Genomic DNA, 72,089 nt, shown 5'->3' on the forward strand with positions numbered 1-72,089 from the left:
GATTCCTGCTGTGCTAGTGAGCCCCCAAGATGGTTCACAATCATCATCATCTCATGACATTCACACACTTGTGTAGTTCCCTCTCACACTGAATAGGCTGACCTCTATTACCAATAGGACACTGAGGAAATTACACCATGTGAATTTTGAGACTAGGTCATAAGAGATATTGCAGCTTCTGCCTTACTCTCTTAGATGACTTGCTCTGGGAGGAAACCTGCTGTCATGTCCTAAAGACACTAAGCGGCCTTCTGGAAAGGTCCATAAGATGAGAAGCAGTCAATATAGCTTGACCAATTTGCCAGTTATTTGAGTTGTCACTGCAAGAATATGTTCCCTTAAATCTTTGGAAATAGGAAGAGTATAAATTGTAAACACAAAGTATCCTCCATTCTGTGGCCTAACAAGTAGTAAGATTTACCTATGAAACAACTTACTGGAGTTTATGCACTTAGGCCTGCTATTCTACAGGCCTGCTATTCTTTCTACTTAATATTTTTCTACAGGCCTGCTATTCTTTCTACTTAATGTTTTTCTACAGGCCTGCTATTCTTTCTACTTAATATTTTTTAGGAGACGTTGGGCTTAAGTTGCTTGGTTGTCTCTCCTTTTTTGCAATAGAATCTCAAATCCTACAAAATGAACTATGCATTGTTTAGACGAGTAAGTTTTGCAGAGTGCTTTGGGGGTTCTTATATCACTAATTTATTTGAATTATGAAGGGGGTCAGCCCCTACACACCTGTGAGTGTTTCTCATCAGGTGGGATGAGAGACTGCGAAAAGAAGTAAGACACAGACACAAAGTATACAGAAAGAACAGTGGGCCCAGGAGACTGGCGCTCAGCATACAGACGACCTGCGCCAGCACTGGTCTCTGAGTTCCCTCAGTATTTATTGATCACTATCTCTATCATCTCGGTGAGGGGTATGTGGCAGGACTACAGGGTAATGGTGAGGAGAGGGTCAGCAGGAAAATATGTGAGCAAAGATCTCTGTGTCATAAGTAAGTTTAAGGAAAGGTGCTGTGCCTCGATGTGCACGCAGGGCCAGATTTGTATCTGACTTTATACAAAACATTTTAGTGCAGTCAAGAGCAGTATTGCTGCCAGCATGTCTCACCACAAGCCATAAGGTGGTTTTCTCCTATCTCAGTAAATAGAACGTATGATCGGGTTTTACACTGAGACATTCCATTCCCAGGGACAAGCAGGAGACAGATGACTTCCTCTTATCTCAACTGCAAAGAGGTTTTCCTCTTTCACTACTACTCCTCAGCACAGACCCTTTACGGGTGTGGGGCTGGGGGACGGTCAGGTCTTTCCCTTCCCACAAGGCCATATCTCAGGCTATTACATGGGGGGAAACTTTGGACAATACCTGGCTTTCCTGGGCAGAGGTCCCTGCGGCCTTCCACAGTGCATTGTGTCCCTGGGTACTCCACGTTAGAGAATGGCGATGACTTTTACCAAGCATATTGCCTTCAAACACATTTTTAACAAAGCACATCCTGCATAGCCCTAAATCCATTAAACCTTGAATCAACACAGCACATGTCTCTGCGGGCCCAGGGTTGGGGCTAGGGTTACAGATTAACAGCATCTCAAGGCAGAATTTCTTAGTACAGAACAAAATGGAGTTTCTTATGTCTACTTCTTTCTACATAGACACAGTAACAGTCTGATCTTTCTTTTCCCCACAGAATTACATTTTAAACATATACCAACTATTTTTCAAACTGCTAAAAAAAGTAAACAACATGTTATATACTAAATGCTTAGTATACCATGAACAATCACATTACACTTCCAAGTAAAATCACTTATAGGCAGAGGTCGGAACCATTCTTCCACAATTTAGCTTAAGGAGTATATCCTGAATTGGTGTTTTACACAACATAGAGACTTCCGCCTCAGGATGTAGAAAGTTGGAAGTGTTGATTTCACCCTGTAGTAAAAAAGGAGCAGGACTAACTTCAAATTCAAGACTTTCTGAAAACTCTCAGGAGACCTGAGGTTTCAGAGAAAACAACTGGTCCAAAATCTCCTCTACAGAAAGAGATGACACAAGCCCACTTGGGGTAGTTCATCTAAAATAGCTGACAAACTAGTGAAAGTAGAGTGCAGAATAAGGTGAAAGCCCTGAGGCTGAAACCCCTGGAGAGGAGACCACATCCTCTCACAGGCTCTTCTTCCAGGAACTCCACCTGGCACTCACAGAAATAAAAAGAACCTATTCATTGTGGTGGAGACCTAGGGGAGGGGAATGTTAGCTATGCATGAGGGACAGAAACTCTACCAGGATCTTTCCCTTCTATATCTACTATAGAACAAAATTCCTTAAAAAAACACAAACTATCAAACTCACACAAGAAATTTTCCTATATATAATGCTACATTTTAACATTTAAAATAAAATATCCAGGCCCCAATGTTTTACTAGCAAATCTGACCTCTATGCAACCTCTTCAAGAAAATAAGAGAACACACACTATTCAACTCATATTATGAGACGTTATTCCTAAACTGAAACCAGACAAAGACATTAGAAGAAAACAGTCCAACATCCCTAAAGAATGCAAATGCAAAAGTCACCCCCCCATCCCAAATTTTAAAAAACCAAATCCAGCAACATATAAAAATGAAACTACAGAGTTCATTCAAGGAATGCAAGGCTGTCTCAATAGTTAATGTAATTCACCAAATTAACAGACTAAATTTTAAAAACTATATTGATCATCCCAAGAGATAAAGAAAAATAATTTGGAAAACTTCAACATTCATGACAAAAACTCTCAGCAAACTAGAATTTGAGGGGAGCTTCCTTAACAGAAGGCAACCATAAAAAGCTACAGCTAACATTCTGCTTAATAGTGAAAAAGTCAATTGCTCCAAGATCAAAAACTAGGCAAAGACGTCACCTGTTATCACTCCTACTCAACATTATACTGGACTTCCTAGAAAGTTTATAGCCACATAATAGCACCAAAAAAACTCAAAGTACTTAGGTATAAATCTAACAAAATATGTACATGATGAAAGGAATCTTAAAAACCTAGAGAGATATATTCTATTTATAAATTTGAAGACTCAATGTTGTTAAGATGTAAATTCTCCCTTACTTGATCTACAGATTGAAGGCACTTAAAATCCCGGCAAGCTGATTCTAAAATTTATATGGAATGGCAAAGAAACTAGAATAGCCACAACAATTGTTGGAGGGTTCACACTATGCTATTTCAAGGTTTACCACAGTAATCAAGGTGAGGTGAAAGGCAGGCGTGTTGGCTTATGCCTATGATCCCAACATTTTGGGAGGCTGAGGCAGACAGATCACTTGAGGCCAGGAGTTCGAAACCAGCCTAGCCAAAATGGTGCAACTCTGTCTCTACTAAAAGTACAAAAATTAGCCAGACGTGGTTGTACATGCTGTATAATCCCAGTTACTTGTGAGGCTGAGGCACGAGAATCACTTGAACCAGGGAGGTGGAGGTTGCAGTGAGCCGAGATCACATCACTGCAATCTAGCCTGGGTGACAGAGCAAGATTCTGTCTCCAAAAAAAAAGACAAAAAAAAAAAAAAAATGGGGGGGTGATATAAGCAAAAGAATAGGCATACCAGTAGAACACTACAGTAATAATTGTTTCAGGCAAGATTCATTGATTAATGCTAAAATTACTAGATGAAACTTAAAAACTGGATATTTTTATTACCTCAAAATATCTCCCCCACAATCTACTGATTACTACCGTGGTGGTTTCTCCAGAAAGCAAAGCTTAATTCTTTTCCCTTGTGGCTATAAACTTCTATAGACTTAGTGATTCACTTCTAACAATGGAAAGGAATAAATATTAAACTATATAGAGTAGAGAAACCTAGCAGACATCACCTTAAGTACTATAGACTTAGTAATATTACATGCAATGAGAAAGACATAATGTAAAGGGGAAGACACGTAACTTCTGTGGTATGCTTCCCCAAAATTCATAACCTCAGGCTAATAACGAGGAAACAATGAACAAACAACTGAGGAAATGTGAATAAAATCTGTAGTTGATAGCATCAGTGTTAATTTCTTAGTAAAATATTAATATATAGGAAGCTGAGTGGAGTATAAAGGACTCTTGTGTTACCTTTGGAACGGTTCTATAAATCTTTATAAAATTATTTTAAAATTAAAAGTTAAAAAAGTTAATACCATTTGCTATGTATGTAAAGCTAATGTTTTAAAATACTATGAAACTAAAATTAGAAATAAACTCGAAGTGAAAATTTGTAAGATTACACATAATCTGAATTTTAAGCTTTTCAGAACAAATCTATTGTTCATCAAAACTGTTTTCAATGAGTGCTATAAATCTGAACTCATAAAAACACATTTATACCATCAACACACGTGCTTTTATTTACACACTGGATAACCATACAAATATTTCAATTGTAAAAAATATTCTGAAATTTAAGATGTTTGACCAAAAAATTATTTGTGCCACCTAGTGGTGACGGAGATAAATATGACTACTTAACAACAAAAGAATTGAGGGATTGAAGATGCCTATACTTTTGACAAATAAAACTTAACTGGGAGAAAAATGCTGACAATGTGATAACATTTAATATTTGAGATCATGTAAATGAAAGATACTAAAAAAAAAAAATTCCAGTAAAATCGGTTTAAAAGATAAGTTTAAGAAAGGAGAGCAGTTTTCTGTCTACATGAGCAAGCAGAATATTTTGAAGTATGAGGATGACGTCCAAGTTTATCATCTCCATATTATACCATATCAAACACCACAATACCTCCAAGTCATTAACTTCATTATGGAGATTTTCCTGTAATACAATAATTGATTGGAAAAGGGAGGAAAATAAAGAAAGCAAGGAGGATATTCTTAAATGATGAGGAGAAAATAAAACAAAACTATGGACAAGATTAGCCATTCCACTTTGTGCAGACTACTGAAAGAACAAAGATGAGGAATGTAGTGGTATAAAGAGAATAAAGGGCTTAAGTTTTCCTCCTTGGCTTTCAGTATGTATCCTAGAGCAGAATACTTGCCTTTCTAAACTCCAATACCCAGATCTATAAGCTGATATGACAGAATAAACTTATTATCCCTTTAAATTCTAGTATTCTACCAGGCAATCACAATAGAAGAAATATTTCCGAATCCTTAATGAAAAATAATTTTGGTGCTATGAACTTAATACAACAATTAGGAAACAAGTAAGTAATAGTACTGAAGAGTTCATGGCAAACAGTAAGCGCATCATAAATATTAACTGTCAGCAGACAGGAAAAGAGAAAACAAAAGGAACAAAGAAAAGAAAGAAGAGAAGACAGTCTAGCACACAGTATTTTCTAATCCTAGTTTTGAGACTATTATACATTTAATACCTTCCTCATAAATGTGAACCAAAAATAATCTGTTATCATTCTATATGAGACAGATGTCTTCACTTACTGTTATTTAGGGGAAATCAAATCATAAACTTTTAATAAGAAGCAAGAAAAACTGTCTCTTTACATTGATTTTTATTAAACAAATAAGGCTGGTAGTGGAACATTTTTATTTAATGCATAAACATATAAGTCCCTTTATTAGAGAAACTGTATATATTGATGAATATGGTCAATGGTCACATCTATGGGTTAATTCTTTAAAAATCAGAACCAATAATTAGGATAGATTTTATGCTCTCTTCACTACATTGTGAAATGTCTTGTGTAGTCATATTCTATTGTTGGAATGACAGCTTGTACAAATTTCAAGAAAATAAGAAGATACCTAAAGGTTTAGTTAAGGAAAATAAGATTTGTAAACAGTTCTATGTTTTAAGCCCATGTTGTAATTATCCATTTTATTAAGCCATTAATTTCTCAAAAAAAAATAAAAAACTCTTAAATTAAGTCTATTAAAGAATTCAACTATGCAAACTTGTGTCTATTTAACATGAGGCTCTTTAAGATTACTTGACCACTCATTCTAATATTGAATTTGAAGCTTCTTAATGAGTAGGCGTTCATATAAGCACAATTACTTTGATATAAAAATAAATGGACAAAGCTATACATATTTAATCGAGTACAAAATGTACTCATTTACTTGACCCCTTTAAGTTTGCTATAGTTATGTCAGAAAATAAGGCAGAATAGACTATAAAAGTACTGCAGCAAAAGAGAAAAAAATTAAATGAAAACCCTATATAGTAGACTGATTCTAGGTTACTGTATGTATTTGTCAGACTGCTCTACTGGACTGTCTTTAATTAAATTCTAAAATATTTTTTATGTTCATTGCACTTAAAAACGTTAAGAGCTTACTTTTCATTGGGGGAAACCAATTACTATTATGAATTATATATAGACAGTCTTCCCAGTTGCTTCCTAGTATCCAGCATAGAGATGTGCCAGTTAGGCATAATAGGACTTTAGGGGTAAATATGGTTTGGACTGGAAGTTTTAGGTTTGTTTCAATATCAAATCAGCTCATAGTTCTTCTTAGGGACACACTTTATTAGCAACGCCCCTCAGTCTGAGTCTCCATATCTAATCTAACACTTAGTAACAGAAACCACCACCATATCAACTATTAATCTAGCATGAAACTAATTCAAGCTATCTGGCATCTTAATCATTGATTTTGACTGTTTTTGATGAATCTATGCTATGCGTACAGGTACTTTAGGATCCAACAGTTTGCATGGGCATTAACTTGAATTTATTACTTTTGTCAATCCAAGAAAACTGAGTAGGAAAACTATAGTAAGATACAAGAAAGGTGCTACTGTCTTGAGAAAAATGAACATACTATATTTTAAGAATATCTAAAGCACTTCATGTAGTATATTAATTACTTTTTAATTTACCTATTTGTTTAAGCTGAATTATTTGCTTCAGAGACACCTCCGATTGACACAACCTGTAATTTTACTTTTACCTGATGGGAAAGTACATTTTTGGTAGCAAGTTAAATTGGAAATGTACATAAGAAAAAGATACTCATGTCATTACTCTAAATTAGTAGTTACCTCTGTAACAAGGCTGAGCTACTGCTACACATGGGGACATGTTCTAATCAACTAAGCAAGGCATAACTACCACAAGAAACATTTTCTAAATAAATTAAAGACTTCCACTAGGATTTTCAGATATGAGAAGTTAAAACAAGTTATAGGTACTACATCATTAAGGTTACACTAAATTTCTCAAAAAAAAAAAAAAAAAAATCCTAAAGCCATTTTGCCACTAATCCTACACACAGGGAAGGATACATATGAACTCCAAGTTCTCCCCCTCCTTCTGCAACAGTCTCAATGATTTTCTTCATCACCTCAGCATGCCTGGAAGCCAAAAAAAAATTATTAATGTAGACCGATTAGACCAAAAGAGGAAAAAACACATTTTCATTTGTAAAGAAATCGACCATATTACTGTCAGTGAATTAATTTTTAATATCATAGTTACATTAAAAACTTATCTCTCCCACCATTCCCCAACAACTATAACATATTTATTAAAATAGTTAAATTATAAAATATCTCCCCTCCACTTCCGAAACACAAGATTATAGATTGTTATGCCATGCAAATAGTTTTACCAGTGGAGGGCGTAATCTTAAAAAGCTATGGTAGTCACAGCAGGCACAATGGCATTAGTTAGTGTTCTGAGAATTGGGACAGATAAGGAAGGCAGAAAACCAGGGAAGAGGAAATCATGCCAGGAGAAAATGTGGAATGACAGCTATTTGCTCTAAGAAACAAAAAAGAGTCATATCACGCAAATTAAAAAAAAAAGAGGCACATGGTATCAGTTGGACAAAAAAGCAAAGAGGTATCTATAATCGTGTGATCTGGGCTGTTGATTTAGTTGAGAATAAGCCAAAATTAAGAAAAGCTAATTGGTCAGAGTTAAGAGGTTTGTGTTTGTTTCTTTGTCCTAATGGGTATTCTAAAATTTATCCAATTCTATGTAAAAACAATTTTTTTGGCTTATAAAAAGAAAGGTATTTATTTATATGAAGTTTCTATCCTATCTATACATCATGGCCAATTGGTATCTCTCCTGTGCTACAGAAAATAGTGATATCAAAGTAGGCACAGAAACTAAGAAAAAGATACTTTTTAAAGAAAGTCTTTTTAACATACCTTGGTTTAAATAATGCTGCTTCAGTTTTTACGACTATAACCTTCATGATAGAGGCAGTCAACTTAGAATATGAGAGTGAATGTATCATTCCAGAGGATTTGAAGGCACAATCTGAGGCAGCCCATGGAACGGTCTAAAATATTCTTGAAGTTTTATTTTACAGGCACTCAGATTTTTTGAAATATTTGTATCCCATTCCACAACATAGTCATCTATTTTATCAAAATGTTTAACGTAATTACCAGTTAAATTACTTTTCCCTCAACTGAGTAAAGTTTACACCTCAGAAAGAAATATGCTTCAGTTTGATAAGCACCATCCTAAGACCTTAAACCATAAGAAGAATCAAGAGAATAACTCTAAAAACTGAAAACTTTTTAATTACATAATTCAAAACTAAAGTGAATGGCTCCTAAATTATTTTTCATAGCTAGCAATTAAAGTTTCAGACATGAAAAGCAGTCACAACACAGCAAACCATATCCAAACTATTTCTGAGTCAAAAACAGAATCTTCCAAACTGTTCTGGGAGCTAAAAAGTATAGTAAAATCACAAAGATCCATCTATTCTACAAACACCCACAGAGAACAAAAAAATTCTTAACGTATTAAACTTAAATTGGTGAGTGGTTTTTTTCCTATATATTTAAGCACAAGAAAATTTCTAAGGAGGACAAGAGAGAATTTTACTTGTTTATTAAGAAAATTTTTTTCCGTTAGGGTTCTATGTTTAAAGATTCTCAAGTAACAAATCCATGAAATATACAATCACACCAAAAAATATATTTATCTCTACATATACATACCTGCATGGGTGAACTGAACACATAGGAGGTGGTGGCAGATGAGGGTGATTTTCAATGGTCACTGTTTTCTTCACGTGATCTTGACTGATGTCTTCATACATGTGCTCAACTGTTAAAGGCTGCCGTTGCTGAAAGCATAAAAAATGCTTTGAAATTACTATTTAGGGCCGGGTGCAGTGGCTCACTCCTGTAATCCCAGCACTTGGGAGGCCAAGGTGGGTGGAACACGAGGTCAGGAGATCAAGACCATCCTGGCCAACATGGTGAAACCCCATCTCTACTAAAAATACAAAAAATTAGCCGGGCGTGGTGGCGGGCACCTGTGGTCCCAGCTACTTGTGAGGCTGAGGCAGGAGAATGGTGTGAACCTGGGAGGTGGAGCTTGCAGTAAGCTGAGATTGTGCCACTGCACTCCACCCTGGGCGACAGAGTGAGACTCCGTCTCAAAAAAAAAAAAAAAAAAAAAAAATTTACTATTTAGAAACTTTCAGCTTAAATCTCAAGGTTTCTAATATATTTAGTTCTCCATTTCACGTCACTTGCAATTTAGAATTCAAGACTGTTTAGAATGATTTCCGGGAAATTTTACTATTTATTAATATCAAGGGAGGGACAGGAAGGAGTCATAGCCAAGCTCTGTGACAGCTACCCTGTAATGCAGAAAAAAAATCTCACAAAAAGACAAGTTTGTGGCTGTCAAAACATTTTATAGCTTTGTAACTCATCTTTTAGACTGATTTTATTTTCTTGTTTCCCATGTATAGCCATAAGAATGACAGGTTAAACAAGTTCATGTTATGTCAATTATGCTTTAATTCAATTAAGCAGATGAGTTTTCTGTCTCAAGGGGAAAAATACATACATACAACAATCCACTCTCTTCACATGTGACAATGGTCATTCTCTATACATATCCAACTGATGTAATCCCAAACAAAATTTAAATTTCCCTCACATTTTGAAGGCATAAGCTTAGAGGTCAAGGAATATGTAACAGACTATTTCTGTTTATGTCTTAGCATTATTGTTGTTACACTGAATAATTCATAGTTCATTCAAAATAAGAAAGAATCAAGTTCAACATTAATCATAGAACTGTAAAACAAATGATTTCCAACATTTAAAACACTGCAATAAATACCCATGGACCTAAGGAAGAAGAAACTAAACCCAACAATTTAAAATATTGATATTAAAATATAATGCTTCTAATTTTTACCTCATCATAGCCAAACAACCATAATCGTGGAGTCTGGTAATATTTATCATAAGTGATGTAAAGGTCGTAAGTTCTGGTTTGCAAAATAGCATCTTCACCGCCAGCATCAGTTTTGGCTTTACAAGCTTCTACTATTTTGCTTGTATCTAGGGTAGCCTGGCACATAATAAAAGAGAAAAATTTATAACCATTAAATCAGTGTGAATGTGACATTCTAGAAAACCTATTTTTTCCATTCTATATTTTGTTTTCTTAAGAGTAAATGAACTTGAACTTAAAGCTAAATTGTATATGCTATAAGCAATATTAACAAATTAGAATTTCTTTGAAAGATCAACATATTATTAATAAGAACACAAATCCCCAAGTTCATTCATTAAAAATTAACTAAAGAAAACTCAATTTACAAACCTCATCTGTTTCCAACAATCCACTCTCTTCATATTCTGTTATAAAAAGCAACAAAAGATTAATCAAGTTCAAGAAAATTGCCTAAACCAATTTAAGTATTACTTCATAGTATCATTCAAAAACTGAGATTTTGCCGTTGTTTTTAACAAAGATATTGAATAGATATAAGTGAGCTAATTCGATACTTCCAAAGGCAAAAGCCCAGAGAAAGTCAGCATGTTTAAGGCTTGACATAGTAATACTGTAGAGTCCTCAGTGGCTCCACAGTGTATACAAGGCTACTTTTATAACTGCATAAACATGTTCATTAAAGTCATCGGTGACCTCTTTGCTGAATCCAGTGGTAAATTCCCAGTTTTCATCTTAATTGACCTATCAGGAACACGTGGCATTATTTAGTCCCTTCTCCTTGGAACATTTTCTTTCCTTGGCTTTTAAAATATGGCTTTCCTCCCACATCACTGACTGCTGCTTCACTATCTTCTATGCTGGTTCCTCTTCATCACCTCTACTTTAAAAGAACCATAAAATCAAACACTGCAGTAACCAAGGGCTGAGTTTCCGGACCTTGTCTCTCCTCTATCCACACTTATTTCTGTAACGATTTCATCCAGACTCAATGACTTTAAATATCGATGACTTTCAAATTTATTCCCTGCCTGCAGACTTAGGTATTTGTTTATTTCACTTCTCCACTAGATAACTAATGAACACTGCAAATATCACATGTCTAAAACTGAGTTCCTGACTCCCTCTCCAAAGCTAATCACTCTTGATTTTTCTGCATCTCAGTTAATGGTATCTTTCTAGAAGCTCAGGTCAAAAACCATGGAGTCACCCTTGACTACTCCGCTTGTTACATATGACATCCAATCCAGCAGCAAATCTCTTTGGCTCAACTCTCAAAATATTCCAGAATACTACTGTTTCGCACCACTACCAATGTTACAACCCTAGCCCAAGCCACCATCTTTTCTTGCCTAGATTATCAAAACAGCCCCCTGTTGTCCCCTTCTCCCTTCAGTCTATTCTTACCACTGCACCGTGATTCTGTTGAAATGTTAAATCATGTCGCTCCTCTACTTGAAAAGAAAAAAACCCTCCAATGGCTTCTCTCACTCTGAGTTATGTCAAGACCTTATAGAATCTGGTCCCTGGTTACCTGACTCCACCCTTTACTACTCTCCCTTCTCTCCTATCTGGACATAAGCATACCTTACAGTATTTTACATAAGCCACACACATTCCCACCTCAGGACATTTGCACTCTTCCCTCAGATACCTAGCTTCATTCACTTCCTTCCAGGCTTTATTTTAATGGTGTGTACTTTCAATTAGGTTTTTCTTGACCAACTTATTTAAAACTTGCAACACTCATTCCCACCCCAAGATTCTCTATCCCCTTTCCTCCTTTATTTTTCCCTTAACACTTATAACTAATACAGTATATCTTTTGCTTATCTATTTTTTGTCTCCATTGATTAGAATATAAACTCCATGAGATCATGTCTACTGCTTTAGCTCCAACACCAAGGACAATACCTGATAAATACTGTACTGCCCAATAAATAATTTGTTCAATAAATGAAAATTACGTTTATATTAGATACCATCAACACTATTGTTGAGCAAAATTACATATATAGCAATTCTTTAATTCTATCCAGGGGAAATATAATAAACATACTAAATGACTACCAGATATTTAAGGCAATCCCACAGCTTGTACTTTGAAAACAGTGCGTTAATCGAAGGGTTCTATGCCACCCCACCAACCCAACTTGGTCAACTATGCCATTCAGAGACAGATGAAATTCAGAAACAATATTTGTGCAAGAAGGTGATGAGTTCAGTTTCTGACAATTATGAGACATCCAGGTGGAAATGAAACTGAAATAAATCTGAAGTTGAGAATATGTAGGCTAGAGGATTCGATATGGAAGTCCCTAGCATACAGATGGTATGGGAAGCTGCTGTGATCAATTCTGGTTACAAGTAATTCATTCAGATTTCCTTAAGGAATAGCAGTTTACCATGAAAATAAGGACAAGAATCTCACTAAAATTTAGGAGCAGATATAGCTAGGTTTCATGGGGAATTGAAAGTAATTTTGAAAACAAACTGAAAGGTACTTTTTTGGTCCAGCATGCATCACTTGCCATTATGGTGTTTCAACTCTACCTGGCACCATCTTCTACTTTTGCATGCTACAAAACATAATCTATCTCACTCTAAAGTCTATGTATTTTTGGGATTCAGCTGCCTTACAGCCTTCAACGCCTGCCTTTTTCATATCCTTTTCCTTTTTCCGACTTCTTACACATGCACCCTATTTACATATATAAATATATTCATATTTAAACTCTCACAAAGTATTGGATGTAATTTATATGCTATCTTTCTTGTTGCAGAAATTCTCATGCCAGACTACAGAATGCCATTACAGAAGAAAAAATCTGGCAGTACAGAGAGTAAGCAAGGAAAAAAAAAAAAAGAAACCCATGAAACAGTAACATTTAATAGCTGAGGGAAAGAAAAGAATCATGGAAGATTACTAGAAGAAAGAGTCCAGGAAAGAGGAGGAACACCCAGTGTTATAGAAACCAAAGGAGGAAAAAAAAAGAGGAAGATACGGTTAACAGAACCAATGCAGAAAAGGTAAGTGTAATAAAGATAAATTGGATTTAACAAAGAGGTCACCTTGGTGACAGCAATTTTTTCATCTACTTTTAAATATCTGAGGTTTCAAATGTATTGAAAAAGATTATCATGCTCATGAAATACAAAGCTTTAAATAACCATGTGCTAACAGACCCATACTTCTCTGATTTTAGTGGGTTCCTCTCTCTTGTAACAATGATTCACTAATGCAGTGATTCTCAACTGGCAACTCTAGGAGGAGGACTTCTCAGAATCTTGGGAAACTGAGGGGATTCTGTGTAGTTCAAAAGGCCCCATTAGCCGGGCACACAGTGGCTCACACCTGTAATCCCAGCACTTTGGGAGGCCGAGGTGGGCGGATCATAAGGTCAAGAGATCAAGACCATCCTGGCCAATATGGTGAAACCCTGTCTCTACTAAAAATACAAAAATTAGCTGAGTGTGGTGGCGTGCACCTGTAGTCTCAGTTACTCGGGAGGCTGAGGCAAGAGAATCACTTGAACCCAGGAGACGGAGGTTGCAGTGAGCCGAGATTGCGCCACTGTACTCCAGCCTGGTGACAGAGTGAGACTCCATCTCAAAAAAAGAAAAAAAAAAGGCCCCATTGAAACTCACTATCTTCAGGTTTTAGTTGAAAGATGCTATCAAAGAGGGAAAAGAAAATACAAAATGCATAATAAGCAAACTTTGTTCTGCTCTGAAATAATTTGGTTAGGAATTAGTATCTTGCAGCTGTACCCAGTATTAAATATTTATGACTAATAGTTATTCCAATAAAAATGATGTTGTCCACGACTATGTTCGGAGTAAAACAGAAGAGTCCAAGATCAAGGTAAGTTTTGCACCAATGAAATTTTTATAAACTAAACATACATAAAATATACCCTAGGCTGCTATATGCTAAACTTACAACTCAATGAAGAATTCTCAATCCGCATAAATTACAAATATTCTAAATCAATATTCTAGTGAAATTGAAGCAAATCTAGAACAGGAATACCTTCCATATCTGCAGCTTCTCCTTCATCTTCCTCTTCTTCCTCTTCACATAGTGCTGAGCAATCTTGAAGTCTTATATTGTCCTTTGAAATTAATTACATTAAAACCACTTAAATATATTCAATAATTTAAACACTGGACACCCATGTGCTACCACAGTGGTAACCACTGTGAAAATAAGAATGATAAGGCAGTTCTTCTCCACAAAAAACTCCAATGGAGATAATGAATTCATACATCAATCATTAAAAGTAATGTGCTAAGTGCTGTGACTGAAAAATAACAAAGGTTATTATGGGAGCAGTAAGAGTCATCTAAGCTAACTATTTAAAAATAATCGCCAGTTGCACTTCCAATAAAACAGTATTTTTGGTCAATCAATTCATTAGTATTAGAAAATCAGGTCAATATTAACTTGTGCACTTATAATTTAAGGGGAAAAAGTGCATATATTTATAAATCAAATATATTATAAGCTAAAATATAAATCAAACACACTATTACATTCTAATTTGTTAACAATATCCTAGCTGAATTAGGCAAGTTATCAGACTTTACAATTATTAAAATGCACAAAATATCAGTTTAATTTCTTAACTAGGCCGGGCGCGATGGCTCAAGCCTGTAATCCCAGCACTTTGGGAGGCCGAGACGGGTGGATCACGAGGTCAGGAGATCGAGACCATCCTGGCTAACACGGTGAAACCCCATCTCTACTAAAAACTACAAAAAACTAGCCGGGCGAGGTGGCGGCGCCTGTAGTCCCAGCTACTCGGGAGGCTGAGGCAGGAGAATGGCGTGAACCCAGGAGGCGGAGCTTGCAGTGAGCTGAGATCCGGCCACAGCACTCCAGCTTGGGTGACAGAGCCAGACTCCATCTCAAAAAAAAAAAAAAAAAAAAAAAAAAAATTTCTTAACTATATTAGCTCTACAGTGAAAGAACAATACTGACCAACAGGTTTAACATCTGGCTATTGTTTTCACAAAATTAATATTCTGAAAATCTGAAGTCAACATAATAAGTGGATAAATTGAACATTTAGTTTTACCTAGGTTACATTTTACTTAGGGGTGGTTTTATCTAACACTAGAAAACTTAAGTCATATGTTTAAAACTTAAATCATTATTACACCCAAAACTAAAACCACAAAACCACTGTCAGTGTCTCAGTAATTATTATATGAGCTATTATCTAACAAATTAATCATTAAGAAAAATTTTCATCATATTGGTGATATTTATACTTGATAAAGTAGAATACAATAGAAATTGACAACCAAGATTAATACTTGCATTTGGATGGCAAGTATTCTAAGTTATAAAAAAATTAAAGGTATTACCATAAGCCCATCCACGAAAACCACTATCTACACTACTCTGTCATTTATCATTCCCAAAGTCTGAAGCATACATAGTAATGGTCAGAGTAAACAAGATCTTCTGAAACAGCAAAGCAATTTGTGTGATTTCTCCTTAAGTCATTCAAACACTCCAAAAAGTCGAATTTCAAAATGAAGAATTCTCAGGCCAAATAACTAAATCTTAAAGCATAAAACTGTACCAAAAAACCCCACAAAACTTGTCTTAATTCCTATCACTTTCTGTTAAGCCCCAGTTACAAATCTGGGAAGATCCAAATGACAAAAACACATGAAGAATATCTTTAGTAACTGTTGTAGCAAATGTGCCATAAGACTAGGAACACAATTATTCCACCTCAATAGTCTATCCTCCAAGTCATCTGATGGTTAAAAAAATAACTAAGACAAGGGTGAGAGCATTTTATATTATATTTTCATATCATTTCAAACAACTACAGGTATATAAAAACACGAAGACCATTGCAATTGATCTCTCTGAGAAATGAAAAGCTAATCTAATATCTATGACAGCCTAAAATAACTCAAAATTTCCAAGCAGAAAAACTCTATCCAATTATGTTTTACCCCATAAGTCATGCAATAAAACTTAACTGATTAAGCTTCTATTCATTCAAAATGTTACAAATTTGAATGATGCAAGCCACAGTTTGCTTTCAAATATTCAAACAAATAAACCCCAAATTACCAGTAGTTGAGGAAAATACAGAGAATGATTAAATTGCTTATGGCACTATTTAAGCTATAAAATTTAAATGTTAATGTATTAGCATCTACTAGTAAGCAAGTAGCTAATTCCACTCCAAAATTCTCTACTTATATGACATTTGGTACTAAATACATTTTAAAACAAAAGTCATCTCTTTTAAACTAGCCTAGAAGTCACTCCAGTCAGTGAAAATTAGTAGTTTGCACAAGCTACAATCTAAAAGCTGTTTTACTTAACCATACTGCAAATTAAGGAAAATAAGAGATGCATTAGGCAGCAGTAGTGTTTTGGTGTGTTGAGACAGAAAAATGAATGGGGAAGAAAGCTGGAATTTAAAAGAGCCTGATAATAAATAACCAGGGTTTTTATAAGAACGATATGGTGATTATATATGTGTGTGTAGAGACAGATAGATCGATAGGCAAATAACTAGTCATTAAATTTAAAAATATAACTAATTAAGCAGTACCTTGTTTTCCAGTGTGATCTCTTTAACTGCCTCGGTTATTCCTGTAATACCTATGTAAAATTCGGCAGAAAAGAATAATAAAAATTAAACTGCAAACACCCTATTTACTTATTAAAGTAATATAAAAATGCTGAAAATTCTCACAATTTCTCTGAAAAAAAGGAGGCAAATAATAGTAGTATCTTTACAAATGAACTCTAATAAGAATAGTCACAATGACACCTCCTCAAATTTTGAATAATTCATTAATATTTTACCATGAATTATCCTGCCATTCTTCACTTATTATTCCTTACTTTCCTTATTAGAATCTCTATCATACTTTCTCAGAAACAGAACAGTTTGGCCAGGTGCGATGGATCACACCTGTAATCCCAATGCTTTCGGAAGCCGAAGCGGGTAGATCATCTGAGGTCAGGAGTTCGAGACCAGCCTGGCCAACATGGCGAAACCCTGTTTCTACTAAAAATACAAAAGTTAGCTCGGCATGGTGGTGTGTGCCTGTAGTCCCTGCTACTTGGGAGGCTGAGGCAGGAGAAGTGCTTGGACCCGGGAGGCGGAGGTTGCAGTGAGCCGAAATTGCACCACTGCAACCCAGCCTGGGCAACAAGAGCGAAACTCCATCTTAGGGGAGCAAAAAAAAAAAAAAAAAAAGGTAAGGAGAAGAGTTTAAGAAACTATAGGACTCGTATGTACATTTTAATTAAACTTGTATCAAAATTTTCTCAAAGCTATTAGTTATCTTCATATAGGCTGATTATCCCTTATCTGAAATTCTTGGGACCAGAAGTATTTCCAGTTTTTTTAGATTTTGGAATATTTGCATAAATACTTACTGGTCAAGTATCCCTAATACAAAAATTCAGAATGCTCTAACAAGCATTTTATTTGAGCATGATATCAGTGCTCAAAAAGTTCTGGATTTTGGAACATTTCATTTGGATTTTTGGATTAGGGATACTCAATCTGTTACTTGCTTCAGAAATGTAGGATACCCAAAGGTAGTAATATCATATCATATTTATATGGGGCTTTCTACTGTTTCCACATCTTATTTAATCCTTACAATGACTATCCTATAAGGAAGTTACAGTAATAATGTATTCATATGAAGAAATGAAGTCACTGGAGAGATGACCTGCTTGAGTGTTATACCCAGTTAAATGATGAAATTGGGATTAAAATCCATACAAGCTAACTTTTGGTTCAATTATCTTGTACTCTGCTGGGCAAATACCTCAAAATCTACTTGTCTCAAAGAAAGCATTAAGCAGGTGGCAGCACCACCAGTCAGCTAGATAACATTTCTACTTCAAAGTACCTGTCAATGTTAACAAAATAGTTTAACAAGAAGTACAGTAAGACAATAGCATCTAAAGTTACTAAAGAAAAACCCTGAGTACAGAATATGCTTAGCTCCTTTGTTAATCTTCTAAAATTTGAGATGTCTGTTCAACATGCCTAAACAAAAGAATAAATAGCTCACTTTCACAAATAAAATAGGTCAAAATCCATAGGTCTAGCACAAAGCTTTTACTTCAGTTTTTCTAGAAATTACTATATAATAGGTATTATTTCATAACAGTAAAAACCAAATTTTAACATACTGAACTGACTGCTGAACATAAAAACAAAGAAAATCAATCTCTTTAATTTGCCAAAATATAATAATGTAGTAGTATGCCATTAAAACACTTCTAAAAGTAGGATACAGTTGACAAAGAAAAAGAAAGCTCAAATGACTCTAATGAGAGTAATACTCTCAAGGGTTATGATAATTTTATGTCAACTTGGCTAGGTTATGGCACCCAGATGTTTGGTCAAACACCATTCTAGATGTAGCTGTTAATGTATTTTTGAGATGTGATCAACATTTAAATAAATAGACTGGATAAAGCAGATTACCCTCTACAAGATAGGGGGATATCATCCAATCAGTTGAAGGCCTTATAAGAAAAAAAGACTGAGGTCCTCCAGAAGAAGATATTCAGCCTCCAGAATGCCTTAGGACTAAAGCTGCAATATCAACACTCCCTGAATCTCCAGTCTGCCGGTGTGCCCTGCAGAATTCAGACTTGCCAGCCCACATAATCACACGAGCCAATTCCTCTAAAACAAGCAAGCAAACAAACAAAAAACCCTATCTACCTATATCTATACCTATACCTATGCAATAGTCCTCACTTATCTGTGGGGGACATTCCAAGACCCCCAGAGGGTGTCTGAAACCACAGATAGTACCAAACCCTACCTACGCTGTACATGACAGTTAACCTGATAACAGAGTTGGCTATTAAGTGACTAATGGCTGGGTAGCATACACAGCAGGGATACACTAGACAATGGGATGATTCACCTCTTGGGCAGAACGGATTTTATCATGCTACTCCAACAGTGAGGGCAAAAATTAAAACCCATGAATTGTGTATTTCTGGAATTTTGCACTTCATGTTTTTGGACCATGGTTGACTACAAGTAACTGAAACCACAGAAAGCAAAACCTACTCTGTACACATCCTATGGGCTCTGTTTCTCTAAAGAACCATGAATAATACACAAGCTTATAGAAGAAAAAGCCCAGGAAAAGCAAGGATAAAGCAAGGGACTCTGAGTTGAATAAGGAACCAGTATATGGCCTCATAAGTCACTAACTTGACATTAACAACAACACACAATCAATGGTTCCAGTCAGTCAACACAGAATTTCCTACTGATGTGTTGCCAACATCTTCCAGGCATGGAAAAACCAAAGCAGAAGAGTTAATAGACTTTCACTAGTCAGTGGGGGGAAAAGAAGGATGATTTCTGAAATTACTTTCAAAAGTTTTTCAATCTGTTATTTCCTTTAAGCTTTGATACAGCACTCAACTCACTAATAAGCCAATAAACTTCAGATCAAGGAACCCAAGTCCTAAATCTTTGCCTGTATCTCCATAAGGAAAGAGGCAGCATCCTTTATTCAGAGTAGAGGAAAAACTGACCTAAGAAGGAACTTTTACCTGGGCACATACTTAGCCCTCTGTCTACTGCAGTGAGTCTCAACTGAAGGCAGCAATTTTTTTCCCCATGAAACATTCAGCAATGTCTGGAGGCATTTTTGGTTGTTAAAACTGGGAGATGCTACTGGTATCTAGTGGGTACAGGCCAGAGCTACTGCTAAGAATTCTACAATGCACAGGAAATAATTATCCATTCCAAAAAACAGTGCCAAGGTTGAGAAACCCTGTTCTATTACTACTAAGGATATAGCTCCTAATCTCTAGGACTCAAAGGGAGAAAAACTTGTATTTAATATCAAGGACTTAAACTTAGAGCACATTTTCCATTCCAAAGAGCAGCGCCAATTTGAGAAACCCTGTTTTATTACTACTACTAAGGATACACCTCCTAATCTCTAGGACTCAAAGGGAGAAAAATTTGTTTTTAGTATCACGGATTTAAACTTAGAGTACATTTTCTTCATCAAAACTAAGTAATAAATGGTAGTTAGCTTCAGCAGCACATAATATGCATTTACATAGTTATATAAATATAGTGGCAAAACAGTGTTTTAGGATTTAGAATAAAAAAGTATATTCAAGGTTTCAAATAAATCATGGAAACACTTATAAAAACCTTGCATTCAACTCATTTAACAAATATTTACTGAACAACTTCTATAGCATACACCGTGATAGATACTGAGAATTCAACAACGAATCTTTACTTTCATGGAGCTTACAGCACTAAAAATTTCTTTTAGTGGTTATTTAACAAATAATTATTAAATACTTAATAGATGTCAGTTCTCTGGGTAAATGTGAATACAGTATAGTTCCTGTCATAGAGGACCACATAATCCAGCAGTGGAATGACAATGACATGTAAGCAAGAGACGGTAAACCAAAGTAGTATGCATATTCAGCATCTCTGATGGACTTTTTTCCCCCTCTCTTTATTTAGCAACTAAGAAAATAATATTGAGTATTTTCAAGTTGCAATGGAAGTAGCAGGTATTATAGAAATTTGGCATACTCTAGCCGGGTGCAGTGGCTCATGCCTGTAATCCCAGCACTCTGGGAGGCCGAGGCAGCCAGATTACGAGGTCAAGAGATGGAGACCATCATGGCCAACAAGGTGAAACCCTATCTCTACTAAAAATGCAAAAATTAGCTGGGCATGGGGGTGCGCACTGGTAGTCCCAGCTACTGGGGAGGGTGAGGCAGGAGAATCGCTTGAACTCGGGAGGTGGAGGCTGCAGTGAGCAAAGATCGCACTGCTTGCACTCCAGCCTGGCGACAGAGCGAGACTCTGTCTCAACAACAACAACAAAAAGAAATAAATTTGGCATACTCTAAAGGCTTCTTTTTAAATATTTGTCCTCCTGCTTTTTTCATGTAAGTCTACTGGGACAAAACTATGCCTTATGTATCCTCTTTCTTAAATCTAGGCTATTATAAAAGATTGTGAAAGAGTTTAAACTAAAGGTATGTCATTCTATTCTCCTCTTACCTGTGTTGTGATACGTATCTACCCATCCGCCATCACCATCATCTTCTTCAATGATAGCTTCCAACTCATCTGAATATTCCATCTGTTTGCACCGCTTATAGCACGGCACTATAAAAAAATGGTAAATACAGTTACTAGCACATAATCTGCTAACCATAAACCCATTAGAAAGAAGAGCTTAGTCCATAAAATAGGATGTTTATACCACCAAAATACTAAGTGAATATTATGTTTCACTTTTAAAGGTGATTAAGAGTTACATTCAGCCCACAGACACAAAATTATTTGGCTATATTTACCTTTTCCTAAATAGCTTTGTCAGAAGACAAGCAGAAAGTCTCTATTGGGAATGTTCTATGCATTCCTTTACCATGATGGTCTGTGAAGAACAGCAGGCTGAAGTTCAATGTCAGTCTAATGAATAATAATACCTTATTTTAATGGCTTTACTCTCAGAACATGGAGCTACCAGCTGTCATATTCAGTGGTGGTAAAGGTGACCTCTTGTTTTTAAAGCTAAAGCAACTTTCAATATAAATTTTATAATTCATATTTAAGTTCCAATTATTCACAATGGATAAAACAGTTTAAAATCCACCAACCTTCTGATTTTTACTTCTTTATATCACACTAGTAAGTTGTTCATACAGCAAATGTGTCAATTAACAGGCATTATTATTCACAAGCCTAAGATTGGGTAATTACATGGTAAAAGCATTATGGTATAAAGTCAACAAATTGCTTTTTAATCTCCTGATTTTTTTAAACAATCAGGATATAAATTATCAGCCTTTGTAAAAAGAAATATACTGTAGAAAAGAAAAAACTGTTTTGTACACATTATTTTCCCTTTCCTATAATGAGTAAATTGGAACAGAAATCAATGTATTGTTCTGTGATTAGTTAGGAACTATAACAACCTTTTGATGTTGTTTTTAAATTTAACTTCATAAATAAAACATTACCTGTTTCCACCAGGCGTGGTGGCTCAGGCCTGTAATCCCAGCACTTTGGGAGGCCAAGGCGGGCAGGTCACCTGAGGCCAGGAGTTCGAGGCCAGCCTGACCAACATGGCGAAACCCTGTCTCTACTAAAAATACAAAAATTAGCAGGGCCTGGTGGCAGGCCTGTAATCCCAACTACTTGGGAGGCTGAGGCAGGAGAATCGCTTGAACCTGTGAGCCGAAATTGCACCACTGCACTCTAGCCTGGGCAACACAGCGAGACTGTCTCAAAAAAACCAAAAAAAAAAAAAAAAAAAAAAAAAAAACACTACCTGTTTCAAAATATTTTTGTGCTCTTCTATGACACAACGGGTAATAACATCTTCAGCTCTGCACTTTCAGCTATCATAGGTAGTATGAATTACATTTTCCATACAAAATTGCAGTCTAAAGAAGATTAAAATCAAATACCTAGAAAGATTATTATGAAGCCAACTTCAAAAAAATCCACTTAGAAGTCTAACTTTCCTTAGGGCCTTCTTCCTTCATATCTTGACAACTATATGTTTTTGGCAGAAAGAAATAACAGAAAGAGGAGATAAAACCAAGGAAAAAATTTTCAAGCAACAGAAAAACCCAGAGCTTCATTTTAATATACCTCTGTGCAAAATTTATTATTATATGCAACATAATTCTTACCATTTTTGGTTACCAGAAATTGTTTGCCTGTTGGTAGGTATGCCTTCACTTTCAATTCTTCCCCTGTAGCCCTTTAAAAACAGTGAAAAGCACCAAAATACAAAATATATTTTAATAGGCAAATATAGAGCAGAAAGTATCACATATAAATCTCAAAATGACATAATCCATACTTCTCAGAAAATTGGTTTAAAATTGATTTGGGAAGGATTCCATTAAGTAAATATGTCAGGGCATGGAAAAAAGCACAACAATAATCTAAGTGAAATATGCTGCTCCTCAGTAAGTTGTAGCCCATTGTATAATCTCTCACATTTTTAATCCTAAAGTACTGCTGCTCATCTTGAGAACAAGGCAGAAAAAAAAGCTGCAAGACATTATGTAACAATGTAGGTGGCTGGCAAAATCCCTGTTCCTATCACTGTATTAAAATCAGAACTAAGAGACAAAAGATGCTTTGAATCATAAAATGACAATATTAACAATTCTTGAAAACAAAAAACCCTTTCATTGAGTGCTTATTAAGTATAGAATTGAAGTTTCCAACATGTTATTTTCAATTAGTCTTCATAACTCTAAACAGTAGAAAATATAAATATCCCATTTTATAGTTAAGTAAACTAAAGATTAAACAGATCAAGTTGCCTATGATCACAAAACTAGGTGGGAGAGCAAGGATCAAAGCCAAGTGACTTCAGGGCTCCTACTTTTAAACACTGCTCCCTCTGTGGGGCAGAGCCAACTATCTACATTTCTGAGCTGCTCTGGCACCTCTTCTTAAGAATTTGTGGGTCATCTGAAAATGGTGAGAGGTGGAATGGTATGTGGTGTCTGTCACAAACATATGAGCATAAATTTGGAGTTCTGCTGTCTTTTCAAGCTTCAGTCTAAAGTTCAAACCATTGATCTGGGCACAAGGTAAAGTCAGAAAAAGCCCTAAAATTATTTGACAGTCTTCTAGGCTTCTTTTGACTAGTGTCAAATTCAACAAAGTCATGGCAACACCTGAAGTTCTAAGGGAAGAGTTAAAATAAGTTCATAATAGCACTTGTGCACACGAAAGTATAAGCATGAAGGTATAACCTGTCGCTAGCACTGATTTAAAATGAATTTTTCCTTTGGCCTAGCAATTTAGCCAAAAGTGTGGACACTAAAGTGGGGTATAATTGAGTTCCAACTTACAGTAAAATTATTTAAATCATTGTAATTCATAAAATGGAATAAAACTACTAGTACCTGCTAAAAAAGAGATCCTGGCCATATATACAGGCCCCTACAACAATGCTATAAATCAAATACCTAAACTACTTAAACAATTAAGCTGGTAGAACAAAGAAATCTCAAGGCTTATCATATTGAAAAAAAATCCTAAATCACTTATTTTCACAAAGTGAATATTATTGTAAACATCATGTCCCTATTTGACTTGAAATACACGTAAATTATAGACTAGAACCTAGCTAAATATAGTTTTAACAGAATACCTGGAATATAGAAAAAAGAAAAACCTTTATTAGAGAGCTTCTATGACATGAATTTAATTTTAAATATGGAACGGAAAACACATGAAGGAGAGAAAAATACATAAAAACAAACTTGAAACTTTAGTCTTTTGGTACATAAATAATGCCCTACAAAATAAAGAGTAATTGAAAAAAGCAGTGACAACTGTTTCAGCTACATGTTAAGTACTAAAATGCAGGAGAGTAACAGGCCACAGATGAAAGAGCATTTCAAGGTCTTTAGATATTACGAAAAACATTATCAATTGGAAACTTGTTAATTATAGAATTCCTATCTCCAGTCAAAACTATACTTTTCAACTACAACTGAAAAAAATTTTAAGAAAAAAAAAAAAACACATAACAAGTTGAAGCACCTACATCCAAACAAGGTGATAATTCCAAACAATTCTAGTTTAAATAAAAGTTCTGCCAATATTTCAGCTACCAACACGAATTTTTATCACGAGTACTTGAAAGTAATAAAACATTGTGATTATTCAGAATATTTTAAAACATAGATTGTGAAAACTGCTGAATTGCTTAAAGTACTTTAGTAATTAAAATAAAAGCTATTAAAAAAACAAAAACTTAAAGCCTCTTAAAAGCAGACTTATAGTGAAGGCCTTAATTGGTATCATAAACCTTTCTTTTAGCTTTAGCTAGTTTCCTAAAGATGGAGCATACTTTTGAACCTAATGGAAAATGTTTATGTCTTATATTTTAAAGAAAATAAAACCGCAAAATCTCTGCATTTATTAATGCCACAAAAATGTTCAATACATTTTGTTAATTTGAAAAAAAGCCTGTTCAATTTTTTTTTTTTTTTTTTTGAGACTGAGTCTCACTCTGTCACCCAGGCTGGAGTGCAGTGGCACCATCTCGGCTCACTGCAAGCTCTGCCTCCTGGGTTCATGCCATTCTCCTGCCTCAGCCTCCCAAGTAGCTGGGACCACAGGCACCCGCCACCACGTCCGGCTAATTTTTTGTATTTTTAGTAGAGATAGCGTTTCACTATGCTAGCCAGGATGGTCTCCATCTCCTGACCTCGTGATCTGCTCTCCTCAGCCTCCCAAAGTGCTGGGATTTCAGGCATGAGCCACTGCGCCCCACCAAAAACCCGATCAAATTTTATTAAACTATTTATTATTCAACAAACCAGAAGGTCAGACCTAGACACTATAAAGAAAAGAAATAATAGTAAAGAAGTAAATGCATTTTTCTCAAATAAGTCCACCTATTGTGCTAACATAGTAAAATAATGTAGGTACAACACCCACTTGTTCTTCCTCTACTTGAGTATCACTGCGGGCACTGTTTAACAGAAAAATCTGCTGGGAGTAAGTTAAACTGGTCATTCTAATTTTCATCCATCAACCTGTTTTGCAAATTGCTATAATTCTGAAGCCATGCCTTTTACTAATTTTCTATTCTTTACTCAATATTACTTACCATTGCCATGTTGGACAGTGGTGGACTAAGTGATCTCCAGCTGCCACAAACTATTCAGGATTTAGAAGTAATATGAAAAAAAGAAAAAAGAAAAATCAAACATCACTTAATGTGCAAGGTGGCAAAATACCAAACTGATGGCCCTAGGTAACACTGAAATCCAGTAAGCAATTAAAATATAAACAGCACCAAAGCTGCTCTACTAGCCTCAAGATTTATTTTTGATTATGACTAAACCGCAACATTTTCTAACGTCCATAAAAAAATTCAAATTAATGTTGGAAGAAAAAACGTCAAGTGCTGTTTTTTAAAAATTCAGTTTTTATCACTGGATTAAGTAATGCCAAAAGCAGTATCATGAAATTGATAAAGGTAAGGCTATCAGATTTAAATTGTCAAAATCCATTTTAAGGATATAAAAACGTAGACACATTCTTGTCAAAGATTGAAAATACAATAAAAATCCAAAAAAATTACTAAATAGATACAAGTCTATGATGTAAATCTACTTTATTATATCACAGGGCACACTTCTTCCTCTTTTATTATTTTTAAAAATTTAAGTAATTTTGAAAGCTGTTTTGCACTCCTAAAAGAGAAATGCAGTGCCAAAACAATGGGAAAAAATTAGAAGCTTTTTGGTCTCACTCTGAAAACACCTACAAAATTAACAAATTGAATCCTCTAACAAACCTTAGGCTTTCTAAGTGGGCTGAAATATTGTACAAGTTTTTGTTTTTTTTTCAGAAATAAAAACCAGATTCAGGGAGATAAACTTTAACTTTAACCATTTGAGAATTATCGAACATGAGCTGATCTTACTGGCTAACCGAAATCCTGCTTATTTCTGCGGGCAGAAAATTTAAGTCTGTTAAGCATAACTGCCGTGTTCCAACTCAAGCAGAATGCGCATTGTCAGGCCTCCGACTCCAAGCTAAGCCATCATATCCCCTGTGACCAGAATGTATACATCCAGATGGCCTGAAGCAACTGAAGATCCACAAAAGAAGTGAAAATAGCCTTAACTGATGACATTCCACCATTTTGATTTGTTTCTTCCCTACCCTAACTGATCAATGTACTTTGTAATCTCCCCCACCCTTAACAAGGTTCTTTGTAATCTTCCCCACCCTTAAGAAGGTTCTTTGTAATTCTCCCCACCCTTGAGAAAGAACTTTATGAGATCCACCCCCAGCCGGCAAAACATTGCTCCTAACTCTGCGGCCTATCCCAAAAATCTATGAGAACTCATGATAATCCCAGCACCCTTTGCCCTCTTTTCGGACTCAGCCCACCGGCACCCAAGTGAAACAAACAGCCTTGTTGCTCACACAAAGCCTGTTTGGTGGTCTCTTCACAGGGACGCGCGTGACACGCGTATACTTGCCAAATTACTTCTATTTCGCAAAAGCTCTAGCTTAAAATCTTGTATCGTTCATGGGTTTATTACACAGCAAAAAATTACAAAATATTTAATCTCTAATACCTTTCTGAGAAAGTATGTCTACATAAAATACTCTATTTTGAGCATACCATTCTATCAAATAATTCTAAGAGTAACCTCTTTTAAGATGAAACATTAACAAGATACAGCAACTGGATTCCTGACTTTGTTTCTGTTCTTTTACTTCAAATAACCTTATTATTTAAACAGCTTAAGTAAACAGCTTAAAGACAAAAACCAAAATAAAAACAATAGTCTCTTCCCCAAGTTTTGAGCACTTTGAGGTCACTGCAACCAGATGCTACATTTAGCTCTGTGGTTATCAGGAACTAATTTATTACCATTAAAAGTAGTAATTTAACAAAATGAAAGCAAAATAAATAATTAAAAATTCTTTCACTGTATTGCCTTGAGGTAACAAGACAAACATTTTGTCTCATAGTCCCTACAGCAGCTTCTATTTAAAAACAAGAACACTAGAAGGCAAGAAAAACGAAAAAAAAAAAACCAAAAAACCAGACTTGCACTGACAATAAACACATGTGTATATCTGCCCTCATTAGCAATGGCCATCATTACTTGCTTCATGTGTTCAAATAATATAAGATTCAAATTTCTAAATGATCAATATTGTTTACAGTAGCTTTCTCTTAGAGACTAAAAATGTTCTCTTGTGATCTTTATTATCAGTATATAATACTGACTAACTCCAACAAGAATCAATGTTTACATCTTGGTGAGCAATCCCATTCCTCAAGCTAACCTCAATTAATAGTATTCTATTTAATCAAATCATACATACATCCAACATTAGGTTTTCCTTTTTTTTTTTGACAATACAGTATCAGATACTAGCTGCTCCTCTTTTTAAGCACGATACTGTCACACCTCTGAATGAAAACAAAAAGACAGCTGATGTCTGACAGAAACCCAGAAACAGTAAAAAGAAACAAATGAACAAATCAACTCAGTATATAATATTTACACAAAGCAAATGATGTCTTCCCATTTCCTTCTCCAGGCTCATTCTACTCTAGCTCAATCCTGTAATTGTGCTCTATCCCAACACTGCATTATGTGCTAGGCACCCAGCTGGGCTAATTTGGCCTTGGATTTTTTTAGAGGGAGGAAAATTCATAAATTGATTGATGTTGTAATTAAGTAACAGTTATTTATTCTAGGATGAATTCCTGTTTTGAAACTGCTTAATTCCATCCAATGACCAGGGACTTGCATCTCTAACTGCAACTATCTATTCAACAATTAGTCATCTTCACAGAGGAAATAAAACCAAAGAGTGCAAGAACAGCATACTTCCATCTCCACTCTTGATTTCAGATAAAGAGCCATGGTCAAATTACACCTGCTTGGCAAGAATGTTAATGATATCCTTAAAAATCAAAACTTAGTTTTATTTGGCATTTGAGGTAATAAAACCTATGGCAGAACAGGAGCTTTACAGAAGGTCTAGCCCACAACCGTTATTTTATAGATGAGGAAACATGAAGCCTCGGCAGGTATAGCATAACTGATTTCCTCATTAGGAGAAATTACAGAAATAGGTCTAGAAGGCAGGTCTCCTAGATTCTTTCCACACTACCATGTGTCTTCACCAAAAATAAAAGACAATTTGAGATAAAAGATCAGTTAGGCAAACCATTCTTTTTTTTTTTTTCCCCCTGAGACGGAGGCTTGCACTGTCACCCAGGCTGGATCCAGTGCAGTGGTACCATCTCGGCTCACTGCAAGCTCCGCCTCCCAGGTTCACGCCATTCTCCTGCCTCAGCCTCCTGAATAGCTGGGACTACAGGTGCCCACCACCACGCCTGGTTCATTTTTTTGTATTTTTAGTAGACAGGGTTTCACTGCGTTAGTCAGGATTGTCTCGATCGCCTGACCTCGTGACCCGCCTGCCTCGGCCTCCCAAAGTGCTAGGATTACAGAAATGAGTCACCGCGCCTGGCCAAACCATTTTTAAAACTCACAAGGATTTGGAACTAGACAGATTCCATTACAACTGAAAATTGAAAGATCAGTTAATTCTCTAGCTTAACACCCTGGACCTTAACAGCAGCAGCCTCATCATACAATGAGGCTTAAAAGGTTTGTTTCAAAACAGTGAATAAAGTTCTATTGCCAATAATAGGTGTTTTCATTGACAGTAAAAAAAAAAAAAAAAAAAAAAAGCTTAAACAGTCTTTTATTAAGAGCAACATAAATCTGATAAAACCATAACTATTCATAAAATTGGTGCCTGAAAAGGTTTTTAGCCCAGTTATTTATTTCTCCAGGGACAACAAAATACACTAAACAAAAAACAACTCTTAAGATAAACAGTATCTAAGTAGTGAGCAAAGTTTTCCAATGAAAAGCATGAAAACTCACATTTGATGTAGACAGAATCAAGACACCACAAACACTACAGAACTTACTGCGCAGCTCAATATAACACCAATACAAATGAAGGATAAGTGACATAGAACTCGTTTCGATCCCTTCTTTCACCCTCATTTCTAAATAAAAAGGAACTACAGAGAAATATGAGAAGTGGCAAACTGACGGGGAAGTTACATCTTTTCCTGTATGGGAAGTAGAAATTCCCATAAATCACAGTCATAAAACCTAATTTTACTCAAATCAAAATTAAAGTTCGAGATGTTTCTTATGAAGCAGAAAAGCCACCTAGTTTAATATAATTGTAAAATAAAAGGGCTTCAGTATTATCTTCAGCACTCACCTCTTCTGGGGTAATTACACCTGTTTCCTTAAACTTTGATTCCTAAAAAAAAAAAAAAGCAAAGACAAACATTATGTTTCACTATCAATTAAATATATTTTTGGGGCAATTATTTGCCTGGTGCCCTTCCAGGCAACGGAGCACATGCAAAAAAAAAAAAAATCAGTCTATCTATCTAGTCTATAATCTATCTATCTAATCTATTTACCTACCTCCCTCCCTCGATCAGAGTTATAATAGAGTAAAGCTCTATGTAGAAATATTCCTTTTTTTTTTTTTTTAAGACGGAGTTTCGCTCCTGTTGCCCAGGCTGGAGTGCAATGGCGCTATCTTGGTTCATGGCAACCTCCACCTCCCGGGTTCAAGCGATTCTCCTGCCTCAGCATCCCGAGTAGCTGGGATCACAGGCATGCGCGACCACGCCTGGCTAATTTTTGTGTTTGAGTAGAGACGGGGTTTCTCCATGTTGGTCAGGCTGGTCTCGAACTCCCGACCTAAGGTGATCTGCCCGCCTCGGCCTCCCAAAGTGCTGGGATTACAGGCGTGAGCCACCGCGCCCAGCCAAGCTCTATGTAGAAACATTCTAAGATTTAAATAAAAATAAAGCCTTTCAGCGATTCTGTGAAATGAATAAATATCTTTATTTTAAAGCACAGCAAAAATGTCTTAAAGATGTTTAGACATCTTACAATTCAGCCAGTCTTATTTACACTGAATAATGTTAGAAACCAAATCTAGAAATCATTTAGCATTTTCCCCTAATTCTCATCTCCACCAAGATATTGACACACTATTCTCTCCTCTAAAGGAAGGATGCTATAGACTAAATTTTTCTAAACTTTAAGTCATACGTAAGATTTTCTGGTAGAGTCTACAAAAATGAAAACACTCATTTATAAACATTATTTATTCAACAAATGTAAATTTACTATGTACCAGACACTATTTGAGGCAGTGGGGATATTTAGGTGTGAATAACAAATACAAATGTATTCTTGCCCTCATAAGGAGTTTCAACTCCAGTTGAGGAAGAAAAGCCAAATGGTAATGAGTAACATGTCATAAAGAAAAATGAAGCTGAGAGGAATCTGTGGGGTGGCTGGGGAGAGATGGTCATTTAAAATAAATTGGTAAGAGAACAAAGACTTCACTGAATAATGACTTGAAAACCTCAAGGAAAGGAACATGTCATAAGGCTGTAAGTGCGAAGCGCGTTTCAGATAGAGGGAAGAGCACATGCAAAATTCCGAACCAAGAGTGTGCTTAACGGAATAATAAAGAGGAGATCAGGTTAGCTTAAGCAAGAGCAGTCAGGGGATGGAGTAGGTGAGACTGGGGCCTCTACCAATTAAGCAGAACCTTAGCGATGATTGTAAGAACTTCAGTGTTTACTGCACGCACATACTCCAAACAAAACATTATTTTTCTTAATTTTTACTTGCTAGGAGAAGGCTATTACTTATTTCCTGAGGACTTTGTTTTTTCTCCTTGACCTCCCTTATCTAGCAGGAAACTAAGGATTCTCTCTGTAAACAACAGTTTGCACAGGAGTATCAAGGAGACGGTCATTAATTCTCTCCTTTTTACTAAAAACATAGATCATACATACTGACATGCTAACAGTTCCTTTTCAGTTTGGTGAGCAAGTAAGATGACTCCTGAAAACTAATTCTACATCATAAATTTTACATTTAATTTGGGCAGTCTCTTGCTCCTCTCTCCCTGAAACTAAAAAGTTGTAACAATGGTGTATTATTAAAATACTGTATACCTAGGTAGATATGATATTCTGAAAAGTTACCATAATACGTAAAAGCATTTGATTCAAATGTGAAAATTATTTTCCAATCTTAGTTTGACTGAATAATCTTAAAATGACTTTCACGGTAAACAAATGTAAGCAAAGCAACAGTTGAAATTCTCATTTATAATCGTTGGTTTATTTCTTACTTGGCCAATAAGTTATTCTTTTAAAAGGAGTTTTACAAAAACGTATTTAAAAAAGTACAGATCAAATATTTCCCTTTGTCATGGAAAGGGAGCAAAGCAAAACTCTCCACTATTCTTCTTAGTATATTAGGGTATTTCACCCCCACATTGAGACTGGTACATTCTAACTGAAAGCTTAAAAACAAGTAGAAAAAAAAACACAAAAACTAAGCAAGAACTTCCCATTAATTTACTATTATTGCTCACTTTTCAGAAAGCAAAAATGAAGTTACAACAAAACACAACTCCAAGAGTTATAAAAGCGAAGCTTGAAGGCAGTTATAGAAATTTACTTTTGAAAATAAAAAAATCAGTTACTACCGTAACAGCTAATGCGTCACAATATTTTACTTTAAAAATGCTGTACTGCTGCCAACATATTTTAAAAAATTATACAGCCGGGAGGATCAAACCGTGCCTTGTTATCACTAATAATCAGTTACGGCTATCTGAAAAGCTTGGGAAAAAGGTTTTGCTCGTTAGATGGGTTCAAGGTTATCGAATGAGATAATGTTGCCAATTTCACCTCGTTCCTCTGAAACCTAAACGAGTTGGGATCCCAGTCACAACTTACCCACTACAGCGAACTTTCTATGAAACTTAAAGGAAAAGTGACATATGTCAAACACTGCATTCATTTTTTAAAAAGAGAAGCAAAATCCTTGTTTAAAAAGGCTAAAAGACATCCAGGCTTCGGATTTAACGATCTTCAATCTACTCGGCCGACAAACACCCTTCCAACCCGACGTACACGATCGCGCAGACTTATGACGGGCGAAGGCAGGAATACGCACAGAGCGTCCCTCCAAGTTTACCCCTGAGGGGTCAGAAAGCCCTAACGGACAGCCGGTTAAGACTGCGGATGAGGGCTGCACGTTTCCCTGGGTCCCGAGCCCTACCGCCTTCCTACACCGGCGGGGACTCCTGCGGCGACCGATCCCTGAAGAGTCGAGCATGTGCCTGACAGCCCCTGGCAAGCCCGGCCTGGCTTACCTTGAGGACCGGGGTCAGGTACTCAGCCACTTCCAGTGCCTTTCCCTTCACCGTATTAATCACATTCTGCATCCTGGGGCCGGAGTAGCGGCCGGCCCCGCGACGGGATGGAAAGTGCAGCCGGGTCAGGGGCCGGGGAGTCAGAAAATGTCCTCGCTGCCACCGACTCGCATCAGCACCCGGCTGGCAGCACCCGAGGGGACGGGACGCGACGCGACGGGACGGGCGGGACGAGGGGGCGGGGCGGCAGGCACCACGAGCGAAGACAGGGTGCGCGATCCTTGAGCCCCAGGCAGCCCGCGACGGACCGGGCCCAGCTGTCACCCAGCCGCGAGGGAGGGCAGCCAGGCCGAGAGGAGACCTGAGGCGATAAGCTGCCGCACGCGCACCCTTCGCCCTCTCGGGAGCTGCCTTTCCTCGCTTTGCTTCACTCGCGCCCCTTCCGGCTTCCCCTTCCTTCTCACTCTCTCGCCGTAGCTGCGCCGCCACCTGGGCCTCACGTGACACTGGACTCTCCCGGCACGTGACGTGAGAAAGGCTGGGTTGGGGCGGGATAAGAGGCTTCTCCCCTCCTTCCGGAAGCGTAACACTGAACGCGCCTGCGCAATGGGTGTTGTGTGCGCTTTTTCCCAGTCCCGACGTAATTCTGGTTTTTGTTCCGCAATTGGCGGCTTAGAGGCAGAGGCTCTTTCGCCTATATCTACCATAGCTTCTCCACGTATGGACCCTAAAAGCTACTGCTGCTGCTACGGGGCCGGGCAGTTACTGTCTCAGCTCTAGGATGTGTATTCTTCCACTGAAAGCTCTTCTGAGGGAGGTAACCGCGCCCCGCGGGCAAGGAAATGCGCGTGCGTCTGAGGGGAGGGTGCGCCAGATAAGAGCCCTATTGCGCATATGTGACTGGAGGAGTATTCCCTGACTGTGAAGGGAAACCTGGCTGCCTCCTGTTGGGGAGGCGTCTTATTGGTCTCCTGTGCGCGTGCGCCCAGTTGGGCTGTCAGTATTGGCGTTTCTCCCCCATCCCTGCAGGCTCTGTGCGCTATTCCTACGGTACGCTGGGAGGCTTTGGGCAAGTTACTTACCCAACCTGGGGTTTAGTGTCCTCAACCTATTAAAAGAGGGCCTTAGACTCATTGATTCCTACGATCTCCTCCGTTTCAAACACTAGTTCAGTAAAACTTTACAGCAGTGTTTCAGATATTTCCATTTTGGTCGTTATTGTAATGAAGTCTGTCCTAATTAAGCTTTTTCCTTAGAGGGAAAAGCGGAGGAAAATACAATTCTGAAAGTCTCATCTTACAGCAAAATTATTTACCAATAAAAGTAAAAGCTAGGCCGGGCGCGGTGGCTCACGCCTGTAATCCAGCACTTTGGGAGGCAGAGGTGGGCGGATCACGAGGGCAGGAGTTCGAGACCAGCCTGGCCAACATAGTGAAACCCCGTCTCTACTAAAAAGACAAAAATGAGCGCCTGTAGTCCCAGCTACTCTGGAGGCTGACGCAGGAGAATCGCCTTGAGTCCTGTAGGTGGAGGTTGCAGTGAGCCACGACCGTGCCGTTGCAGTCTATCTAGCCTTGGCGACAGAGCGAGACTCTGTCTCAAAATACATAAATAAAATTTAAAAATAAAAGCTAAAATTGCTTTGAAGAATTCTTTTTTGCTGTTGCAAAGTGTTATTTGCTCATCTGCTATCTTTGTCAGCACGTCTAATTTGGTTCTACCTTTTCTGTCTCTAGACTACTCCCTCTTATCAGATTTTCACTTTCTTTTTCTCATAGTTTCTTCTGTACGCCTCAGCTTTCTTGGTGCTGATATAGTCATAGCCAAACATTTTAAAAAAATTCCTTTTCTGTTCTCACAATCAATGGTATTTGCGTTTAGGGTCTGCCAACAAGGTTGTTCATGAAAGTGTTTTTCTCTTTAAGGCAATTAAAAGACAGTGGAATGGAAAAACAGTGCTGTAGTCATCCTATAATATGCTCCTTGTCGACAATGTATACGTTCCTGCTAGGTGCCATATTCATTGCTTTAAGCTCAAGTCGCATCTTACTGGTGAAGTATTCTGCCAATGAAGGTAAGTTAAGACTGGGTATATGTATGGAGCACTTCCATCTAATCACACATCTCTCTCGTCTTTGGTTTTCTTATATATAACATGGAGATAATAATGCCTTTTGCTTCATGTGAATGATAAAGCCTATTTGAAATTGATTATTTAACCTTGCATTCCTCAACAAGAAAAAATGTTTGATACTGGATGAAATGTGAGTCAGTCAAATACAAAAATCAAACCCTTTGGTGAAGAACCAGTCATAACATTTGACTGTTGCTTCAGTCAGCAGGTGTTTCTGGACCTATAGCAAAATGTGTAATTGCACCTTATTTTGAAGTAGAAGGATATATTTGTTTGGTCACTTGGCATTTGTGAGGTACTTACTATTGTAATTACGGTATCAATGGTAAAGTGTCAGCATTATGTTGGGCAATGATAGTGTGTCAACAGTATAAATTATAAGCTCTGATAAGTATGTATTTAAGAAATCTTTTTTTATGTAAGGATTTAAGCAAACACTTTAATTCCACAAAACTGTATTGAGTACTTCTTACTAGTTATTGAGGTGAGGATACATACAATCATGACATGACCTTTAATGGTCTACTTGGAGAGTCAGATGTGTACCTAAGTCTCTACTGCAGTTAACATTTATCTGCCAGGCACTAGTGTAAGTATTAGCAGCAGGTTCAAAGTGCATAAGATATAGACCTTGTCCTCAAGACTTAGTTTATTAGGAGAGACATAAATGTAAACACATCATGAAAATCCATTATAATAACTGCAATAATTGATACATCCTGAAGATGCAGAGATTATCTAGAGAATAAAAGCTATATATACTGTTTGGTAGGGGATGATGTGGAGTTCAAATGGATCGGAGAACAATTCTCTGATTAGGGGACAGTTAATCCACTAGAAGTCAAGGTGAACAGGAGAATGAACCCAGGAGGCAGAGGTTGCAGTGAGCCGAGATCATGCCACTGCACTCCAGCCTGGGCAACAGAGCAAAACTGTCTCAAAAAAAAAAGAAAAAAAAAAGTTTAAGGACTCAGAAGAGAGAGAAGGAGTGGTTGACTGGAGAGAGGTTGGTAAGTCTCAGATTGTTAAGGACTTCATATTCCATGGTAAGGAGCTAGGACCTTAGTCTGTAGGCCAGTCTGAGGGATAAAGGATACTTGAAGGATTATAAATAGGAAGGTAAAATGAGGGCCTGTTGTGGTAACTGGATGGCAGTGGAAAAGACAGGAAGCTCAATAGCCAGTTAAGGGGTTATTGCAAATTAAAGCTATAGGTGATGAAGACTAACTTAGTGTTTTGGAAGTAGTAAGATAGATAAGAAGTATTCAGAACATAGAAAAGACAGGATTTGGAGAATGTATTAAATATGAAAATTAAAAGAGAGAACATTGTATAGCTCCAGGGTTTCTGGTTTGAATGCTGAGTAGATTGATGATGTTCTCAGCTGAGACAGAGACTATTAGGAGGAAGAGTAGGTTGGGCAGAGTTTGAAAAGATTGTAGTTGAAGAGGTCAGGAGCTATGTCCTTACTGCAGTTTTCTGCAGTGTCTGGCATATCATGCACATGAAGGAAATACCAATTATATTAATAAGAGGTAGGTTTTCATTTGGATTTTTATACTGGACAATAAGTTAAATGTTCTAGAATATAGATTTGGGGACATTAATGTTAAATTGATATTTAAAACTTAAGGAACAGAGAGAGGGAATGAGAAAATAAAGAGGGCCAAATTCCGAGGAATGCCAGCATTTAAGTGGCATGAGGACACTCAAAAGCATTAAGGAGAAATCGTTAGCAAGATGGGATAACTAAATGCACATGACTCATAGAAAGGAAAGAAAGAGTTTGAAGACTGAGAAAGAATTGTGACATCATGATAAGCTAAAGATTAAAGGATACCCTTTAGAATTAAGAATGAGAAGATGTTTGATCATCTCAGAGAGGAGTTAGTTTCAGAAATCAGATTACTTGGAGATAAGACCTAAATGGAAAGTGAGTAAAGGGCACATAAAGAATGTTGATACTGTTTCAGGGAGAGATGGAGAAGGTATGGTAGCTAGAGGGTGTAGTATTTTATATTTTGTTTTTCAGATGGGAGAGTTTTGAGCATGTTCGTAGGCCAAGGGCAGTAAGCCAGTTAGTAGAGAGGAAGATAAAGATACACTAGGCTGGGCGTGGTGGCTCACGCCTATAATCCCAGCACTTTGGGAGGCCAAGGCGGGTGGATCACGAGGTCAGGAGATCAAGACCATCCTAGCTAGCACAATGAAACCCCGTCTCTACTAAAAATACAAAAAATTAGCAGGGCTGAGGCAGGAGAATGGCATGAATGTGGGAGGCGGAGCTTGCAGTCAGCTGAGATCAGGCCATCGCACTCCAGCCTGGGCAACAGGGCATGACTCCATCTCAAAAAAAAAAAAGGATACACTGAAGCCAAAGGGAATGGAGCCAAGTATCTGAGGAGAAGAGAAGATTTGTTTGTTTTGTTTTGAGATGGAGTCTCGCTCTGTCTGGAGTGCACTGGCGTGATCTCGGCTCACTGCAACCTCCACCTCCCGGGTTCATGCATTCTTTTGCCTCAGCCTCCTGAGTAGCTGAGATTACAGGCATGTGCCACCATGCTCAGCTATCTTTTTGGGTTTTTAGTAGAGATGTGGTTTCACCATGCTGGCCAGGCTGGTCTCAAAACTCCTCACCTCAAGTGAGCCACCCACCTTGGCCTCCCAAAGTGCTGGGATTACAGGCATGAGCCACCATACCTGGCCTGAAGGGAAGGTTTTAAAGGGGAGATTAGATGAGTAGCCAGGCCTTGGCCCCTTCCTCTGGGGCTGAAGGGAAACCAGTGAGGATGACTGCCATGTAGAAAGGTATGTTAGTGTGGGCAGGAGATGTGTGGAGGGAAGTCACATACCATGTTGTCATATGGTCTGGGATCGGCCATGAAAGGACTGCAAGAAAACCACTGAAAAGCAAGAACAAGCTAAAGAACAGTGACAAGAGTTTGAAAGTTATAATCCAAAGTCCCTCCTTCTTATGTGCACATGTTGGCTTATGTGTATCATGATGGATCATGAGAAGTATCATTAGAGGACAACAGAGTGTGAGTTAAGTCTAGCATTTAACTGAGAAAAAGGAGATGTTTTGACTGTGCTTTGAATGATGGGGTAAGTTGAACAGGCAGATATTTAAATTCAGGCGAACATTTATTAAGTGCCTACTAAGTGCCAGGTATATGAAGGTGACAAACATGGTCCATTTCTTGGAAGGATCTTCCATTCCATTTCATTCCGCACACTTCCAATGTGACAAGCAGTGCCACAGAGGTTTAGAGGTAGTGCTGTAAGAACAGAGATGAATGAAGAATTGATTCTGATTAGTTTGAGAAGGACAAGGGAAGCCACAGAAGAGAGGAAGAAAGTGTTCTGGATAGGCAGTGTCCACTTGGTTTTTTTTCCCCTACTCTTGGCCAATTTTGGTTTAATGTGACTGAGAGAAGCAAGCAAATATTTTCAAAAGTGGGGAAAATGCATTCCTGAAAATAGTACCCAATAAAGTTTATGTTTATCCTTGGCAAAATTGTAAAGCAAGTTGTTTGTAAGCATTTAGAAGAGACGGGTAAAAGTTGAGATGAAGTCATACCAAGCAAACCTCACTTCCTAATTCTATTGATTTGCAATTTAGGACGTAGCTTTCCAACTCGTTAGTGGGTTTGGATGTGTCCAGGTATTTCCTCTCGGCCCTAAAGGTAGCAGAGCCCTAGGCCAGTTGCCTCTTGCCTCAGATAGTTTCCTTCTTCCATTCATCCCAGAGTGCCAAACAAATATTAATGTTTTCCGTGTGTACGATGATATAAAACAGATTGGAAGACTCTTAAGGGAATGTCGTAGACAGAATGTACCTCAATTTTAGCAAGGCAAACAAATCACAAGAAGAATTGTGAGCTGAGTAATAATTCAGCAGGTCAGTTTATAACTGATGAGTCGGTATTGATTGATGGTCAGTTGAGTAGGCAGTCTGTAATGCCGTGCCACAGAGCGTTCTTTGCCCTTAGTCCTAGCCTCCTCAACATATTTATTAGCAACTTGGATGAAGACATGAGAGGCATGTTTAACAAATTCAAGGATAATAAAAAGCCGAATGGGATAGGGATAGCTAATACATTAGGTGAATTGATTAAAAAATCCAAAGGAGCAAAGCCAACTGGAAGAAACTTAATATAGCCAGTAGTAAATCCAGCTTTTAAGTTTTTAAACAATTATAAGTTATACGGTATATAAACATACATAGAATAAAATGTATAGTTAAAAAACATTTCTGTTACATTTCAGAAAACAAGTATGATTATCTTCCAACTACTGTGAATGTGTGCTCAGAACTGGTGAAGCTAGTTTTCTGTGTGCTTGTGTCAGTCTGTGTTATAAAGAAAGGTAAGTCTTGAAATGGTGCTATATACTTGTTAAAAATCACAAGACCAAAAAATGTTGGAACTGAAAGGAACATTTTATATCATTTAGCTTAGTCCATTAAATTTTATATGAAGAAGCTAAGATACAAACATAAGTATGTTTTAGAGATAGAGAAACAAGCTCAAAGAGAAAGTGTTATGCAGAGCTGCATAGGAAGGGGAGGAGCTGGGACACCAACTTATGTTTCCTAATGCCCTTCCTATTACTCTATCTTGTTACTTGTTCTTTGATAGTTGTTGCAGTAAGTTAGTTTTTATTCAAATTAAAGATTTTCTAAATCATGTGCTGTCTAACTTGAGATGTATCATGTTTCAAAATAGTTCCCATTTCCTACAGGGAAGGTAGAATAGTGCACTGGCATCAGAGACTGTTCTGGGGCAGATTGTTTTCTCTGAGCTCCAGTTTTCTGAGCTATCACATAGGGATACTAATTCCTTTCTCAAATTTAAAGTATATAGTCTTCCATGGAATGTATATGCTCTTTAATGTATATTAATTCTTCACCTTAGTTCCCCAATTATTGCACCTCCGCTCCCTCTGCCTCTTTTATCTACCTTCACACGAGGTAAACATAAACTTTAGAGCATTAAAGTGTTTGCCCAGCAAGATGTCTTTTCATACTCCAGGGTTTCAAACTTTGCAGTTTCTAGTTAGTGACTACTTTTCTTAATCTCATAAAACTCATGATTTGCAGGGCCTTAAACTGCCTTTGTTTTCTTTTTGTTTTACGTTCTCTGCTACAGTGCCTAGGTTTTTAGAAACCTAGAGATGGAATAATAACTGACTAGGATTACTAAAAGTTAACTTTCTCTAGTTCCATATATATCAATTTCGATTTAGTATCCCCCTTTCCTGATTTGCCCTCGGGGGCAAAAATTCCAGTATGAAGGCTTGGTTTTTTTGTTTTTGTTTTTTTTTTTAAATAACTTATTCTCACTTGTTGATCTCCCTCTTGACCTTATGCTCTTATAGCAGTAAGTGAAACCACATATGTATCCTGAGTTGCCTTAAGTAATACTTCTGTTATCTCAAATTAATGGGAGTTAGGATAACCAGTAGTCCTAAGGTTGCTGCTGATTGTCAGTGATGAACTGGTGGGTTGAAGAGAGACAGTAATGAAATTCTATATTGTCTTTGATTACTTTTAGCTAATATTCTCTTACGGAGGCACATTTATGAAGCTCCCTTTAAATAATTGTATCAGTAATCAAGTGCAGTGGAATTTCTCTAAAAACGTGGGCATTCTCATCAAGGTCATTTATTTACACTGTATTTCTTTCTAAGATCATCAAAGTACAAATTTGAAATATGCTTCCTGGAAGGAATTCTCTAATTTCATGAAGTGGTCCATTCCTGCCTTTCTTTATTTCCTGGATAACTTGATTGTCTTCTATGTCCTGTCCTATCTTCAACCAGTAAGTAACTATGACAAAGAAACTATCATTGAAAAGATATTGAGAAATAAATCCCAGAATTAATTTTTTTCTTTTTATCATTTTTGTTGGCATTGTTAGTTCCTCATTGCCCTCACTGGCCTTCCTGAGATTTCCCCAGAATTATCTGAGTACTGAATTATCAATATGCATTCCAGATTCTCTTAAATGGTCAAGATTACTGGATTAAACTGGGCTGACTACCATGGGGGAGTTTCTCCCTAGACCACGGAATCCGAAACCGCCTCTTTTTATGGAATCCTAATTAGTATACCTATTTTCTGAGACGTCCCGTGGCCACTAACCTCTAATATTCATCTCAGCATCCAGGACCTCATCCAAGAAAACCTCCCTGATTAACTCAGAAAGTTACACACTCAATGTACCTTTCTTACACCTGTTTTAGTGTAGTTTGTATGAATTTTATTTGTATGGTTTTCGTTTCTGTTAGTCCTATCATTTAACCAACAAATTCTTCAAGGGTGGGGATCATGTCTTCCCAACTAGAAGTGCCATCTATAACTGATAATGCTGGAAATACTTCTCATCTTTCTTGGCATCCTTTATGTCAGTTTAGAAAGCCATTAGTAATCCGAGTTTGGTTTTCTGCTTTCACCTATTACTCAGTTTGGGTCACAATAGGTCACATGGATATTTCCCTGTAATATTTTATAAAATGAAGATTGCTATTGCCTTTATTGCCAAAATGTGTTTTAAATTTCTTTAAAAAGTAAATTTAGGCATTTGATTATAAATAGGATTTCTGTTGCTACCAGTCTTCTCTGTGAAATTTCTTAAATATAAGCAAATCAGTTTTAGAGTGGGGTGAAAAGGAGGGCTCAATACAGAACTGTATTAGCCTGTTCTCACACTGCTAATAAATACATACACACACCCAAGACTGGGTAATTTATAAAGGAAAGAGGTTTAATGGACTCACAGTTCCAGAAGGCTGGGGAGGCCTCACAATCGTGGCAGAACACAAAAGAGGAGCAAAGTCATGTCTTACATGGCAGCAGGCAGGAGAGCTTGTGCTGGGGGACTCCCATTTATAAAACCATCGGAACTCATGAGACTTATTCACTACCACAAGAACAGTATGGGGGAAACTGCTGCCATGATTCAATTATCTCCACCTGGCCCGGCCCTTGACATGTGGGGATTACAATTCAAGGTGAGATTTGGGTGGGACACCGCCAAACCCTATCAAGAATTTTAGTAGAAAACAGGTGTTTGACTTTCCACAATTTAGAAGCTGCGTAACTAGGCAGGCCCAACTGCTTAAAGTTTCAATTGCCCCTTCTATAAAACTAATAATAATAATAATAATATACTAGTTCAAAGGCAGCGAACTGGGCCAGTTGATGACCTGAAGTTTTCTTTGACTCTGTAATGCATGTTGCTAATAAGTGTCCAGTCCATCTAGAATCTATTCTCTCCTAAATTCTTAGAGAGTTGGTGTCCCCAACAACATAATTATGCAAATTCAATAAATAAATTTTATTGTATTTTATCACAGATTCGCTCTAAACTTGTGTCTCTTTTCTGTGTCCCGCAGTAGCAAAGCAAAATGGCAACTTCCTTATTTTTCTTCCAGCTTATTGCTTTGCTCTTCCTTCCTGATTTTGTACAACCATATATCTTACAGAATAAAGCACATGCATACTCTGTGTATTGCTGTGCCTGAGCCTATTGAAAGAATTAAATAGAGATGCTTGGAATGTTTGGGGCAAAGAGCTCTGATGTTTTATTTATTTTATCCTCTTGCATGGAAAGAGTTTTCAGAATTTTCAGAATTCATCAAGCCAGTCAGGCTGCATGGTTAGGCACTTTTGCATTGCCCTTACTGTGATTGATCAAGGCCACTATTTCCACACTTCGCAGCCACTTTCCTCTTCTCCTCTTAGTCATCTCCTAACTATGGGTTCACAGGCATTTTTCTACAGAGAAGTACACTGAGAAAACCTTAAAATGGTGGTTCCCATAAGAATTCAGTAGGAAAACAACAATGTTACATTCTTGGAGTTGTTGCCATTTTTAATTGAGTTTACTCTTATGTTTAATTTAGCTGCATATTAGCCACATTTGTTTTAATTAGTGGGTATATGTGACTGTTAATATCTTTTGGGGTTTAATCACCTTAAAGTGATAGCAAGCAGGAAGGCAGGATGAAGTACATCCTAAGATTTGCGTTAAAAAATTATTACTGTTGTCACATCTGATTATGGGCAGCAATGATGGAATTTCATGCTTTCTGAGCATAATGTATTCATGTTCAGATTAATACTCTCATGTGTGAAATAGGACTGAATTCATAAAAACAAATGGTTTTAAAATCTGGCTGATACATTTCTAAGTGTTTAGAACAACTTGAATCAGTGCCCAGGACTGTCGAGTATGAGTTTGGTATTGAGTTACTGCAGTTCAACCAGGAAAATCGATACATAACAATTCTTAGAATGGTAAAGATGCTTAAAAAAATCTATACTTCAATTTTCTTACTATATTAATGGGCCAAACAGTACCTGCCTTCTATGTGACCATAGAAACAGTGTTAAAAATCCATAAGGCACTTTGAGAACTTTGAAAAGTAGGCTTCATAAGCATAGTAACTGTCATTTCTAGACCTAAACCTTTGGAATTTGTAAGTAATTTCAGATCTGTATATAAAGATTATTTTCACAGGCAATGCCTGGACAATAATTTGATCACATCTACATAAATTTGACAAGCGACGAAACTGGAATTTAATCCTCAGGTGAAATTGCTACCTTAATAACCCCTCTGTTTTTTGACCAAAAAGCTTTTGTTGTCAGGTGAACTGCAAAGCTAGGACATTTCTGAGGTCAGTACTTTGTTTGGATTGTAACTCTATCTTCTCTTTCTTTCTAGGCCATGGCTGTTATCTTCTCAAATTTTAGCATTATAACAACAGCTCTTCTATTCAGGATAGTGCTGAAGTAAGTAACTTGCTGTGAAAACATATATCATACTTTAAAATAACACAGTGCGATTTCAAATGATACACCCAGAACACTGAGCCCTCAGAATCCCAAAGCCAGGATTATGTTCCTAATTGGCTTTGTGTATTGGGCATGTTTAAGCCATGTAGAAAGCGACTCCAGTGCTAGTCCATCTAAATCCTCTGTGATCAGATGAATGAAAATGTCTTGAGCTTCTTAAAAATAAGATAATTAACTGTGTTATAATTAGTATTTTCATATTTAGTGCCAGATTTTCAACAAAGAATTAATGAGCTTTTTATGCAAAATCTTTCTGCACTAATAGGGAAGCAAATGGTTCCTAAGATGGTTAATATATTTGTAATTTGGAGTTTGGAGATGATAGATAATGGCCAGTTTTTTATTAAACTATTTGAGATGAGGACGTGATTTATGCACTAATTAGCACAGGGTTTGTGTGAAAAATCTAGTCAAAATTACCGTTAAGAAGGATAGGTTTTTAAACTTTTAAAAATGTTATCACCAATTTTTACTATCTCCAAGAGGACCATTGGATAGTACATTTTTAAGCAAATTAAGCTCTCTTCAAAGCAAAAGGCAGAGTGTCCTAAGGCAGGAAGATGGTACAGGATCTACATACTTCAGTTTAATTTCTTACTTGATGATGATTAAATAAAATTAATTTCTTACTAAATTTGTTGCATTTTTGTAATTTTACATTATCTTTTTGATTTATTGATTCTCAGTGTGCTGATAGTATGTTCTTTCATAATTTGAGTATGTGAAAGGGTGACTGACTTGGTACAAAGATTTAATTTGTTGAGTCCGTGATACATTTAATATATAAATTATATAAGATTCCTGATAAATTTTCTTTTACCCCGAGGAAACATTTAATTTGATAGCTAATGTGAGAGATAAGGAAAAAGTGAACATTACATTTAGCCCAGTTTAAATGTTAGAGTTCATTGAAGTTTGTTCTACATACCTGTTTTTCAATTTATTTGTGAATTGTGAAAATAATTCTTTAGCAAGTTAAAAACGATATTCCAAAAACATTTTGAAGTCTTTGAAATCAATTTGAATCTCACTTTGTAGTATAAAAAGTTGACTTTTGAGAAAATGTATGCAAGCAATAATATTTGTGTATTGATTCCTATGATAGATGAGAGATGCACTTCTGTGAAGATAAATAGAATGGTTCCAAGACCATTTCCATATTCCAAGATGATAAAAGGAACGCTATTTAATAAGGGAGTGCAGGTCTCAAAAACATGTGTTTTCAAAGTGTTTGTCGTTTACTTTTAATGAGTACAGATGGTATTATACTGAAGTTGTATAATATAAAAATATTATATCAAAATTACATCAGTTTAAAACTGAATTTACTAAAGACTAAAAGTATGTATTGCCTGACTTGAAATTGGCCAGTAGCTGTAGTTCTATCCTATAGTAAGTATTCCTTGTTAACTTTTTAGGCATTTAACTATTTGTATTAAGAAAGTTCATTCTAAGTTTAAATCTAAATTAAATTTTAAATATTTGCTTTTAATACTAATTATAATATTGATTACATTTTGCTAATTTTAATAATAACTAACTCTAGTATGAATTAAAATTCAAAAACATTTCTACATACTTTCTTATTTTCAGAGGAATAATATTGATTCTTAGACATATATTTGCTTTGTTGTTGACATCTCTCTGTTTTGAATCCTTGGAAAGCAGCATGCTAATAATCTAATGTTGTCTTTTATGAGAATGTCTTTTAAGTATTTTGTTACTTTTTTAAATTTTTTGAGACAGAGTGCCCGGGCTGTCACCCGGGCTGGAGTGCAGTGCCACCATCTTGGCTCAGTGCAACCTCCTCTTCTTGTGGTCAAGCAATTCTTGTGCCTCAGCCTCCCGAGTAGCTGTGACTACAGGCGCACACCACCACGCCCAGCTAATTTTTATATTTTTAGTAGAGACAGAGTTTCACCATTTTGGCCAGGCTGGTCTCAAACTCCTGACCTCAGGTGATCCACCCACCTTGGCCTCCCAAAGTGCTGGGATTACAGGTGCGAGCCACTGCGCCTGGCGTTATTACATTTTTTAACTCTTTTTTCTAATTGTAGTATAAAAAGAAAAAATTTTTGCCATCTTAATTTTTTGGGGGGGAGTGGGCACAGAGTCTTGCTCTGTTGCCAGGCTGGAGCACAGTGGCGCGATATCAGCTCACTGCAACCTCCACCTCCCAAGCTCAAGCAATTCCCCTGCCTCAGCCTCCCAAGTAGCTGGTATTACAGGCTCATGCTACCACGCCCAGCTAATTTTTTGTATTATAGTAGAGACGGGGTTTCACCATGTTGGCCAAGATGGTCTCAATCTTCTGACCTTGTGATCCACCTGCTTCAGCCTCCGAAAGTGTTGGGATTACAGGCATGAGTCACCGCATCCGGCCCATCTTAACAAGTTTTAAGCACACAGTTTAGTAGTGTTAAGTATATTCATGTTGTTGTGAAGTAGATGTTGAACTTTTTCACCTTACGTATTTGAAAGTCTAAGTCCATTAAACAACTCTCCTTTCCCTGCCTCACCCTAACCCCTGATAACTACCATTTCACTCTCTGTTTCTATGAATTTGACTACTTTAGATTCCTCATATGAATAGAATCATACAGTATTTGTCTTTTTGTGACTGGCTTATTTCACTTAGTTTAGCATATTGTCTTCATGGTTCATCCATGTAACATGTGACAGGATTTCCTTCTGTTTTTTAAAGCTGAAAAATATCTCATTGATGTATATGCTTTTATTACATTTTGAAGTCAACTTAACTTTGTTCTATTTTGATCTTTCTGGAGTTGGTGGTTTGCGTTGGTTTTCCCTATTTAATTTACTCTTTGTGAATCATTTGATGGTCTTTTTGCCCTTTGTGATTAAGTTTTGACCTAGGAGTAGCAGCTTAATAGTTCTATCACATATTCTTTGTTTGCCACTTTTCATTTAGAATATTAAATCTGTTGTCTTATACTTGATTGTAGCAGAACTATCAAATACCTTTCCCATACAGGTAAAGAATACAAGGCTACAAAATAAAATAACTTAAAAAAAAATTTTTTTAAAGAAAAAAACAAAATTAAATAATTTTTAAAATTCTTGAAAAGAATATAAAGCTACAAAAGCGGGCAAAAGTAAGTCTGGTAACTACTGCAGGGATTAACTTGGAGGAATTTGAAAGTGGGAAAAAGAAAAATATTATCTAAATATCCTATTGTCTTTTCTAAAAAGAATAAAATACCTAAAGGCATTCTCATAAAAGACAATATTAGATTATTAGCATGTTATTTTCCAAGGATTCAAACTTTGTGTGAATGTATGGATTTGTTCTTTGAAGTATAAGCCACTGGTTCATGGTAGAAACTGGTAGCAGGCATTATGCCTTGTAGCCTGCTTCCCTGGTTTGCTTGTAACCTAAGCAAAGTTGTATAATCTTATTTGCTTTAGCTTTGGGAAATGACACCAACCTAAACATTGAGATTGGAGGCAAAAGATAACCAAGACCAGCACTTATTTTTACCTAAAAAATGTACATAAGTTTCTCTGATTTCCTCAAAGAGAGGGTATGGTAAAAAATTAATTAAAAATACATTTTGAAACATGGTGGATGTGTAGGAAGTAAAGGGAAAGTTTAGTTACTGTCTGAAAGAACATAAGAACAAAGAAAAGTGCCACTCAGTGGTAGTACAAGCAATTCTCCAGAATCATTCATTCACTTGATAAATTTTCTCTTTGATTTCTCATTATAAATCTGTCCCTTGTCATTCTCTCTGTGCTACTAAGAAATGTGTTTTGTACAGTTTCTGGAGAAAACAATTTTGTGAGTCTTTCCATTTAATTGTCTTCATACCCTGCATTAGTTTAACAAATATAGAAGTGCTTTTATCTGACACAATTTGAACCTATTGCTTAGTTGCTAGGAAAACTTATAGTTGTGAATCATATACATAAGTAGATATAGAAAATAAACAATTTATTTTAGCTTAGAGTATGTCAATATGATTCATCATTCTTCTAATGCTGAGCTAAAGCCCCTCCTTTGAGTATGTTACTGATTGAAGTTCCTTAGCTCACCTGTATGTTATTAGAAAACAGCTTTTTATCTTCTGAATGATTTACTTTCCCTTAATCTTCCCAAAGTGTTCAACTTAGTTTTCATAAAAACAGTTTCTTGTCTTTTACTCATAGTTTATCACTTGTGTAATCGTTATGTAGTGACAACAGTGAGGTCACCTGGCAAAAACATGTTTAGGAACAGAGATTCTGTGAGCAAACAATTCACTTGGGAGCAGAGGCCCTCAGGAAGAGTAGCCTTCTAGCCACAGGCATTCAGCTCTGAGCATTCATTACTATGTTTTACAGAGGCAGTGGAGAGAGGAGTGGAGTGAGCTTCCACTGTTCTGTATCAGTTAAACTGAAGAACGAATTCAGTCATGCAGACTCAGTTGTCATTTCAGATAGTCAGCTGACTTTACAGGGTAATTTGTTAAGCTTTATTTTCTTTCCTAAAAATCTACCATTTTTAATTTTTAGCTTAATCTTTAATAAATTTTACATTCCTTAGAGCATTACCTTGAATGAGTAATTGTTTACAGAAGGTGTTGTTTAGCTTAAGGATTTCTTTTTTCTTAATATCAATATTAGTGACAAATGTGTAGCTGCTAGAAAACTTTTAAAGGAACTGTAGATTATATCATTGCCTCACTTGTATGTGATTTGCAATAATCAGTTGTAGAATTTTTTTGTAAAATGGACACCCATTTTTTATCTCTGTGGTCATTCTATTTGTTTTCTGCTACTTAATATGTACCAGCTGCACCTTCAGAAATTTAAGTGATTAGTTCACAGTTTCTCACCTGATGACGTAAGACTGCACTAACTCCATCAGTAAGTTCTAGATCTGGCTATTTGAAAATTACTTACGTATGAGAAAGCATATAATAGTGTGCACAGGTATGCTGCTATCTAGGCTAGTCTGTGCATTTAGCAGTTTCAGAGCATGAAGCTTTATATGCATACAACTTCCTATATGTGCATCCTGGAAACTTAGAATTATACTTAGGAGGTATGATGATGCAGAAGGAAGACATATAAAACCATGGATCCGATTCCTTCCTTAGTCTTTAAGTACATGACCTTAGGGAAATCTGTTAGGTTAACTGTTTCCTCCCTTAGAGCAGGAATGCCTAAGTGCATGGTAGGTGCTCAATAAATGCTCCAATGTTATACAAATTCTCATAACTTCTGGTTCCCACCTATTGCTTTACACTTCTGCATTTTTTATGTTCCTCTTTTTTTTTTGGTGTTCCCCTTCTTTGCCTAACTAACTGATCTTCAAACATCAAGATTTTGTTCCCCTAAGAGGCCTCCTGACAATGCCAATGAGAGTGAGATATTCCTCTTTTCTTTGTCAACATTGTATGTTCTTGTTGCTTTTGCATAGACTCTTCCCTCTACCTGGATATATCACCAACTCCTTTTTCACATGATAACCTTCAATTTATTTTTCATCTTTTAGCTCAAGTGTCATTTCCTCTTTGAAGCAATACCTGACTATTTACCGATTCTAGTGTTCCTCAGTATACTCCAGTTGTCCCATTAATCACTTTTCACACATACTGAGATCATTTAGTTTCATTGTTTTCTCACTATTAAAGCATAAATTCCTTGAACATGGAGATAAATCATCTTTATCTCCCCAGCTTGCCTGGCACGTAGTAGCTGCTTGTTAAACATCTGTTGAATAGAATGAATCAGCAAAATGGAATAACAATAGTACATATCCTTTATATATCACAAGTTTGTTGCTAAGGAAAATAAATAAAAGATTGTTAGGACTTTGTAAACTGAAATACTGCCCAAAATAACATTTTTCTTTGGCTTGTCAGCCAGCAGTTTGCTGTTTAATGCTGTATGATTAGGCCATGGATCTAGAGCTGACCTTCTCCTTTAAATCTTTTTTGGGTTATGGACACCTTTAAAGATTTGACAAAGCTTTGCAGGATCTCCTGCATAGGGAGAAATTCATCTACGCACAAGATTTCTGAAGCTCATCTACATTCTTTCTGGTTCTGGGAAACCAGGTTGAGAATCTCTGCTGTAACTTTATAGTATGATAAAAGTTATTGTGCCAGAGGTCCAAGATCAGCTCTGGAGGTAGAAAGGAGGCCGTGTTAAACTTGTAGGTTAGAAAGACCTACACAGAGGGGAAATGACTTGAGCAACCTTAAGGGATAGGTGTTATAAAAATGAATTAAAGCATTAAATTTGAGAGACAGGCACCAACAGGTTTTCTCTGAACTTGAATGGTAGGAAATGCTAACAAAAACTGGGACCAGTTTATTCAACCAAATACTCAAGTGCCTGAGTTTTCAGTAGAAACTGTTGATATGAGGGGAAAACAATAGTAAAATCTTGTTTTTCATCTTTGAACAGGAGGCGTCTAAACTGGATCCAGTGGGCTTCCCTCCTGATTTTATTTTTGTCTATTGTGGCCTTGACTGCCGGGACTAAAACTTTACAGCACAACTTGACAGGACATGGATTTCATCACGATGCCTTCTTCAGCCCGTCCAATTCCTGCCTTCTTTTCAGAAGTGAGTGTCCCAGAAAAGACAATTGTACAACAAAGGAATGGACTTTTCCTGAAGCTAAATGGAACACCACAGCCAGGGTTTTCAGTCACATCCGTGTTGGCATGGGCCATGTTCTTATTATAGTCCAGTGTTTTATTTCTTCAATGGCTAGTATTTATAATGAAAAGATATTGAAGGAAGGGAACCAGCTCTCTGAAAGCATCTTCATACAGAACAGCAAACTCTATTTCTTTGGCATTCTGTTTAATGGGCTGACTCTGGGCCTTCAGAGGAGTAACCGTGATCAGATTAAGAACTGTGGATTTTTTTATGGCCACAATGCATTTTCAGTAGCCCTTATTTTTGTAACTGCATTCCAGGGCCTTTCAGTGGCTTTCATTCTGAAGTTCCTGGATAACATGTTCCATGTCTTGATGGCCCAGGTTACCACTGTCATTATCACAACAGTGTCTGTCCTGGTCTTTGACTTCAGACCCTCCCTGGAATTTCTCTTGGAAGCCCCATCAGTCCTTCTCTCTATATTTATTTATAATGCCAGCAAGCCTCAAGGTCCAGAATACGCACCTAGGCAAGAAAGGATCCGAGATCTAAGTGGCAATCTTTGGGAGCGTTCCAGTGGGGTAAGTTTGTGAGGGTGCTCCTTTTTGCTTGTTCTTCTCAAATTTAAAGCATAGTTAATTCAAGTAAAAAAATAAAATCAGTACTGATTTATCAAAGAATGTATTGGATCTCTGACTTTTAAAACTGAATCAACAAACATTCATTGGACTCCTGATGTTTGCAAGGGTTCATGATCAATGCTGTCAGGTGTAGAGAAAAAGTATAAGTCAATCTCAAGGACCTTAAGTGTTATTTCATAGAATACTATAGAATTATACACCTGGAAGGTACCTCACAGGTTGTCTTGTCCTGTCTCCATCGTTTTACAAGTGAAGAAACAGGCAAAATGGTTTATAGATAATAAATGAAAAAACTGGTATCCCTATGTCTGACTCCAAGTCCCTTGCTGTTTCTTTTCCACTATAGTTAGGAAAATAAGCTTATTTGTGAGAGAAGTTGGTCTTCCATATTAGTAAGTCTTGTTGAATAGAAAACCTGGCTCCTCAGTCCTCCCTGTAGTTATTCATAAGCCAGTATACCAGAAGGGCAGGGTTTGTTTATTTCACTAGCAAGGTAGTTTTCAAAAGGATCCTTGCAAGGCAAGTAGGAGGAAAATATTTTCTAGAAAAATGCTTATGCAATTATTCTGAATATCTCCCAGTTGCTTGCAATTGTTTTGGAAGGCTCTGTCAATCATTTTAGTGGCAAATTGATGATCTCTTTGAAGATTCAATTAAGGAGTTAAATATATGTTTAAATAAGTGAAGTAGACATCTAGCTTTAGATTTACAATTTTCTTGAACACACAAAATATGAAATATTTTATACAATGAACATTTCACTCTTTGGGAAAAATAATCTATTGCTTAATAACATTCATGGCAGAGCTTCCCTGGGTGTAATGCCTCTGTTGTGATTCAACAGATTCTAAAGATGAAAAAAATAGGATCTTGAGTTTCAGATACCCTGCTCTTAGCCAGAGTGTATATCCAGAAGTCCTGTATTCTTTTCCAACAACTGATAATGCTATTTGCTGTAATTTTTAAGTAAAAGAAAATATATATAGATAACAAGGCCTATGAAGGCCTACCAGCAGGTGGTGCTCCTCACTTTGCTCATGTTAGCTTTGAAATTTTGAGTACTGAGTGCCCTTCACTTTTTTACCCTCTCATACTTATATAGTTAACTTTCCAAGAACGTTTTTATTTAATTTGACCAGGTTATATCTATAGCTTAATAAGGTAAGACCAATGACTTGTTAGTAAGGTTTCCCCTTAGTAATCTTTAAAAATGCTACCTTTCCAGTTTTGTTCTAATTACTGATTTCATGTTTCCTTTTAGGATGGAGAAGAACTAGAAAGACTTACCAAACCCAAGAGCGATGAGTCAGATGAAGATACTTTCTAACTGGTACCCACATAGTTGGCAGCTCTCTTGAACCTTATTTTCACATTTTCAGTATTTGTAATATTTATCTTTTCACTTTGATAAACCAGAAATGTTTCTAAATCCTAATACTCTTTGCATATATCTAGCTACTCCCTAAATGGTTCCATCCAAGGCTTAGAGTACCCAAAGGCTAAGAAATTCTAAAGAACTGATACAGGAGTAACAATATGAAGAATTCAGTAACATCTCGTACTTGATAAATCAGCAAGATATATTTGCAGATTATTTTCCTTGGCCTTCAAGTTTCCAAAAAACTTGTAATAATCATGTTAGCTGTAGCTCATATATACACATAGCGATCAATTTGCCAGATATTCACAATTATGTAGTTCTAGTTTACATGCCACAGTCTTCCCTTTTTTAATGTTTTGATTATCTAGGTTGTCTCTTGAATTTTGAGGCCCTAGAGATAGTCATTTTGCAAGTAAAGAGCAATGGGACCCTTTCTAAAAATGTTGGTTGAAGGACCTAAATACCTGGCCATACCATAGATTTGGGATGATGTAGTATGTGCTAAATATTTTGCTGAAGAAGCGGTTTCTCAGACACAAAATCTCAAAATTTTAATTTTTAGAAATTCATGAGAAATTTGATTTTTGTAATAATCTTTTGATGTTTTAAACATTGGTTCCCTAGTCACCATAGCTACCACTTGTATTTTAAGTCATTTAAACAAGCCATGATGGGGCATTTTTCGCCTCAGTTTGAGGAGAAAAATCTTGACGTCATTACTCTTGAATTATTACGTTTTGGAGAATGAGAGGGCATTTTATTTTATTGGTTACTAATTCAAGCTGTGACTATTGCATATCTTTTCAAGAGTTGAGACACTGGCTTCAGAATCATACCAGCTTGTCAGTAAAGCTGATGCCTAGGAGCTTTTAAAGGGATCCTTTCAAAAGGATCACTTAGCAAACACATGTTGACTTTTACTGATATATGAATATTATTACTCTAAAAATAGAAAGACCAGTAATATATAAGTCACTTTACAGTGCTACTTCACACTTAAAAGTGCATGGTATTTTTCATGGTATTTTGCATGCAGCCAGTTAACTCTCGTAGATAGAGAAGTCAGGTGATAGATTATTTTAAAAATGAGCAAACAAAAGTGACTTGCTCAGGGTCATGCAGCTGGGTAATGATAGAAGAGTGGGCTTTACCTGGCACGCCTGTATGTTTACAGACTACCATACTGTAAATATGAGCTTTATGGTGTCATTCTCAGAAACTTACACATTTCTTCTCTCCTTTCTCCTAAGTTTCATGCAGAGGAATATGAGGTAATACTGTTATACATTCATTTGTGATATCCACAATAATATGACTGACAAGAATTGGTGGAAATTTGTAATTAAAATAGTTATTAAACCTGTCTTGTGTTGCCACTCTGTCATATAGGGTGTGATGTGGAGTACTTTTAATCTTAAAAAATAGAGTGAGACAAAAACCCACACAACTTTTAAAACTTTCTCTTTAAGTAGATCTTAACTTCTAAGAATAACAAAGGCATTTTTATCAGTTACGTGAAATAGGAAGATTATATCTATTATGGCAATTTATTTTAAAGGTAAGGGAAATGAGGTACAGCAGGACCTTTTTAGGAAATGTGGCATACAAAACATTTTAATCTTATAAAACAAAAATTACAAAATTATTTTTACAAAGGTATCACATGCAGAATACATAAATAGCAGATTTCAGTAGTGCATGGAGATTGATTTTCTTATTTACAATTATTTTTGTTCGTCACCTTCCTCTTTGGAAAGCATTCTTTGCACAAAGTTAAGTTTACTTATGTTAACTTGCCATTTAGCAAAAGAGAGGGAGAGAAAGAGTGAGAGCACAAGATCATATGCTGGAACTAAAAATGTTAAGTTCTATTTGACCCAGCAATCCCTGTATTGAGTATCTACCCAAAGGAAAATAAATCGTTTTATCAAAAAGACATCCCACTGGTATGTTCATCACAGCAGTATTCACAGTAACAAAATTGTGGACTCAACCTAAGTGTCCATCAGTAGTGCCTGGAATAAGAAAATGTGGTACATATATACCATGGAATGCTTTGCAGCCATAAAAAATAGTGAAACCATGTGCTTTACAACAACATGGATGCAGCTGGAAGCCATTATCCTAACTGAAATAATTCAGAAAAGAAAATCAAATACCACATGTTCTCAATTATAAGTGGGAGCTAAACAGTGGGTACACATGGACACAGGACTCCAAAGTGAGAAGGGTGGTGCGTTAGTCCATTCTCACGCTGCTATAAAGAAATACCCGAGACTGGGTAATTTATAGAGAAAAGAGGTTTAAATAACTCACAGTTGTGCATGGCTGGGGAGGAGGCCTCAGGAAACTCGTAAGCATGGCCGAAGGTGAAACAGAAGCAGGCACCTTCTTCACAAGGCAGCAGGAGAGAGTGAGTGCCAACAGGGGAAATGTCAGATGCTTATAAAACCATCAGATTTCATGAGAACTTACTATCACGAGAACAGCATGGGGGAAACTGTCCCCATGATTCAATTACCTCCACCTGGTTCCTTCCTCAACACCTGGGGATTATGGGGATTACAATTCAAGATGAGATTTTGGTGGGGACACAAAGCCTAACCGTATGAGATGGGAAGGGCATGAGGCTTGACAAAATACCTGTTGGGTACAATGTTCGCTGTTTGGGTGATGGGTCCACTAGAAGCCCAAACTTCACCATTATGCAATATACCATATATACGCAATGTAACAAACCTGTACATGTACCCCCTCAATCCGAAATAAAAGTAATTTTTTTTAAGATGCGAAGTTCTGATGTGTATCCACTGGAGGTCTTGTGGGCACCACTGTTTTAAGAAGGTCCGAGGTCTAGAAACCATATCCTGCATGCACCTGAAATCAGTATAGCGTAGCCTGGAGAGGAGCAATTTTCATGTGAAAAAAGAAGCAGACTTTTTTTCTGCTCTGGAGAACCAAACTACAGTAAGATTTATATGGTAGTGATTATTATTATAATGAGGACTTTCCCAAAATAGGTTACTTTTCAACAGTTAAAGGAACCTTCCTGAAGAGTAGTAGAGAATAGTAATAAATTATCACTGAAGTTTTTAGGAAGAGATTATGTCATCAGGATGTTTTAGAAGATATTCCTTCATTAGTGTAGAAGTTGGACTGATTTCTAAAGTTCCTTTCTATTTTTAAATTCTCTTCTGCACAGTTATGACCTACACATAATGCACTGAATCTGTTCCCTTGATAGTTTTTGCATAGCCTTTGGTTGTGCCACAAGTGTGGCCTGTGGTGAATGACCTGGTCTAACCCTGTCATTGGTCCTAGGACTGAACTATCCAGGAATGTGCCTAATCCTGAGGGAAAGCAGCAACATGGCTGTTGGTTATAGAGAGAAAGATGGCTTAGACTCAAGATCTCAAATCCTTGTCCAGCTGCATCTTGCTGCCGTAGGTTTTCAAGATCCACATAGGGGGGATAGCTTGACAGAATTACTCTATAACTCTAAGGCATTTTTTGCCTCTGAAGTCTCATGTGGAAGCCTTGTCAGTTGTAAGCTGGACTAGACTTGGTAGATCTGCAGAGAATCTTTTTGCTTTTCTGTATAGACCCAATAGGCTTGATTAAATAGGCCATATCCTCCTTGGCTCCTTTTTCCTTTACCTGATTTCCTGATTTTTCCCATGAACGTCTGCCTTTCCTGTGGGGAGAAGAGGCAGAGAAAGTCAAGCTCAATGAAGTGCAATATTTTTTCTCTGAAACCTAGAGCAGAGTTTCTTAAACTTCCTTTTAAAGGAAAAAAATGTCATAAATGTCAGCATGGACTTTTTTCTACTTTACTGTTATTTAAATACATACAAACCTAATATAATAAAGTATAAACTGCTTATACTTTTTAGAGGAAAACCAAAACATTTACAAATTAAAATACAAAGCTTTACAACCAATAAGCATCTATGTCAAATATGAATGTAATGAGAAAGTGATATTTTGCTCAAATAGAATAACAGACCCCCAACAATCCTGCAGAACTTCTGCCCTCACTTGCTGTTTTAGTTGCTTCAAGTACCACCCTGTGGCTGTCAAGATGACTGAAACTTGCTGACTTTGCAAATCATGCATTTAATCCTGCTGGGGATTTATCAACCCATATTCCTAACAATCCCATATGGATGTGGTGGGGGTCAAGCTGCTAACTCCCATTGGCCTTAGCGCTCTGGAAAGATTTTTAAAATAATCAACTTTATGTGTTCCCTGAAGTTCTGAAAGAACTCACTAGTAAAGTTGCCTAGGCTTGGCACTTTTTTGAGATACTTTATTTTTCCCTGTCACAACATTCTCTCTCTTCCTTTTCCTCTTCTTGGTTCACTCTTGATCATTTGTTTTGCTTAAAAAAGCCATTCATACAGATTTTTGAATTTATTTGCATAGGAATTTATTATTTATTCTCATAATCCTTTGAATTTCCCATTGGTATAGTTCTGTTTTTCTCATTCTTAGTTTTGTGTATGAAAGTTTTTTCTCTTGTTTTGTAAAAGTATAGGTTCTAACAAGCTATTTCTAGTCATTTTTTCCATTTTTATTGTGGTAACATGCACAGCATAAAATTTCCTGTCTTAACCATTTTAAGTGTACAATTCAGTAGTTGTTAAGCACATTTGTATATTTATAGTATGCAACCATCACCACTATCTACCTCCAGAACCCTTTTCATGTTGCAAAACTGAAACTCTATACCCATTAAGCAATAACTCCCCATTCCTCCCTCCCCTCAGTCTATGGCAGCCAACATCCCACTTCCTGTCTTTATGATTTTGACTATTCTAAATACCTCATTTATAAGTGGAATCATACAGTATTTGTCCTTTTGTGACTGGCTTATTTTACATAGCACGATGTCCTCAAGGTTCATCAGTGTTGTAGTATGTCAGAATTTCTTTGCTTTTTAAGACAGAATAACATTTCATTTTATATATATGCCACATTTCTTTATCCATTCATCCATCAATGGACACCTGGGTTGCTTACAGCAATTTAACTTTTGTGAATAATGATGCTATGAACATAAGCGTACAAATAATCTCTTAGAGACCTTGCTTTCAGTTCTTTTGAGTGTGTATACATGAAAAGTGGGAAAAGGACTTGAATAGGCAGTTCTCCAAAGAAGATATACAAATGACCAACGAGCAAATGGAAAGATGATCAGCATCACTAATTATTAGGGAAAGGCAAATCAAATCTACAGTGAGATATCACATCATACCCATTACAATGGCCACTACAAAAACACACACACACAACAGAAGACAACAAGTGTTAGTATGTGGGGAACTTGGAACCCTTGTATACTGTTGGTGGGAATGCTAGTGGGTATAGCTGATATATACACACATGCACACACACACACACACACCCCTGGATGTGGAATTATTGGATTATAGAGTAATTCTTTGTAAATTAAAGGGTACATTTTTAATTTTTTGAGGATCTGGCATACTGTTTTGCTTAGAAACTCTACCATTTTCCATTCCCACCGACAGTATACAAGGGTTCCAAGTTCCTCATATACTCACCAACACTTGTTGTTTTCTTTTTTTTTTTTTTGTTTTTTTAGTGGCCATTGTAATGGGTATGATGATGTAGACTTGATTTCCCTTGCGCTAATAATTAGTAATGTTGAGCATCTTTTTATGTGCTTGTTGGTCATTTGTATATCTTCTTTGGCGAAATGCCTATTCAAATCCTTTGCTCACTTTTGAATCTGGTTGTTTGTTTTGTTGCCATTGTTGAGTTTTAGGAGTTCTCTATATATCTTGATATTAATCCCCTATCAGATATATTATTTGCAAATATTTTTCCTAATCTGTCTTGCCTTTTTACTCTGTTGATAATAGGTTTTGATGTACAAAATTTTTAAATTTTAATGAAGTCCAAATTGTCTGTTTTTTCTTCCATTGCCTGTGCCTTTGGTGTCACTGCCAAATCAAATGTTGTGAAAATTTTTCCCTGTGTTTTCTATTGAGTTTTATAGTTTTAGGTCTCATACTTAGGTCTTGGATACATTTTGAGTTTATGTGAGTCTATTTTTGTATATGGTGTTAGGTAAGGGTCCAGCTTCATTCTTTGGCATGTGGCCATCCAATTTTCTCAACACTATTTGTTGAAAAGACTGTTTGTTCCTCCATTAATTGGTCTTGTTATCCTTGTCAATAATCATTTGACTACATATGTGAGGGTTTATTTCTGGAATCTTTGTTCTATTCCATTGGTCTGTATGTCTGTCTTTATGACAGTACTATACTCTTTTGATTACTATAGCTTTGTAGTAAATTTTGAAATCTAGAAGTGTAAGTCCTTGGCTTTATTCTTCATTTTCAAGATTGTTTTGGCTGTGCAGGGTCCCTTGATATTCTATATGAATTTTGCAATGGGTTCTTCTATTTCTGCAAAAAAAAAAAAAAGTATTAAGATTTTGATACAGATTGCATTAAATCTGTAGATCATTTTAGTATTGACAGCTTAATAAAATTGTCATCCAATTTATGTACATCTTTTCATTTATTTATGTCTTTAATTTTCAGAAATGTTTTGTAGCCTTTGTTGTGCGGGTCTTTTACCTCAATGGTTAAGTTAATTTCCAAGTAATCTATTCTGTTCTTCTTGTTTTTGTTTTTGTTTTGAGACGGAGTCTCAATCTGTCGCCCAGGCTGGAGTGCAGTGGCATGATCTTGGCTCACTGCAACCTTCACCTCCCGAGTTCAAGAAATTCTCCTGCCTCAGCCTCCCGAGTAACTAGGATTATAGGCATGCACCACCGTGCTCAGCTAATTTTTAGTAGAGATGGGGTTTCACCATGTTGACCAGGCTGATTTTGATCTCCTGACCTGAAGTGATCCACCCACCTTAGCTTCCCCAAGTGCTGGGTTTACAGGCATGAGCCACCGCACTCAGCCAAGTAATGTATACTTTTTGCTGCTATTGCAAATGGAATTGTTTTCTTAGTTTGCTGTTTGGATTGTTCATTGTTAGTATGTAGAAATGCAACAGATTTTTTGTATTGACTTTGTATCCTGATACTTTGCTGAATTCATTTATTAGTTCTAGTGGTGGTTTTGTGGAATCTTTAGGGTTTTCTACACATAAGATCATATCATCTGCAGAGATAATCTTACTTCTTTCTACTCAATTTGGATGCCTTGCATTTTTTTTCTGCCTAATTGCTCTAGCTAAGACTTCCAGTGCCATGTTTCATAGAAGTGGCAAAAGTGAGGATCCTTGCCTTGTTCCTGATTATAGAGGAAAAACTTTCAGTCTTTCACCATTGCTTATGGTATTTGGTGTGTGTTTTTTGTATATGGATTGTATGTATTGTTTGTTGTGTATATGGATTGGATGTTGTAGTTTTTGTCTACTTTTCTAAGGGTTTTTATCATGAAAGAGTATCAAATGCTTTTTCTGCATGAATTGAAATAATCACGTTTTTTTTTCATTCTTTTAATGTTACGTATTGCATTGATCATTCCAGAAATAAACCCCATTTGGTCATGGTGTATAATCTTTTTAATATGCACTGAATTCAGCTTGCTACTATTTTGTTGAGAAGTGTATGTGTGTGTGTGTGTGTGTGTGTGTGTGTGCATGCATGCGTGCACGTGTGCACATGCAGTTACTCTAATAAAAGTAAATGTTTTGGAGCATAGGCATAGTGTGTTTTCTGATTCAGAGATGCTGTTTTGTTCTAGTAGGACCTTTAATTTATAGCAATTTCTTCATTCTTACCTTCATCACAAGTTTCCAGAGGGTGCTACCTTGGTCCAGATCTCACTCCTTTCCCCAGCAATCTGCCTTTCCCAACATTGGCAGCTTTGATCCTCTGTAGTGTGAAGTCCCTTCTTTTCAACTCCCCAGAAGTCAGTATTATTAATTAACCAGGTCTCAGGCATGTTCTGAGTTTATCTACACTTGCTCTCTGTGGATGGTGAGTATTTTTACACGTTCGTAAGAGATACTGGCCTGTAGTTTTGTTCATAAGAGATATTGGTCTGTAGTTTTGTTTTCTTCTAATTTATTTGTCTGCTTTAGTATCATGGTAATTCTGGCCTCTTTGAATTAGTTAGGGAGTGTTCTCTCCTCTTCAAGTTTTTGAAAACGTTTGAGAAGGATTGGTGTTCTTTAAATGTTTGTAAAACTCACCAATGAAACCCTCCAGTCCATAGCTTTTCTATGTTGACTGGTTTTTTATTACTGATTCAATCTCCTTGCTAAGTCTACTCAGGTTTTCTATTTCTTTGTGACTTGGTTTGGTAGGTTTTATGTTTCTAGGTATTTGTCCATTTCATGTATGTTATCCAATTTGTTGGTGTACAGTTGCTGATAGTACTCTCTTATAATTCTTTTTATTTCTGTAAAATCAGTAGTAATGGCCCCACTTTCATTTGTATATTTTAGTAATCGGAGGCTTCTCTCTTTTTTTCTTAGTCCATCTACCTAAAGGTTTGTCAATTTTGTTGATCTTTTCAAAGAAACAACTTTTGTTTTTCTGGATTATTTTCATATTTTCTATTTCATTCATCTCTGCTCAACTCCTTACTTCTTTTTTTTTTTTAAGACAGAGTCTCGCTCTGCCCCCAGGCTGGAGTGCAGTGGCCGGATCTCAGCTCACTGCAAGCTCCACCTCCCGGGTTCACGCCATTCTCCTGCCTCAGCTTCCCGAGTAGCTGGGACTACAGTCGCCCGCCACCTCGGCCGGCTAATTTTTTTGTATTTTTAGTAGAGACGGGGTTTCACCGTGTTAGCCAGAATGGTTTCGATCTCCTGACCTCGTGATCCGCCCGTCTCGGCCTCCCAAAGTGCTGGGATTACAGGCTTGAGCCACCGCGCCCGGCCTCAACTCCTTACTTCTGCTAGTATTGGGTGATTTTGTTCTTTTTCTAATTCCTTAAGTTGTAAAGTTAGGTTGTTCATTTCAAATCTTGTTTTTTGTTTTGTTTTGTTTTGTTTTTTAATGTTTCTGTAGCTATAAATGTTCTCCTTAGCACTCCTTTTATTGTATCTCATAAGTTTGGTATGTATTTCCATTATCATTCATTTCTAAATATTTTTAAATTCCTTTGTGATTTCTTCTTTGGTTATTTAAGAGTCTAATTTCCTCAAATTTGTGAATTTTTCAGTTTTCCTTCTGTTACTGATTTATAATGTTATTCTGTTATGGTCAAAGAAGATACTTTATATGACATCTATCTTTTAAAATCTATTGAGACATAATTTGTGACCTATGTATGTTCTATCCTGGAAAATGCCCCATGTGCACTTCAAAAGAATTTGTATTCTCTTGTTGATATATAGAGTGTTCTGTACACGTCTCTTAGATCTAGGTAATTTACTGTGTTGTTCAAGCCCTCTATTTCCTTACTTACCTTCTGTCTAGTTATTCTATCCGTTATTGAGAGTGGGATATTGAATTCTGCAAATATTGTTGCAGATATTTCTGTTTCTCCTTTCAATTCTGTCCATTTTTGCTGTATATTCTTTGATGATCTGTTACTAGATATGTAAATGTTTATAGTTATATCTTCTTGCTATATTGAACCATTTATTAATATATAATGTCATTCTTTGTCTCTCATAATCATTTTTGATTTAAACTTTATGTCATCTGACATTAGTATAGCCACCATTGCTCTCTTTTGGTTATTATTTGCATAGAATACTCTTTTTCATTCTTTCACTTTTAACCTATTTATGCCTTTAGAACTAAAGTAAATCTCTTGAAGGAAGCAGATAGTTGGATTGTGGTTTTTTAAAAAATTCATTCTGCCTATGTATGTCTTTTGCCTATGTCTCTCCAGTTTAACCTATTACATTTAAAGTAATTGCTGATAAAGAGGGACTTACTTTTATCATTTTGCTATTTGTTTTATATATGTCTTAAAGCTGTTTTCCTCTCATTTTTTGCATTAATGTTTCTTTTGTGTTTAATTTTATGGTAATGAACATTTAAATTTCTCATTTCCTCTTGTCTACTGTCCTTCCTTTTCAACTTACAGAACTTCCTTTAGCACTTCTTACAGGGCAGATCTAGTGGCAACAAACACCCTCAGCTTTTATTCATCTGGAAATGCCTGTTTCTCCCTCACTTTTGAAGGACTGTTTTGCCAGATGGAGAATTCTTGGTTGGCAGGGTTTTTTTTTTTTTTTTTTTTTTCCCCCTATAGCACTTTAAATATATTAGCCCACTGTCTTCTAGTCTCCAAAGTTTCTGATGACAAATCTGCTAATAATCTTATTGGGAATCCCTGTTTATAATGAGTTGCTTTTTTCTTGCTGCTCTCCAAATTCTGTCTTTGTCTTTGTCTTTCAACAGTTTAGGTATAATGTATCTTGGTATGGGTCTCTTTGAGTTCTTGATACTTGGATTACATTGAGTTTCTTGGATGTTTATACTCTTGGCTTTTATCAGATTTGAAAAGTTTTCAGTCATTATTTTTTTAAAAATACTCTATGTGCCCCTTTCTCTTTTCCTTTTGAACTCTTATAATGTGTGTGTTTGTCTGCTTGAAGATGTTCCATGGGTCCCTTGATCTCTGTTCAATTTTCTTTAGTCTTTCTGTTCTCAGACTCAGTTATTTTCATTGTTGTTTCTGATTCTTTATTCCACCTGCTCCAATCTGTCTCTGAGTTCCTCTAGTGAATTTTTCATTTCAGTTTTTGTGCCTTTCAGCTCCAGAAAGGTTCCTAAAAGGCAGGAAAGAGAAAAATTGAAGTGGATGGGGAGAAGGAAAAAGGCCCCAGCCTTTTAAATCCCCTAGAAGCCACTTCAATCCAAGAGAAAGTGGCTTAGAACAATGAGGGGAAGTGTAACACCATTAGCTGCCACCATTTTGTCTGCTTTTGTGTGATCAGAAGCAGCAATCAGTGATCAGTGCACAGATATCCAATGTTTGGATGACAGAGCTTCTTGCTCTGCCATCTTCCTAGAATCCTCTCTTTAATTAATTCTTGCTTTATTAAAGTTTATCTTCTTTTTTCCTAGGGTTTATGCTCTAATATCTTTTATGTGCAGTTGAAAGACATTTTTTTCTTATTAGTTAGTATATTTATAACTACTAGAATCATTGCTTGAAGTATGTATACTTTAGGCCAATCTTCAGAGACTTTGAAATATAGTATTATCATTATCATTATTTTCCAACTATTGTGTTTTGAGTCAAGGGTAGTGTGTTTGAAGTTTTTATACACAATAACCTCAATTTTTTTTAATGATTAATTTCTGGTTTTTATGTCTTTGGTTAGGGGTTGATATCTATAGTCTACCTTTTATAGAATTATGACTATTTCCTTTATGACAAATTTTGTGAATGTTTCATGAGCATTTAAACAGAATATATGCTGTTTCTTAGTACAAAATTTATTACAATGTTATTGTCATTTTCCCCTTGTATTTTATTTCTGACTATTTTTATTTTGTATCATTCACCATTGTTTTTTCTTTTTGGTGCAAAAAGCTTCATGCCAGTTATATCTTAACTGATTTATATATGTCCTTAATAATTAAAAGTTACCACTTTTTCCCATCTAATGCTATTTAATATTATATTTTATTGGTCAATATTATTATGGATAATATTGTTTGCATTTTTTATAATGTAAATATTATATGACATTAATATTGCTAATGTTAATGTATTGATACTAATGTTAATATTGGTTATCATTATTCTATTAATTGTTATTTGCATATTTTAATTGAATTATTAGGTGTAGTTTGGCCTATCTTTAGTACTCAATAATTTTTTTGAGAAAGTTAGTATTGGTTTGGTATTTTGAACTGATCTGAAAGTTTTTTATAATATTTGAAATTTATTATACCTATACTCCTAGCCTGTTTTATTACTAGTGTTTACTTTTACATTTTTAAAAGCAACTTAGAACTTTATGATGTTATCAACTTCAAAAAATAAAATTATTAATTTACTGTCTTCACTGAAAGATAAGGAACTTAGGATATGTTTCCTCCCAACTCCCAGTCTGTTTTAATAAGCTCTGCGCATTTTATCCAGGTCTACTATCCTCTATTGCGTCGGTTCTAAGACTCATGTTTTAACATGTTACTATCTCTGAAACTGGAATGTTTTAAGCAATAACATGTTAAAATAGCTACTGCCTTGTGATAGTAGTGATGAAGCTGCCTTTGCCTGGGCATGCAGGTATTTGGCATGACTGAATAAGTACAACTTCTTGACATTTCAGTCGACACACCACTGAAGGACCATTTGAGGAGAGAATAAGTGTGTTACTTGTCTGAAAATCTTCCTTTCATGCCTCCTGTTAAAAACAAGAACATGACAGCCTCAAATTATACAGAATGGATATTGATAGCTTAGAAAAAAGTCCTGGAGACAGCAGAGAGACTCCCTTAAGAAATTAGGCAGCATCCTCAGTTCTCTCAATGATGCGGAGAACTATTCTGTGTGGAAAACTTCAGACATCTACAGCAATGAATCAAATAGTGATTCAAAAGATTCTGGCTTGAAATGGGAAAATGTTTTAGGAATAGCTTTATTAATTTATTTAGCTTATTGTTTCCCTTTATGTTATTAGAGAGTGATACATGATAAATCAGTCTTTAAGCAGTCTTTAAACAAATATAAAATACAAATTCTAAGTAATAAAAAGGCATTGTTTTTAGTTAGCAGCATACTTTCTTAGTGGGATGTAAAATTGTGGTGCCGCTTGGAATTTATGCTGTCATAATTTGTTAATTTGTAATTTCCTTTTAAAAAATATTTTACTATATATAGTTTTTTTAACAATGAATAGTTTCCCTTTTAATTTATTAATCCCAGTTATCGCAAGTAATTAAACTTAATTTGTTCATGACATAACTTCCTCATTCATAACTTTTTAATGCTAATTCATCTATCAGCTGGAAGCAGTCTTAAAATAGATTTTTCTTTTCTGAAAGAGTTTTGACTGATAAATTTCCTGAGGTTTGATATATATATCTTCAGCATCTAATACTTATTTACTAACTCCAGACTTTTTCTGTTCGTCTTATTATTCAAAGAGGTTTTGCATTTTTTATTACTTTCTGTAGCCATTTAATACAAAGGACAGCTTGTCTGGAAAATAATTTGAGTCACCCTTTTTTCCCATCAGAAATTAATCTTTTTTGTTTCATGTAGAATTACCAAGAAGTTAAAGGTTTCCCTGCTCTATTTTAAGTGACTGTGTGTTTTCTTTGTAGGTAAGCAATTTTTGAGTGTTTGTATGCCTTTTACATAGGCCCTTTCTTTAAGGTTCCTGTGTACTCATCTTTAAACAGAGTTTAACATTTCAGTTGGGCCTAATATTTGCCAAAAAAAATAGCATAGATAGAATCTTCCTTACCTAATCCCTCTTTTCCTGGACAATGTTTGAATGCTATCTTTAACTTATTCTAAGGGGCTGGAAGCTACTTTAAGGATGTGGAAGGAAGGCAGGGGCCGTAGAAAATTGCAGTGAGGGAATTTTGTGGGTGTGTGCTTTTCCTCTACATTGCTTGAAACTCCTGCTTTGAGAGCCAGTTCCACACAGACACAATTACTACTGTCTGCTGTTTGTGAGGAGGAAATATCAGTTGAATTTTAGTTTCTTCCCTTGTTTTAGATTAAGCCCCCTAATTTGATGAGAAATCTGGTTAAGTGAAGTTCCTTGAAAGCAGCACACAACTTTTCTCTAAAGTTGTGAAATTGGTGATTAGAATTTTTTATATTTTATACTTATAAATACTATATAATATTTTATATGTTTTATATTTATGTCTTATACATTTAACATACAATATAAAATATTTTAACATTTTAGATTTAATATTTTGTATATATGTTAATATACATATGCCACCCTGCAAAACCAGACTCCACACACCATAATCAAATAAACCTTTTATTTACAGGCAAAGGATATAGTACATGAAGAAAAAGAGAATACAGATGACATCAGGGGTCCAAGAGACATTCCATACTTAAGCTTCACAGTGTCCTTATTTGCACACATATACCACACTGCCTTCATTTTCTCCAGCTGATAGATTTGTGTAAGAAATCTTGACTTTGAGAGCTCAAAGTCATTCCCAACAGGGTCTTTATGTCTCTCTGGTCATGTTACCAGCCAGGCTTACTTAATGTGTTAGGCTAGTTGGAAACCATCATTAAAGAAACTGACCCTGGTGATCACCAGAGTAGTTTCGGACTGTAAACAACACATAAATCCCACTACCCTTATCTTGGCCAAGAGACAAAACTAGACATTCTGATGACCCCAGAGATTATGACAGTGTTTTCTGGTCTAATTAAACCATAGTCTTCATATAGCTTTACCACACCTCCTTCCTCCAATTAGGAAGCTGAGTGAGTCAGAAGGAAAAAATAAAGGCAGAGCATAACGATGTCACCCATCTTTGGCCTCCCAGCCAGAGCTGATCCTTGCATGGGCAGTAGACTATAAGTGTGTTAATTATTTTTTCCTACTGTAGAGTTTCTTCATGTTGGAATGGTGAATAGGCACACGTTTCTCAAAGCTCAAAGTGCAAGTCTAAGGATATTCTCTAGTTTCAATCTTGGTGAAATTTTCTTCTATGAATTCATTACTTTTTATGTAGTTTATTTTGGGGAGGGCGTGGTGTTTTTTTAATGAATTAATACAAGTGTCAGCATCTTTCATGGACATCCAGACAACTTCTGTCACCCGGGCTGGAGTGCGGTGGCCGGATCTCAGCTCACTGCAAGCTCCGCCTCCCGGGTTTACGCCATTCTCCTGCCTCAGCCTCCCGAGTAGCTGGGACTACAGGCGCCCGCCACCTCGCCCGGCTAGTTTTTTGTATTTTTAGTAGAGACAGGGTTTCACCGTGTTAGCCAGGATGGTCTCGATCTCCTGACCTCGTGATCCGCCCGTCTCGGCCTCCCAAAGTGCTGGGATTACAGGCTTGAGCCACCGCGCCCGGCCCAGACAACTTCTTAAAAATGGGAGAAGTAAAAAATCTTCAGGAGAAACTGTGCCTGAACTGTGAGTATCCAGAAGCCATTGACCATGTTAATGGTGGAGCCAATATGAAGTACTTGCTAAATCATGTGGTGCTTGAAAGGAAGAGCAATGTTATAATTCCATCGTCCGAAAGACTACATAACCATCATCACTCATCATCTCTCCCTGGTCCCTTCCACCTTCCATACCCCCATAAAAACCCATAATTGATGATACATATTAGCTTATAATTAACGGTGTACCCAACTGTTCTCTACTAGTCTGAGCCTCTGTACAGAGAAATGTCAGTTTTGTATTCCTGGTTCCTGGAAAAGTCCATATAAAATAGTATAAATACAATAAATGTTTGAATTATCATATAACTTGAGTCTAAACTTTAAGTTAGTATCCTGTATTAAGAACTGGGTTGATCAAATGATTCTTTGCACATATCAAGGCTTTCAACTATTCCCAACCAGTTCTTCCCAAATTTGGGCATATTCCTGCCTCTGCCTACCCTGTTCTAATTTGGCACTCTAAAGATAGTTCATGATAAGAAGCAAGCCAAAGATAGAAAAGAGAGCTAAGGCTACAGGAGGAATTTACTCTTTAACATTTAGGGGAAGGAAAATGAGGCTTGTCTACAGCAGGGACTGGCTGTCTTCCAGAAATGGTTTTCCAAGGTGTTCCCTACCTCTCTTTTTTTCTTGGATATCCTTTTGCATTATAGATAGCCTTGGGAAGGGTGTCACCTTTACCCTATCAGTTACACCTAATCAATTGTAGTCATCTGAGAGCCAGAATTATTATTGATAGAGGGGCCTGGGAAAGGAGAAAAGGACCAAGAGAGAGGAAGGCATGCTTATTGCAGAGGAGAAAAGCCAAAGAACGTTTGCCCATGGGCAGTCTTAGCTATTTAAAATCACCCACTTCTTCACCAGGCTCCCTTGGCACATGTATCAACCCATGGACTGGGAGGTGTAGGATCATTCTTTTGCTTTCTGGAAGGAAAGCACTGACATTTAAGCTCTGTGCGGTCTGCTCAGGGGCTGCCCAGTTTGTCCAAGCTTTAGGATATTAGAGAGATTACGCATTTGTGGTCTCAAGTTAGGAAACAGTGTTGAAGAACAAATATGTGCCTTATTAGAGGGACTCTAGATATTTAGGATGTTCAGAATCCTTGCCAACCTGGTGTCCTTGGAAGTTCCAGTCTGGCTGTAAGGAGATGATGAGGGGTTCTGTGTGTTGGAGGTGATGACCTTATTGAGTCTCAACCACAGCAATGCATTATGCAGGAAAGAATTCAATGGAGTTATTTAATACCTTTCCCCGATCCCACAAAAATCTGGAACTGGGTTCTGAACTGGGAAGTCTGGGTTCCCTGAAAATTGGCCATCAATTCAACCACAGGAAGCCTCTAAATTTAGCACTCCTCTCACAAAGGGCAAAGAAAAATTTACAAATGTCACAAACTTAGAACTTAGGTATCTAGTCCTCTCTGTCATTTTGTAATGAGAAACTGAGGCCCATAGGTAAAACATCTCACCTCCAGTCACACAGGTAAGTACATGGCAGGGCAAGGACAGGCACCCAGTTTTCCCAAGTCCAGTGGCCTTTTCATGATACCCATTGATTTCTGTTACAGCTGGTTCTTTGCCCCTCATCACCAAATCTTAACTCTGGACTTTAATAATGTGCAAATTTAAGAGGAAGTCTGGCATCAGGAGCTTTGCACAACTCGGAAAGAACTGAGGAAAAGTAGTTAGCGTGTTAACTGTGCCTCACCTTGACCTGAAGTGAAGAGCACTCACCAAGCCACAGCCTGCCATCTGCACACCCCACACCATGAAGTGAAGGACAGCCAAGGAATAGAAAGGAAAGAAAAGCAATCTGGCAGGGAGAGCAGGGAGCGTGGTGGCAGAGAAACGACAGAGGTTCTTTCCAAGGGCCTTCTATTTCTCTAGAATCTCCACACGTTCAGTACTGAGATACATTAAGAAGGGCCAACTGAGGCCATCATTCACCCTACTCTTGGGCTGCTTTCATCCTCCAGGCTTCTAGAAGTTGAGAAAGTATGAGCTTCTTTATTAACTATATTACAGAAAATGAGACCAGCTGGGTTGTGCCCACTCCCCTGTGTCTGGACCTCCTGCCTATGTAGCAGAAAAGGATCTTTCTGCTGAGTTAATATTCACCTCAGAGCCCTGGGAGATGTCTGATGGAAAGTAGTTTTTGAAGAGTCTTGTGACAACCAGCAACTTCAGCAAAGCTGTGTCCTTAAGAGTCTTCCAGATTTCCCCAACTCTACAGAGTGCTTTTCTTTCTAAATACCATAATCCCATAATCTTTCTCGAAAATTATAAAACTGTATTTTATTTTTCTCATTTATTTGGGAGTTTGGCAAGAAATGTTTGGGAAGAAATGCTTTTATGGAGAAAGTACTCAGATTTGAAACTACCTAGTCTGTACTACCAGAAGACAGAGATTCAGGTTAGCTAGTTTGCTAATCCTCACAGTTTCAGAGATATACCCTTGTATTTTTCCAGATTATAGGCTTTGAGGACATTTACCAATAGCATCCTCCTCTGAATGTATTTTGGTCCTTTTGCTAAGCTATGGCTTATTTTATAGTCCTCCAAATGATGATCTATGACTGCTCTGCCTGCTCGTTAGAGGAAGAAAAGCTCAGATGCATTGCTAACTATTACTTCAGTGCCAGTGAAACTGGAGAAATGCTTGAAAAAGTAATCTCAGGTTGTAAAAAAGTACTATCTTTTTTTGGCTGCAGGAGCTGGAACCCTATTATTCTGAGAGTAAAATTTTCTGTTATTCCTATCTAATTCATTTTCTTGGGAGATGAAGCTCCCTCTTTTTTTTTCGTGGGAGGACAGGGTCTCACTTTGTCACCCAGGATGATGGAGTGCTGTGGTGCAATCATGGCACACTGAAGCCTCGACCTCCTAGGCTCAAGTGATTCTCTCACTTCAGCCTCCTGAATAGCTGGGACCACAGACACACCCCACCGTGCCCAGCTAATTTTTTGTATTTTTTGTAGAAACAGGGTTTCGCCATGTTGCCCAGGCTGGTCTCAAAGTCCTGGGCTCAAGCGATCTGCTCACCTTGGCCTCCCAAAGTGCTGGGATTAGCAGGTGTGAGCCCCTCACTGCTCCTGGCTCCCTCATTATTATATTCCCTGAAATTGAGATGATTTGGGCTCTTAGAAATTGTCATCACACAATTTCAGAAACAAAGATAAAGAAATCCATTTTTATTGGCAACTTTGGGCTGTGCTTCATCCTGGCAAAAATTTAAAAGCAGTACACTTCGACGTGGCTCACTTTCCTGCACACCTCAAGCAGCTTGTACAGACTGTCCAAGAAAAAAATGAGGAGGAAAGTGTTCCACCAAGGAAGAGGGGTGAGATGGGAGCATAATTCACATACTAAGAACTGAGTTCTAAAGTCACCTGAGCTTTCTGGAGCTCAGTTGCCTGTAAAACAAGGAAGAATGAATGGTCTTTATGGAAAATGAATGGCAGAATAAGTGAGTTGTCAAGTTCATTGAACTATAAATTCCATTTTTACTGTCATTTATTTATAACAAAGTTCAGATATAAAGACAAATCTGAACATACAGTAGGCACAGATAAGCCTATAGCAAATATTCACATGTGGTTTGAATGCATTTATTAATCTCTATACTTATTAGAATTAATACCAAAATGATTTGGAGAATTAATGATTAATAATAGTGGAAAATAGCCTTCCCATTATTGTTAGAGGATGGTGCCATCATGATGCTAAATGCCTATCTGAGGGGAAGCTCATAAATATTACTTGACAATATTACTTGATAAATACTTGTTGAAAAAAGAAATGTAGTAAAGAAGCAAGGATAGCTGGGCATGGTGGAGCATGGCTGTGGTCCCAGCTAACTTGGGAGGCTGAGGTGAGAGGATTGTTTGAGGGAAACAGAGTTTGCTGTGAGCCAAGATTACACTACTGCACTGCAGCCTGGGTGACAAAGTGAGACCTTCTCCAAAAAAAAAAAAGAAAGAAAGAAAGAAAAGAAAAGAAGCAGCAGCAGCAAGGAAAGGAGGGAGGAAGGGAGAAAGATTACTTTGATATGCCATATGATTGAAACAAATGCTCTTTTTTCAAAGACAAGGATTATACTCCTTTGCATTCCAGCTACTTTGGTCCATTGTAACTTGGTAACCTTTGCCTTGAAAACAAAAAGAATCCCTGGATATAATCTCCTTCCTTGTAATTTTTTTTGTAAGATGCCAGTATGGTAATAGGTCCCTTAGCAAGTAAGTACAGTCACATCTTATTTTATTATACTTCTCAGATACTGCATTTTTTACAAATTGAAGGTTTGTGGCAACCCTGCATCAAGGAAGTC

At 36.7% G+C, this 72,089-nt stretch overlaps 2 protein-coding genes and 1 long non-coding RNA gene across 4 annotated transcripts; 1 reads left to right on the forward strand and 2 right to left on the reverse strand.

Moving 5' to 3' along the window:
- Positions 1 to 5,517: 5,517 nt before the first annotated feature.
- ATG3 (autophagy related 3) lies at positions 5,518 to 33,544 on the reverse strand. Its single transcript, XM_011932784.1, has 13 exons — positions 33,500 to 33,544; positions 33,053 to 33,235; positions 30,071 to 30,112; positions 25,890 to 25,939; positions 22,936 to 23,006; positions 21,293 to 21,400; positions 16,802 to 16,851; positions 14,245 to 14,326; positions 10,584 to 10,618; positions 10,173 to 10,328; positions 8,954 to 9,081; positions 7,274 to 7,342; positions 5,518 to 5,787 (listed from the first exon to the last, which is right to left on the reverse strand). The coding sequence occupies exons 2-13, from the start codon at positions 33,122 to 33,124 to the stop codon at positions 5,706 to 5,708; spliced, it is 945 nt and encodes a 314-aa protein (XP_011788174.1). The 5' UTR covers positions 33,125 to 33,235; positions 33,500 to 33,544; the 3' UTR covers positions 5,518 to 5,705.
- Positions 33,315 to 54,050, forward strand: SLC35A5 (solute carrier family 35, member A5). Of its 2 annotated transcripts, none has more exons than XM_011932783.1 (7): positions 33,315 to 33,418; positions 34,978 to 35,126; positions 39,456 to 39,554; positions 40,878 to 41,008; positions 43,919 to 43,986; positions 50,467 to 51,247; positions 52,569 to 54,050. In XM_011932783.1, the coding sequence occupies exons 2-7, from the start codon at positions 34,997 to 34,999 to the stop codon at positions 52,632 to 52,634; spliced, it is 1,275 nt and encodes a 424-aa protein (XP_011788173.1). In that variant the 5' UTR covers positions 33,315 to 33,418; positions 34,978 to 34,996; the 3' UTR covers positions 52,635 to 54,050. The 2 variants fall into 2 exon arrangements, with proteins under 2 accessions (XP_011788173.1, XP_011788172.1); XM_011932782.1 differs by having other exon boundaries at positions 33,345 to 33,869.
- A 12,542-nt stretch (positions 54,051 to 66,592) lies between these two features.
- Positions 66,593 to 72,023, reverse strand: LOC105505087. Its single transcript, XR_001000696.1, has 2 exons — positions 67,676 to 72,023; positions 66,593 to 67,402 (listed from the first exon to the last, which is right to left on the reverse strand). It is a non-coding gene; the product is annotated as an uncharacterized LOC105505087 (long non-coding RNA).
- Between the last annotated feature and the right edge of the window lie 66 nt (positions 72,024 to 72,089).

The sequence above is a fragment of the Colobus angolensis genome, unplaced genomic scaffold (genome assembly GCF_000951035.1).
Source record: "Colobus angolensis palliatus isolate OR3802 unplaced genomic scaffold, Cang.pa_1.0 Scaffold98, whole genome shotgun sequence".
NCBI classification, from domain to species: domain Eukaryota; kingdom Metazoa; phylum Chordata; class Mammalia; order Primates; family Cercopithecidae; genus Colobus; species Colobus angolensis.

Coding starts and splice junctions, on each gene's coding strand:
- SLC35A5 (XM_011932783.1), top strand. CDS start 34,997: ATGGAAAAACAGTGCTGTAGTCATCCTATAATATGCTCCTTGTCGACA. Junction 39,555..40,877: donor AGTCTGTGTTATAAAGAAAG/GTAAGTCTTGAA, acceptor TTTCTTTCTAAG/ATCATCAAAGTACAAATTTG. Junction 43,987..50,466: donor CTATTCAGGATAGTGCTGAA/GTAAGTAACTTG, acceptor ATCTTTGAACAG/GAGGCGTCTAAACTGGATCC.
- ATG3 (XM_011932784.1), bottom strand. CDS start 33,124: ATGCAGAATGTGATTAATACGGTGAAGGGAAAGGCACTGGAAGTGGCT. Junction 25,940..30,070: donor GTGTAATTACCCCAGAAGAG/GTGAGTGCTGAA, acceptor AATCCTGAATAG/TTTGTGGCAGCTGGAGATCA. Junction 7,343..8,953: donor TGTTCAGTTCACCCATGCAG/GTATGTATATGT, acceptor TTTGGCTTCCAG/GCATGCTGAGGTGATGAAGA.